Here is a 72,089-nt window from a genome sequence, read left to right as displayed (position 1 = left end):
GTGTGATTGGACCCTTGGACATGTCAAGGGTATTATTTTTATGTGTGCATGATTGTATGTATCAAATACAGCAGGAGCTATATTAGTTTTAGAATTTTACTTTTTTGTTCGATCTAGAATACATGTGCATTCCTTTATGGAATATAGGATCGATATATGTAAAATTCTATTTTTGTCACGGATCGTATCCTTGCGAGGTGTGGTGCTATTAGAGAACCAGAGGCATAGCGGAATAAGAAGCAAGATAGATGCGATGACTGGACCCAATGGTGGTGGCTAAAGATGGTAGCAGCTAGGGTTGGAGCACACGGAGGACAGTGATGGAAAAGGCCATAATAGTTGGAAAAGTAATTTCCAAATTTATTGCTTTTATTTACTATGATGTGAGTGTGTGCATATGATGTATGCTTGCATAGGTTAAAATTCCTCACCTTAAATAGCTAAGTGGGAGAGGGATTTTTAAAATAAATTTCACGGTCTCCATTACTGGTTTGTAAGTGATGCAAACAAACTTGTGCGTTGGTTCTGAGTGCCTTCCTCCATATCAGATGAGTTTGTTTGCGGATCACTAGATCAAACTTCCATTTTGGATGACTATAGGAAATTAATTAAGAGCGTGTGATATTCCCCATCGGAAGGGGCACAATCTTATTAATGGACTAAGTGTCAAGTAATGGTATACACTTAGGCACGTTTAATAGTATCCTCCCCATCGAAATCACTGCTATTATTTGTGTGACCAAAGGAAAACCAACTATTAATTTTATTTGTCATAAAGTTAGGTTGACAAGAATAAAATTAATGGGTAAAACCTCCTCTTACAAATGTTTGATTTTGTATACGTCCACACTATCGTGGTATGAAAAATTCACGGTGATTTGAGGTGTTGGTTAATTTAAAATAGTATTGTTTGAGGAATCAATATTATTCTAAATTTAGAGCCTTGACCAAAGTTTATTTTTATGATTCTTAGGATGACTTTTAACCCACTGGCCATTATTCTGAAAGGGAATAGACTTACTGGTCCCAACTATATAGATTGGAAAAGAAACCTGGACATTGTCTTAACTGCTGAAAGCTATAAGTTTGTACTGTCAGAGGTATGCCCAGATACACCTAATGGTGATTCTACCTTAGAGGAGATTGAATATCATAAGAAATGGGTAAAAGTAGATAAGATAGCGCGGTGTTACATTTTGGCTTCAATGTTAAATGTATTGCAACATCAGCATCAAGATTGACCAACTGCTTATAATATAATGAACAATCTCAAAGAACCCTTTGGGCACCAGAGTTGGACTGCTAGGCAAGAGACAATGAGAAAGTTAATGACAGCCACCATGTCAGAGGGGGCACCCATAAGGGATCATATCCTCAAAATGATGGCTTATCTGAATTAAATACAAGTCCTTGGAGGTGAAATCGATGGGGAACCCCAGGTCGATATAATTCTCCAAACGCTACCCAGAAGTTTTGAGAAGTTCCACCTGAACTATAACATGATTAAAAGGGAGTATACATTGGCGGAACTTCTGACAGAACTACAGGCAACAGAAGGTATATTTTGTCACAGTTCTTAGATTCACTATGCTAAAAATGGTTCTACTTCTAAGTCAAAAGGCAAGAAGAAGAAGAAACAAGTCTTTTCAGCAAAGAAGGTGAATAAACCTTAGGGTACAGGACAAAAAGCTGGAATGAAGAATCCGAAGGGCAAGTGCTTTATCTGCAAGCAGTCAAGACATTGGAAGGCGGACTGTCCTCGTAGGAATCAGAACAATAAAGGTATATCTCATTCTCTAGTAGTTGAAACATGTTTAGCGGTGTTATCTACCAGCACCTGGTGTGTAGATACGGGAGCCACTGATCATGTCTGTAACTTTTTGCAGGGGTTCCAGGAAACCCGATGACTATTTGGAGAGATAACCGTCTACATGGGCAATGCTACTAAGGTGGCGGCTGTTGCAGTGGGAGACGTCTACTTACCTTTTGATAGGAATAGAAGTTTGGTTTTAAGAAATTGTCTTTATGTACCCAGTTTTAGAAAGAATTTAATTTCAGTTTCTAAACTGTATTTAGATGGATATTTTGTTTCTTTCAGTAATAATGTAGTTATAAAGAGAAATAGAGTTATTATCTATTCTGGTGCATTGGTTGGCAATTTATATACATTAAATCTAATTTCTCCCATAAAGCAACAAATGGAAATTAATAATACATCTTCTAACTCTAATAAGAGAAATGAACCAAATATATCTTTGGCATCTAAGGCTTGGTCATATTAACTTAAATAAGATTCAAAGGCTTATAGTCGATGGACTCTTGGGTACATTAGAGTTGGAAAACTTTCCAACCTGTGAATCTTGCTTGGAAGGTAAAATGACCAAGAGACCTTTTAAGGCCAAGGGGTATAGAGCCAAAGATATGTTAGAACTGGTTCATTCTAATTTGTGTGGTCCTATGTCTATCCAGGCAAGAGGTGGTTTCGAATACTTTGTCTCTTTTATAGATGATTATTCAAGATACGGATACATTTACTTGATGCGCTGCAAGTCTGAGTGCTTTGATAAGTTCAAAGAGTACAAGGCTGATATGGAGAAACGTCTTGGTAAAAGTATCAAAACACTACGATCTGATCGTGGTGGCGAATACCTCTTAGGAGAGTTTAGGAATTACTTATCAGAGGCAGGGATTCAATCCCAGTTGTCCGCACCTGGTACACCCCAACAGAATGGTGTGGCAGAACGAAGGAATAGGACTCTTATGGAAATGGTTAGATCGATGATGAGTTATTCAGAATTACAAAATTTATTTTGGGGATACGCTCTAGAAACAGCAGCACATATTCTGAACTTAGTACCTTCTAAATTTGTACCCTGTACTCCCACAGAATTGTGGAATGGGCGAAAGCCCAGTCTAAGACATATTCGGATTTGGGGTAGTCTAGCACATGTGCTGAAAGCAGATGCTGATAAGTTAGAATCTCGTACAGAAGTTCGTGTGTTTGTGGGTTATCCTAGAGGAATGAAAAGTGGTTTATTTTATAGTCCTAAAGACCAGAAGGTCATTGTTAGCACCAATACCTAGTTTTTAGAAGAATACTATATAATGGACCACAAGCCCAAAAGTAAAATTGTTCTAGAAGAAATGAGAGAGGACACGTCTACTTCAGTACCAACAGTATAAGATAAAGTACCACAAGAGACTACAACACGTGCCACACATGATACACAACCGCAGACAGTCCCTCGTCATAGTGAGAGGGTTGTGAGGCAACCAGAGAGATTCATGTTTTTGGGAGAGTCTTGGGACTTGATTCTGGGTAAACATGAACTTGATCCCCGGACATATGACGAAGAACTCTAAGATATAGATGCAGTATCTTGGCAAAAGGCAATGAATTCTGAAATAGAGTTTATGTATTCAAATAAGGTATGGGAGCTTGTAGAACCACCAGATGGTGTAAAAGCCGTTGGATGCAAGTGAATCTACAAAAGGAAAAGAGGGACAGACGGGAAGGTAGAAACCTTCAAAGCAAGGCTTATTCCGAAAGGGTATACTCAGAAAGAGGGAATCGATTATGAGGAGACCTTTTCACCGGTAGCTATGCTTAAGTCTATCCGGATACTCTTATCCATTGCCGCTCATATAGATTATAAGATTTGGCAAATGGATGTCAAGACAGCTTTCCTTAATGGAAGTCTTGAAGAAAACATCCATATGAAGCAACCAGAGGGATTCATTGAAAAAGGCAAAGAGCATCTAGTGTGCAAGCTGAATCGGTCCATTTATGGACTAAAGCAAGTTTCAAGATCTTGGAACATCCTGTTTAACGAAGTAATCCAGTCATATGGATTTATTCAGTGTCTGGATGAGTCTTGTGTATACAAGAAGTGTAACAGAAACGTGGTGGTATTTCTTGTACTATACGTAGATGATATTTTGTTAATTGGCAACAATGTCAAAGTATTATCGGATGTAAGGGTATGGTTATCTAAACAATTTGATATAAAGGACTTAGGAGAATGTGCACACATTCTTGGGATCAAAGTCATAAGGGATCGCAAGAAAAGGATGTTGTGCCTATCTCAAGCTTCATATATAGATACAATCCTTGCTCATTTTAGCATGCAGAACTCCAAGAAAGGTTTCTTACCTTTTAGCCATGGAGTAGCTTTATCCAAAGAGATGTCTCCAAAGACATCAAAGGAGATAGAGGACATGAAAACAGTTCCTTATGCTTCGGTTGTGGGAAGCCTAATGTATGTAATTCTGTGTACGAGACAAGATATCTGTTTTATCGTGAGCATAGTTAGCAGATATCAGAGTAATCCTGGACAAGGACATTGGACTGCTGTAAAGCATATATTAAAGTACCTGAGAAGGACTAGAGATTATATGCTAGTTTACCAAGCAGACGATTTGCTCCCTGTGGGTTACACGGATTCAGATTTCCAATCAGATAGGGACAATAGTAAGTCTACATCAGACTATGTGTTTACTTTAGGAGGTGGAGCCATTGCATGGAGGAGTGTCAAGCATAAATGCGTTTCAAACTCAACCATAGAAGTTGAGTATGTGGCAGCCTCTGAGGCAGCCAAAGAAGCTGTATGGCTCAGGAACTTCCTAATGGACTTAGATGTGATTCCTGGTTTGTCCAAAATCATCATAATTTATTGTGATAATAGTGGTGCAGTTGCAAACTCGAAGGAACCACGAGCCCATAAGGCAAGTAAACATATAGAGCGCAAGTACCACCTGATACGAGATATCATCAAGCGAGGAGAAGTTGTCGTCGCCAAGATTACATCAGCAGATAACCTGACAGATCCTTTCACTAAGGCCCTTCCGACGAAAGTTTTTGATAGCATGTGGAGGGGATTGGAATCAGATGTATGGCAGCAGATATGGCAGCTTAGTCTTGTTGGAGTGTATACTAAAAGCCTAGCTTTTGTAAACAATTATTTTTGAAATAAAAGAATCACATTGGTCAATATCTACATTTATTTGTTAAATATAATTGTTCAATTAATTTATATAGTAGACAACATGGAGTGTGGTGTCACACTCAGGAGATCATGTTGTCGGTTCTCTATAAATTATAAACAGTTGCTCATGACTAAGATGGAAAGGAACAAATCATCAGAATAGTCGTAGTGTAATTAAGTATTAGTTTATCTTGACTAATAAATTACACTGATACACTTTAAGTGTATTGAGTAGGACCATTTAGGTAAGTTCTTTTTGTACTGACCGAGTAAAAGAACTAGACCTTAGTTATTATGGAAGTGTGTGCTCTTAATTCTAATATAATAACAAGCACATATATTTAATATTTATTTCTTTGACTTATCAAAGGGTGAGGTTTAGCTCGATAAATCAATATGCCCGATAAGTTGAGAAATGATATTACTTATAGTGTGTGTTGTTGATTATAGAAGGAATCTGTGTCCTAGTTATCTAGGTTAAGAATGTCCCCAAGAGGAACTCATAAGAATTGCCATGTTAAACCCTGCAGGTGGACTTAGTCCGACATGACAATGAAGTTGAGTGGTACTACTCTTGGAGATAGATATTAATTGAGTTGTCAGTAACTTACTTAATTAGTGGACATTCGTAATCTTAAACACAGGGAGACTAACACACTCATAATAAGAAGGAGCCCATAATGTAATTTGGGATTGGTGCGGTAGTGCAGTAATAACTCTCTAGTGGAATGAGTTATTATCGATGAACTTGAGTTGTGTGTTCGGGGCGAGCACGGGATACTCAAGCTCATCAGAAGGTCAAAACCAATTTCTCCTCTAGGTCCTTGTCGTAGCCTCATCAGTGCCTCAAGTCCATCCAAATGTAAGGCTCTTCTTGGTGTCCAAGAAGTGGGCCGGTCCAATGCTTGGTGACCAAGCAAGGGCCGGCCACATCCTCTTTATAGGGGTCGGCCCTTTGCTTGGTGACCAAGCATGAAGGGGGCGGCCACAATATTCAAACAAGGAGGGTTGTTTTTGAATTTTTAAAATCTTCTCTTTGTAGAAAACTATAAGTTTTAAAAGAGAGATTTTAATTTTAAAAACTTTCCTTATTTGAATTTAGCCACATGTTTTAATAGAGAGTTTTAAAAGTTTTAAAATTTTCCTTTTAAACCATCCTCATGGTTTAGGAAAAAATAGGAGAAAAGTTTTAAAATTAAAATTTTCTATCATCATGTTAAAAAAGGAAATTTTGTAAGAGAAGTTTTAAATTTTAAAACATGGTTTTAATTTTTAGAACTTTCCTTTTTTAACTCCTACTTTAGGAAAGAGTGCTTGTAAAATTTTATAAGAGTTTTCTTGTAAAATTTTATAAAAAATATATTTCCTTTTTCCCCTTGATGAGGTGGTCGGCCACTTTGCTTGGTGCCCAAGCAAGTGGCCGACCATATTAAATTATTTAAAATCATCACAAAATTAAAATTGGTGATTGATTCAATCAAGAGGAAAGAAAAGAAAAAATAAAAGGAAAAAAGGAAAAACTCTTGGATGATTTTATTTTTTGTAAAAAAAATTCCCTTATTTGCCTTGGGCAAGTAATATAAAAGAAGAGGTGAGGGGGCTTCATGAGACACAACTCTTATTCTTTGGCTTGGAGACTCTCTTGGTGGTCGGCCCCTCTCTCCCTCTCTTCTCCCTTTGTTCTCTTTTCTATTGTGGTGGTGGTGGTCGAATATTACAAGGAGGAGAAGCTCTTTTGGGTGGTGTTCATCTTGGAGGATCGTCGCCCACACGACGTCCAAGGCGAGGCGAGGAATATGGCAGAAGATCTCGAGGTCATTAGCTTACAAAGAGAAGGTATAACTAGTAATTTTCTTCCGCATCATATTAGTTATTTTCTTTATAAGAATTATAAATACAAGAGGCAATTAGATCTAGTTTTCGAATTTATTTTTCGAGTATGTGTTTTCTTCTTTTTCGAATTTGTGATTCAATTGTTCATTTTGGTTAACCTAGAGTTATTTAAGGAAATTAAATATTATCTTTCCTTAAAAGGTTTTGTCTAGGCGGTGGTGGTTGCTCCCATATCCAAGAAGGTCATGTGCCTCGCCATACAGTCCTGGAAGCTAATTTTGGAAATTAATATTTAATGAAATTAATAACTTAGGTAGATTTGAATCAATAGTGTTAAGTTCTGCTTACGATTCAAATCTAAACCATTAAGAACAGATAAGTTAAATTTGGAATTAATGATATTAAGTTCCGTTTGCGATTCCTAATTTAACTTCTAAAGAACACAATAGATTATTTAAGGAAAGGTTCGACACTTGTACAAAAAAATTTTGTACAGTGGAACCGGTACGTTTTCCTAGGATTAACCAACAAGTCTTTTAGTATAAGTGGGAGATTGTTAGAGTGTACACTAAAAGCCTAGCTTTTGTAAATATTTATTTTTGAAATAAAAGAATCACATTGGTCAAATGTCTACATTTATTTGTTAAGTGTAGTTGCTCAATTAATTTATATTGTAGATAGCATAGTGTGTGGTGTCACACACAGAAGATTATGATATTAGTTCTTTATAAATTATAAACAGTTGCTTACGACTAAGATGGAAAGGAACAAACCATTAGAATAGTCATAGTGTAATTAGGTATTAGTTTATCTTGACTAATAAATTACACTAGTACATTCTAAATGTATTGAGTAGGACCATTTTAGGTAAGTTCTTTTTATACTGACTTAATAAAAGAACTAAACCTTAGTTATTATGGAAGTGTGTGCTCTTAATCCTAATACAATAACAAGTATATATATTTAGTATTTATTTTTTTAACTTATCAAAGGGTGAGATTTAGCTTGATAAATCAATAGGCCCGATAAGTTGAGAAATTATATTACTTATAATGTGTGTTGTTGATTATAGAAGGAAACTGTGTCTTAGTAATCTAGGTTGTGAATGCCCCCAAGAGGAGCTTATAAGGATTGTCATGTTAAACCCTGCAGGTGGACTTAGTTCGACATGACAATAAGGTTGAGTGGTACTACTTTTGGACTAAGACATTAATTAAAGTGAGTTGTCAGTAAGTCAATTAAATTAATGGGCATTCGATATCTTAAACACAGGGAGACTGACACACTCATAGTAAGAAGGAGCCCATAATATAATTTGGGATTGGTGCGATAGTGCAATAATAACTCTCTAATGGAATGAGTTATTATTGATGAACTTGAGTTGTGTGTTCGGGGCGAGCACGAGATACTCAAGCTCGTCGGAAGGCCAAAACCAATTTCTCCTCTAGGTCCTTGTCATAACCAATTAAAAATCTCTGTCTAATTATATTAGTTCTAATAAGGACAATAGATTAAGCTTAAGATCTAGATTCCTTATCGACTGACCAAATATGTCAGTCACATGAGACTCCCCAAAATAAGGAAATTTATTTTTCTTAATTGCTTGTGCATTCTGTATATTTTGTTCTATATATGGGAATTGAATTAGACCAGTTTTTGTTACTGGTCTGTCGATTTTGTACTGACATCATGATTTTCAATTCCAGATACAAAGAACGATATACACGATGACTAGTCGCTATGAACGACAACATGAGCTATGGGAGGAGATCAAGAAGCTGGAATATGACCAGGATCACGGAGTCGGTAGGCTTATTGGTCGGCTCGATTGGTTGTTCTGGAATCTCGAGCAAGAAGGGTATCCAATCTAGGAAAAGGAAAGAAGATGGTCTCTGGTTTATTTATTATCGAAACATCTAAGGCAGATAGCATTCCAACTTTGGGATGATTCTGATGGACACATCTCATATTCAGAGATGTGTAGGGAGTTACTTCATTTGGAATGGGGTCCTGAAGAATCTGAAGAGGATCCAGATCCCGAAGGATGATCCGGAGATGAATCTCGAAGAATTTGAAGAGGATCCAGAAATGGATCCTGAAGATTTTGTTGGTTGCTACTCGGAAAACCTAGAGGTTCCACTGTACAAAAATTTTGTACAAAGGTCTGAACCTTTTCCTAGCTACCATGTGTTCTTTTAAATTAAATTTTTGATCGCCTGCGGAACTTAACACGTTTGATCCAAAACTTAATCTATTCGTTCTTTTAGGTTTTGACTTGGGTCTCCTGCGGAACTTAACACGTTCGACCCAAATCACCTTAAGTTATTAATTCCATTAAATATTAATTTCCATAATTGGTTCCCAGTACTGACGTGGCGAGGCACATGACCTTCTTGGATATGGGAGCAACCACCACCGACTAGACAAAACCTTTTATAGAAAGGTAATATTTAATTTCCTAAAATAACTTTAGGTTAACCGAAAAGAACAATCAAATCACAAGGAAAAGAAAAAACAAAAGAACACAACATCGAAAAACATATTCGAAATTCTAGAATCGTAAGCCTCTTGTATTTGGTATTATTTCCATAAATAACTAGCATGATGCGGAAAGGAAAAATTACTAGTTATACCTTAAAGACCTCTTGATCTTCTACCGTATTCCTCTTCTAACCTCGGACATTGTGTGGGCAACGATCTTCCGAGATGAGAACCACCAAGCACCTTCTTCTTCCTTACAAGTTTCGCCCACCACAATTCTCCAAGAGAAGTAGAGGTCCGGCCGCCACCACCACCAAGCTCCAAGGGATGCAAGAAACAAAACCACCTTTCTCTCCTTCTTCTCCTAGCTAGAACCGGCCACCATCAAGAGCTCCAAGAGAGGTTGCCGCCGGCCATAAGAAGAAGAGAAGAGGAAGAAGCTAGGGCCGGCCACCAAGGAGGAAAAGAGAGGAGAAGAATAATAGAGTTGATCACATGAAGGCACCTCTACCCCCTCTTTTATAATCCTTGGTCTTGGAAAATAAGGAAATTTAATTAAAAACTTCCTTAATTCTTTTGCCATGAAAAAGAAAATTTTATTTAATTAAAAACAATTTTCCTATTCTCAATTTACATGGCCGACCACCATCAAGTTATAAACAAGGAGAGTTTTAATTAATTAAAACTTCCTAATTTGTCTCAGAAATTTATAAAAAATTTCTCCAATAATTTTCCCTTCATGGTGGTTAATAAAAAGGAAATTTTATAAATTAAAATTCTTCTTTAAACATGTGGATAATTTCAAAAGGAAAGTTATCTCTTAAAATTAAAATCTCTTTCAATCTACAAATAAGGAAAGATATCAAATCTTTCTTAATCTTTTGTAGAAACTAATAAAAGAGAATATTTAATTTTAAACTTCTTTTAAATTATTATCATGGTTAAAAAGGAAAGTTTTTCTTAAAAATAAAATCTCCTTTCAATCTACAAATAAGGAAAGATTTCAAATCTTTTCTTAATCTTTTAGAAAGCTTTAAAAGGAAAGATTTAATTTTAAACTCTCTTTAAAACTATGATATCCACATAAGAAATAATTTTAATAAAAACTTTTTTAAGGGTCGGCCACCCAAGCTTGGGCTCCAAGCTGATGGCCGACCACCTTAAGGCCAACCTTTAGGCTGGCGGCCCTAAGCTCGAGCTTCAAGCTTAGCCGACCCCTATTGGTTGAGTAAGAAGGTGGGTATGTGGTGGTATAAATCTCTATATACAAGAGGCTACGATAGGGACCGAGAGGAGGAATTGGTTTTCTCCGATAAAATTAAGCATCCCGTGCTCGCCCAACACACACTTAATTTTATCAATAATAATTCATTCCACTAGAGAACTATTATTGAACTATCGCACAAATCCCAAATTACATTTTGGGCTCCTTCTTATCAGTGTGTTAGTCTCCGTGTTTAAGATATCGAATGTCCACTAATTAAGTGAGTTACGACAACTCATTTAATTAATATCTTAGTCCAAGAGTAGTACCACTCAACCTTATCATCATGTCGGACTAGGTCCAGCAGGGTTTAACATGACAATCCTTATGAGCTCCTCTTGAGGACATTATCAACCTAGTATCTCTAGGACACAGTTTCTGCTATAATCAACAACACACACTATAAGTGATACCATTTCCCAACTTATCGGGCTTATTGATTCATCGAACTAAATCTCACCCATTGATAAATTAAAGAAATAAATATCAAATATATGTGCTTGTTATTATATTAGGATTAAGAGCACACACTTCCATAATAACCGAGGTCTTTGTTTCTTTATAAAATCAGTACAAAAGAAACGACCTCAAATGGTCCTACTCAATACACTCTAAGTGTACTAGTGTAATTATACAGTCAAGATAAACTGATACCTAATTACACTACGACCTTCTAATGGTTTGTTCCTTTCCATTTTGGTCGTGAGCTACTGTTTATAATTTATAAGGTACTGATAACATGATCCTCTGTGTGTGACACCACACACCATGTTATCTACAATATAAATTAATTGAACAACTGCATTTATCATAAATGTAGACATTTGACCAATGTGATTCTTATTACTAGATAAATGTTTATACCAAAAGCTAGGCTTTTAGTATACACCCTAACAGATTTTAAGGAGGATCCAGAGATGGATCCCGAGGAGGATCTAGAGATGGATCCCAAAGAATCAGAGGAGGATCCTCAAGAGTGTGTAGAAGATCCAGAAATAGATCTGATGGATACATCTGAGGCTGATCCACCTATCATAGAATCCGAGATAAACGGGATGCAATTACCCACTGCTCTAACATTTATCCTAGTGGGAGTAGTGCTACCTTATCTATGTTACTAGTGTTCTGTTTACTGTCGTTATGGGCTAATAGTGTTAGCTCATTTAGTGTTTGAGTCATGTAATAATTTCTGTCGTTATGTACGAACAAAATTACATAATAAAAAGTTATGTTATATGTTAACAAATTTGGAAATGATTAGTTCATTTCATGATATGATTAGTTCATATATATATGATTCATTCATATTAAATGATTCGTTCATTAGATAGGATGTGTGTAATATGATTAATCAATGTTGATTAGATTAGAACATACAAATGATGAGTGGAAACAATGTTATCACTTGATTTTGTAAACTAATTCTAATTTACACTGAGTCAATAATTAATTGCACATATATAAATTACACTGAAATAATAAATAATATGTTTACTTATGTAGATCATGGCAACTAAAAACATCATAGCTGAACTCAATAAGGATGACAAATTATATGGGGATAACTACAAAATCTGGCACCTCAAGATACAATACGTTCTTGAGGAACAAGAAGTTCTAGAGACTGTAAATCAATTCATGGAGGAACCGGTTGATGGTTCTACAGCACAGCACAAACGTGACCTTGATGCCTATAAGGCTTGGAAAAAAAAGACTCCATTGCTAAGGGAATATTGATTGGTTCAATGGTGGATGATCTGGTATTTGAGTATGAGCCATTACCATCGGCTCATGCTGTCTGGGCAACCCTTAGAGAAAAGTACATTGGAGTAAGTCTGAGTAAGATCTGTCAGCTAACTATCAAGTTTGATAGCTGTAAAAAGCGCTCGAATGTTACCATGGCCCAACATCTCGGGAGATGGGTAACATGATTCGAGAGCTTAAGACTGTTGGTTATGCGTTGACCGATGAACAACAGGTTCAGGCAGTTATTCGTTCCCTTCCTGATTCTTGGGAAACGATGAAACAAAATCTGACTCACGGTGAGAGTATCAAGACTTTCACCGATGTCTCATGCCATGTTGAACTTGAGGCAGAGAGGATTGAATCCGCAAGGATTTCTGGTCAAGATTTTGTAGCTGAAGGTTCTGGTTCCAAAAATAAGAAAATATGGTTTAAGAAAGGAAAGGGAAAAGGAAAGGAGGCTAGTGTTGTTGCTGTTAAAAACCAAATCAAGAAGAAAGGAAAGAGATATGGACAAAGACCTATGAGCAAGTTGACCTACTTCAACTGTGGCAAAAAGGGCTATTTTGCTCGGGATTGAACTAAGCCTAAAAAGGTAGGTCTATTGTTATCTTCTTTCCACGAGCAATATGTTGCAAGTATAGTGTTGTTAGCTGATTTATATCCTTTGTGGATTGTAGATTCAGGAGCAACGAACCACGTAGCACGTGATTGAGCTACATATATGGAGTACCGTTGGGTACCAGCTGACAACAAATGGATATATGTAGGAAACAATGCAAGAATTGAAGTCAAAGTCATTGGCACTTGCAAGCTCAACCTATGTGATGGGCGTACCTTGTTTCTACATGATGTCCTGTATGCTCTTGAGATTCGACGGAATCTGGTTTCCGTCATTTGTCTTCTTGATTTAGGTTACAATGTAAATTTTTATAGTCGTTGTGTGAAACTTCGAATTAACTCTGTGTTAATTGGGTATGGTTATGTAACAAATGGTTTTATGATTCTTGATGTAGAACCAAATAATAATGATGGTTATTTTTCAAACATTGCTCTTACTAGTAATGCTGATGTTAATGATGAAATTTAGCATACTAGGTTAGGACATATAGGACAAGAACGAATGAATAGATTAGCTAAGGAGGGCCTTTTAGGCACTCAAGCTAAGATTAACTTGTCTATATGTGAGCATTGTCTTGTTGGAAAGATGACTAGGAAACCATTTGGTAAGGCTATTAGGGTCGAATCACCATTGTAATTAATTCATTCGGATATTTGTAGTCCAATGAATATGAAGGCTAGAAATGGGAATTTTTATTTCATTACATTTATTGATGACTTCACACGTTTTGATCATGTGTATTTGATTTCTCATAAATCTGAAGCAATAGATTGCTTTATTCGTTACTTGAACGAAGTTGAGAATCAATTGGAACGTAAGGTTAAAATCTTGCGCACTGACCGTGGAGGTGAATATTTGTATGATCAGTTCAAGATAATGTATAATGAGAAATGGATTATTAGACAGCTAACTATCCCTGGAACTCCACAGCAAAATGGGGTTGCTGAAAGAAGAAATAGGATTCTTCTTGAAATGGTTAGGTCTATAATGGCACAAGCTAATTTGCCAATCTCTTATTGGGGAGATGAATTATTAGTTGCGGCCTATATACTTAACGAAGTACCTTCAAAGTCAGTTCCATCTCCCCACATGAACGTTGGACAGGCAGAAAGTCAGATTTAAGTAATCTGAGATCTTGGGGGGCAGCTGCCTACGTTCATGATAAAACTCACGAACATGGAAAATTATGACCCAGAGGTAAGAAGTGTATCTTTATAAGGTACTCTGAGACTTCTAAGGGTTATATTTTTATTGGTGAGCGACAAGATAGAACCATCTCTGAAATTGAGTCAAGAGATGCTACTTTTCTTGAAACTGAGTTCCCAACACGAGGTGAAGTTGTTAAGACAATTCTTCTATATGAGATAGAAGAGGAGGATAATATTCCTTTATCAACAAATCAGGAGATGCCTGAATCTAGTCAACCTAGTGGAAGTAATTTGTCACTGAATGAGTCAGTTTCTCAACAGTCTAACTTTCGAAGAAGTAGTCATCAGATTATTCCTTGGAGAATGTTTGATATTGAGAATGAGGCATTGATGATTCTCCTGGTTGATGATGAGGAACCTCGAATAGTTGAGGAAGCTTTGAGAAGCTCAGTTAGACAAGAATGAAAAATTGTAATGGATGAAGAAATTGAGTCAATGAGAAAGAATCAAGTTTAGGATTTAGTCGATCTTCCTCCATACCGAAGGGCTATTGGAAATAAGTGGATTCTCAAAGTAAAGAGGAAAGCAGATGAATTGATTAATCGATACAAAGCTCGATTAATTGCAAAATGATAGACCCAAATGGAGGGTATTGATTTTGAAGAGACATTCTCCCCAGTTGTGAAGTTTGTGTCAATTCATGTCATCCTAGCTATAGTAGCACAATATGACATGGAATTACATCAGATGGATGTAAAAACAGCTTTCCTTAATGGTAATTTTGATGAAGAAATCTATATGATACAACCAGAAGGTTATGTTGCTGAAGGCCAAGAAAAAAGAGTATGTAGACTTAGGAAGTCTATATATGGGCTAAAGCAAGTGTCAAGACAATGGAACATAAGATTCAATGAAGTCATTTTGTCTTATGGTTTCGAAATAATCAATGAGGATCATTGTGTTTACCTAAGAAAGGAAAAAGGAAAGTTTATCGTTTTATCATTATATGTCGATGATATGCTAATAACTGGAAGCGACATAAAGTGTGTGATAGAAGTCAAAAGTTGGCTTTCATCACAATTTGACATAATAGATATGGGAGAAGCATAGTACATCTTAAAGATCGTTAGAGACTGATCAAAAAGGCTTTTGGGTTTGTCTCAAGAAGCTTATATCACTAAGATGCTACAATACTTCAATATGTTAGATTGCAACATTGAACAGACGTCTATAGCAAAAGGTACTATCTTGAGCAAAAGTATGTATCCCAAGACTCCTGAGGAAATAGCCGAGATGAAGAAAAAACCATATGTCAGTGCTATTGGTAGTTTGATGTACACTATGTTGTGTACTCATCCTGATATAAGCTATGTTGTTGGTTTAGTTAGTCGTTTCCAGTCAAACCCAGGATCAAGACACTAGAAAACGGTGAAGAAGATATTCAGATATCTCAAAGGAACAGCGGATTATTGCCTCTGTTTCCAAGGATCAGAAATGAGACTAAGTGGCTACACAGATGCAGATTGGGCAGGGGACCTTGATGATAGAAAATCTACATCTAGCTATGTCTTCTTGCTGAATGGTGGCGCCATCTCATGGAACAGCAAGAAGCAGGCTTGTGTAGCCTTGTCGGCAATGGAAGCTGAGTATGTGGCTTGTGCAGCGGCTGTACAAGAGGTTGTCTGGCTAAGAAGGTTCGTGAAGCATCTAAAGATTGCTGATGACAGTGGGAGTCCTGTTACAGTGTACTGTGACAGACAAACTGCAATAACTTTTTCCAAGGATCCCAAATATCACAGCAAAGGTAAGCATATAGAAATTAAGTATAATTTTGTAAGAGATATTGTTGACAAGAAAAAGGTGATTCTTGAGTGCATCCCTACACAAAATATGCTTGTTGGTCCTTTTACTAAGCCATTGACTAAAGAGTCATTTCATGGACATGTGAAGTCTTTGGGACTTCGAACAATGTAACTAATTGTAAAGACATTTTGATAAATAAAAAATGTCATGATATATATGTCTTTGTTACATTCGAATAAAAGTCTCGATAAGCATGTTGGCAGATTGAGATTGGTCCACTCACATGGACAATCATCTCTATTTGTTAAGTACAAATAGAGGTAAGATCGTTGCTTATGGGACAGATTATGCAGCTGTGAATAGAGACATACCCATAAGTTAAGGTCGTTTTAATAATTGTGTCAAGATGAGATCATTTGTGTAATGATTGGAGTAAATGCACCCACCATTTACTGAATCTTCTTAAAGGACATATTAGAATTCATATGTTAAATTCAGGATTAGACATTAGGTATGTCTAGATCGAAATCTGTACGATGTTAAATTTGGGAAAAACATGCGCTCTTTTTTAGTAAAGAGAATAACATCGTAGCATGTGATTCATACCACATGTGCTAGGCGACAAGAAGGGTAGTAGGAGAATGGATCTCTACTTCTCTACTATGTGAGACCCTTGAGATTATAAGTTAATCTCAATATTATCTTAAGTGACTATTTAGCTGTCTACTTGAAGTTTTGATCAGTGTCTCCTACTTTAGCATGTTTCCTATTGGCTATGGATGATTCGGTCTATGGAGCATAACTAGGAAAACGACTGATTAGAATAAATAGATTCTAGCTAAAAAGGAAGATTAAGATTGATTTACATCTGTGACATTTATTCATTGGTATCAGTTATATTTTTAGTTCAGTACATAAAATGTAATTGTGAATAATTTGTTTGATTGGAGATGTTGAACATGCTCTTGACATATAGTCAATATGAGGGATTAGAGATGTTCATAATGATGTAAATAATTTAATCTGAGGTAAAGGCAAGTCATTTATGTCTCTGATTCGTTCTATGGACATTTATGTCTCTGATTCGTTCTATAGAGCAGCTAAGTAAGGTGTGACAATCTTCTTAGCAGTTGAATACTCAATGTGCTTGATGTCGCATGAACAATTTTCCCTAATGTATGGAATGGATGTTCTTATTTAGTCTTTGTAACTAATTAATTTTGCTCTGGTCTTCGTGACTTGATCCTCATAAAATCTATGTGACTTATTTGGTCTTTGTGATTAATTTTGCTCTAGTCTTCGTGACATGATCACCTTGTAGTTTATGTGACTGATATGGTCTATATGACCATATAACCTTATGGATTGACTTGGACGAGTGGGAGATGTTGGGTGTTACAGGAGATGACGGGGGTCATCTCTTTTGTTGCTGCAAATGTCTCGTTGCTGCAAACGCCAAGGAGACGAAGGGGCGTCCTTTCCCCTTCATCTTCCTCAACTTTCCTATAAAAGGAGCGTCCAAGCAATGAGAAAGGGAAGCGGATGAAGCGGAGGTGATCAGAGAGTGCAGCGAAGTTGTGAGGTGATCAACGAGCGTTGGAGAACGTCCAGAGATTGGGATTTGGTTCGTGAAAAAATTTGAGGAGGTTCCGAGCAATGATCTTCTCGACGACAGTAACAGCGACATCTTCGACGATATCTTCAACAAGTTCATCAGAAGATCCATGTAAATTATTTATAATTTACTTTTTGATTATATTTCATACTATCCGAACTAACAGTATCATTAACTTATATCAAATGTTCATGATTGTTCTCTGTTTAACTAACATTCGTACCTTTTTAAGTTCATAAATCACACCATTTTAAAAAAAAAAACAAGTTAAGAAAATTCGTTACCATAAATTCGCCGATGACGAATCTACCAATCATAAACGGCCACGTTGAATTTAAGTGGAGGGACACGTTGCAAATATCCAGCTACTCCTCGCATCCCCCGGTGCGCCCCACCACCAGCACCTTCTCCACCAGCCTCCAAGTGGCCCATCCGCCGCCCATTGGCACTCGCCCACTGGTCCAACTCCACAGTTACGCAAAAAGAAAATGGCAACAGCCATGGACACGTCAATCGATGGATTAATGTTATTAAAATCAAGTGAACTCATAAAATCGTATAAAATCATGAATTTATTTATAAAAATTTAATGAAATCGTGATAAAATTATGTATTAAAATAAAATCGGATACAAATTATAAAATAGTATTTAAACTTGTAAAAATATGATTTTTAAAATAATTTTATCGATTTTGTATCATAAATAAAAGGGAATAATTTTGGATAAAATGATATTATTTTGGGATGATTTTAAATTTGTATTTTTATCTATGAATGATTTATATTAATTTGTTATCTTATGTTTTATTTATCTTTAGATTTAAGTTTAGACTTGAATTTATGTCTATGTTGTATTTTCATAGTAAATATTTGATTGTTTAAAAGTTTAAATATGAGTAGTTTATGATTATATGAATTAAAATGTTCTATACTTAGATTTATGTTATAATTTGGATTAAAATATTTAATGATCAATTTAAAAAATATATCAAGTTTCTTTTAAAATTGATTTAAAGGATTATGTAAAATGTTACGATTTTACGATCCGATTTTATGACTATTCTAATAATTTTATCTAAACTCTCGATTTTGACAACACTACATGGATACATATTTCTTACTTCCTCCCCTACTGTGCCATCAGTCATGACTGGAGAGAGAGAGAGAGAGAGAGAGAGAGAGAGAGAGAGAGAGGGAGGGTGCGTGGGTCCGTTTGCATTTGTGCTCCTCCACCCACCTAAAATCTCTCCCTTTCTCCGTTTGAGCATATGCCTCTGCCATAAGTAGATTGCAGAGCCCGCAGCAATCGTACCGTGCCAAATATTTGGTCTGATATGATATGTCCAATGGTTTAATGTAGAGAATTTTGATGATTCTTTTTTATTATATTTTAATATTCTTAAAAAATTAAAATAAACAATGGATAGTATATTTGAACTCCTTGTAATCTCAGAAATTCACAAAATCTAAAATCTGTGTAACTAGAGTTCTTTACGTTCATCAGTAAGTTTCGATTAAAATCCACTAATGTTGAATGCATAGGAGGAAAGAGAATAGATATTGCATGCATAGGAGGAAAGAGAAAATAAAAAGAAATGACCAAAAAAAACAATTTAAAAATAGTTAAATTTTTTAGAAAGATAGAATGAGAAAAACACTATAAAAAAATACGTCTTTGATAACATACATCTTTTTATAAATTCAAAAATCTATATACACCTTTTATAGTAAATTATAGATTTTTTTATTATGCTCCAACTTAATATATTTATAAAACAAAAATCATTTAATTTTATTAATAGAAAATAATTTAATTAAATACTTAGCAATTGTCATATTTTTTTATATATATTAGTAGCATGATCGATGTTTTTCAATCTAAATGTTCAATTTTTTAAATCAATTAATTCCATAAATGATTATGACAGCTCTATAAAAATAATGTTTAATTTTTCAAATTAATTATTTCCATAAATAACTAGTATAATCCTATAAAAATTCTCAATCAATGAAGTGCAAACAACGCATCACTCCACAATAACATGCTAGTTATCTTTTCAACTCCACCTAATCTAAGAGGAATTTATGAGTTTGACGGACTAACATATGAGTCCATCAATTTTTTAAAAAAAATAAAAAATATTTCATATCTTCCACGATTTATTTTGAAAATTTTCGTCAATTAAATATATCCATAAATATATTTTTTAAATAAAATAAACATGAGTTATTACGTGTAATGAAAAGTATTATTTTTATTTCAAAATTATAACAAAAAGATAATAAATTAGCATAAAATTTAGCTTACGTATATTTCTCAACCCGCGGGTCCAACCCAAGCCTATCACGAGCTTAGGTGGGTTGGTCCAAGACGGACTTGGATTGATAAAATTTCAATCCAATCCGCTTAAATTATTTGGCGTGGCGGGCGAATACAACGAACCCAACTCAAATTGACGACTCTACTTTTCACGGAGAAAATTAATCTACAATGCATGCGTAATTTCAGTTAATTTTAATTAGCCTCGTTAATTATCCCTAGTGATCGATCCGGTTTTACAGAAAATTTTCACCGATTACAAGAGTAAATCAGAAAATGCACGTAACGACCAACTCATATCCTTTAGAAGAAAAAATTTCTATAAATATATCATAATTAGAATCGAACTATGAATATTTAGATGATAATATAAATATCTTATCGTGGCACCATACGGCACATATGCCTAGATGGCAATTTACATATGTCACATAGCGCATTGTCTTTGCACCACACTCTGAGATAAAAATCTAGTTCTCGTTTTTTTGAGTTACCACTAAATATCCCTATTATGCTAACTAAGCTTAAGGTAATAAATATTTATATACTTTGTATCTAAAATGTTTCAAAAAATCTTAATATACGGAGCTCAATTCATATATTTAAAAAAAAAACCTACTAAAATAAAAATTCTTATATAAAGAAATTAATAAAAATATAATGCTGGTATGGAAAATTCCTAACTCATAAATACTAGAAATAAGAAAAATATTTTAAATATCATCGGAACAAAAACTACTAAAATAATAATAAAAAAATCTATGAACTTTAAAAGAGGACTTAAATAATTCTTTTTAGGCTTTAAATTTGGTAGGTAAATTCTTAACCTATTTCTGATTCAAAAGTTAATTATATTTTAAAGTTAGATTATATTAGGTTGGCTAGATATCACACAATAAATCGAGAAGTGATTAAAACAAACGCCCCATTAGTCAAGCATTTTTAGGTAAGTGTACATTAAGAAAAAAATTCTCCATTAATTTATTAAAACTATAACTCAATCCTTAAATATATTTAAATAAACATTATGCTTCTTCCAAATAAGGCCCATAATTATGAGATATTGTATTTTTAAACTATTCACTATAAATACTTTCTAATCTATTTTAATAATTTTTATATGACTAAATTGATCGTGTTAAGTTCAATATTATCTAATTCATTATTTTTATATATAAAAAAAAACATCGTGCCACTCCCAAGGGCAAAAGTTATAAACCTGATTTAAATTGAATTGGATCATAAGCCCACCAACTTGATCCGACTCGGACCGCTCACCAAAATCGACACGACAATCGCTACGACAGGAACAGCCAGGCCGCAACTCCAATTAATTAGCATCTCGCAACCGAAGGGCAGAAGCGCGGCGCGATCAGCGGGCGCGAGGTGAGGCGTGGTCGCTGTAGATGTCTCCCGGTTCTGGGCGGGCGCCTCTCTCGGCCTCGCACGGCACGTCTTCCACGTTGGGCTATGGCGCTGCTGACGGGGGCGCAAGAAAACGGGCGGCTGGTGGTGACCTGGGGGCTGCGGGAGAGGCGAGCGCCATGGGTTCCTGTTACGGCAGCCGGAACTGGAAACCGGAGGTCGAAATGAACGGGAGCGGTATCGATGGTAGGCAATCACAGAATCAGAACGACACACCGAGGTTGCTGACTCTTCCGACGGTTCTCACTATCGGCCGGGTGGTCGCCGTCCCCATCCTCGTGAGCAGTAGGTGCTCTGAATTCCGATCGCTCGCCCTTACTTCCCTCTGTGCCTTGTCCTTGGATCGTGCCTTTGGTTTTCCTATTTTGTGCATTTTTGTCTTTCGGTACCACTGATGGAATTTTTAGATTTTAGGTTGAGATTTATGATTCAATCTCGAACGTTTCTCTGAGATGTTTGTGCCTTCTAATTTTATGGTGAGGTAGGATGTTTGCTCCAATGCCAAATTATTTGGGATGTTCTTCCTTTTCGTGCTAAATCATACAATGTGCTTCAAAAGTTAGGTATTCTGAAAGCACGTGCAGTTCATCAAATTGTTTTCTTTGTATGTCATCAGACATTATTATTACTTAATGGCCGTTTTGGTGGGCGAAGAGAACAACAAGACCTACATCTATAAGAAACATTCAAATCCATTTCATTTCTAGATCCTCATTGCTTCTGTAATAGCGATCATTGCTAGGAAAATTTAGTACCATTTTTCCTAGTTTTTATGAGTTATGAAAATTAAGCTAAAATTAGATAAATGTGCTATCTAGTTGGCAGAAATAGATGGCTTAGTGTTGACACATTGCATTATTTTTTCGTAGCTGTTTATTTATGTGAAGAATCTTATCCTAAGATTAGGGTTCTGGCATTTTTTTGACCTCAGGTCTGTTAGACAATTGTGAAGTGCAAGAGATACAAGTCAGCATAAGCCCACATTCTTTTGATAGATATTGAATTACAAGTAGCTAGAATAAACCAAACCTTGCATGTTATATGGTAAATATTTGTTCATTGGGTATCATATGTTATTTCAATTCTATTATTTGTTACCTTAAAACCTTGAATTTGTCAAAAGTTTCATGAATTTGCAGTCAATGATGGTCTGTCTACCCAAAACTGACAGGTAGTGTCATTTTGTTTACAAACTGAATTGAAATATCAGTCTGTCTTGAAGTATCTTTTAGTGCAAGATTTAGTGTTGTATACTACATGTAAAAGATCATCACATCCAAATATGGTACTGGTAGAGCAAACCTTTTGAACTCTGTTAGTGACTATAGTATTTGGTTTCTCAATTTTGTATAATACCGTTTCAATATATTGAAAGCATATTCCCCATTGAGTTATAGTCTACATGTACTTGTTAATAACTCCATCTGTTGATTCTTCATTGTTTATTGTTGACACACTCGCGGCTCAGTTTGTAAAATACTTGTTCCAAAAATCTGTGAGGTATTTATTTTTATCACTTATTTGTTGGTTCATTACTCTTTTACTATTTAGCCGCAAAAGTTGTTGCTGTAGGGTATATATATGAAACATTGGAGTTTAAGCTCGATGGTAATGCTTCTCCAAGAAGCAATTACATATATATGAGTTACTAATTATCTCATTTTTCCATATTAAAGGATTTTTTTTATTCCTCTTATTTATACTCTACTGTTGTAAAGTATTTCAGGTACAAAATCTTTTGGTTTAGCATTTTACCTGATACAGTGATTCTGTGATGTAAACTTATTAAGTTTAAGAGCTTACTGTACTTTCAGCTGCATTTAGCACAACTTCTTGGTTGTGTATTGCATTTTTAAATAATTTGAATAGTAGATATATTTGTACTATTTAAGCTCTTGATCTTTTTATTCCACATATAATTCTATCTTTTCTTGTTTTCTAAACCTTTTAGAAAAATATTTATTGACTTTCTTAAGTGCTTTATTGATTTCAATACATGGTTAGGACTTGACTGCATAATCTGATATCTTAACTTTCGCACTAGCTTTCTACATGGATGGTTCGCTGGGAACAACTGTTACAACAATCATATTTCTTCTTGCTGCGATCACAGATTGGCTAGATGGTTATATTGCACGTAAGGTATGTCTTCACTTATCTGATTTTGGACTTGGTTGAGCTATTTTTAGGATCAGCATGATAGTGAGCCCTAGATTTGACGAACTTATGAAGATCAGCCTGCTAAATATAAAGTTCATATAGTAAATTTGATTGACAAAACATGTCTATAAGGGTGGACAACAAGAAAAATGACTGAAAAGAAAGGTTGATTGGAGAGTAAGAAAGTATAATGCAATAAAGTTTGTTGCGAAATAAATGTATATGTGGCTCCCAACCTGAAACTGAAGATTAGAAAGTCAATTAATAAAACATTCCAATCTGCTTCTCTCATTATGATTTAGTTCATGATTAATATAAACACATTATAAAATGCAGCTAAAGATAGGATAAATTCAGAGCCTGTGGTAACTATTTGGGATCATTTTATTTTAGTCATTCTTCCTTTAGTGGTCCCTATAAGGTTTCTTTGTACAGATATATGGTCAAGTTAGGCTTATTGAAGGCCACACATCTGATTACTGAAGTTATGATTGCCTATGATTATTGCAAATAACACTAATTTTTTATGTTTTCTAGTTGAGACTAGGAACAGCATTTGGTGCATTTTTGGATCCAGTGGCCGACAAGGTATATCTTTTTCTATTCGAGATAATATTTACTTCCTCTCAAATTAGAGACAATAGATACTTTCTCTCAACTTCCATATTCCTATGACATAATCTGATTATATTAATTATACGCTTTTTGTTATTTTCTATCAGCTTATGGTTGCTGCGACATTGGTTTTACTCTGCACCAAACCTTTGGAGTGTGCTGTGTTTAGAGAACTTCATTGGCTTCTGACAGCACCTTCAATTGCTATAATTGGTAGAGAGGTAATCTGAGACATAATGCAATTTTATGCGTGTGCACAAATCAATCTAATTTCTTATTTATTCAACTCTCTCTCTCTCTCTCTCTTTTCTCTCAAAAATATTCATTTATTATGATAACCTGCTGAACATATGTAAATCTATGACAAAGTTGTAATCTTTATTTGTGTCAAGTTAAGTCTATGAATTCACCAAGATAATCTTGCTACATTAACTAGGTTCATGTTTATTTCAATAATGTGTCTTTTAGTCCCTAAAATTACTTCCGTTGTGAGCCTTAATCTTTGTGGTATGTCTCTCTATTTTTAGAATTCAGACCATATGGAAAGGAAATGCGTTTAGTAAATACATATACAATAAGATACACATGATTATGTTATTTATTTTTTGTATTGGTTTTATTTTTAATTAGGTTGTTTTTTTTTCCTTTTTCACGGTGATAAGTTGGTTTTACCATTATGTAATTTTTACAGATAACTATGTCAGCTGTCAGAGAGTGGGCAGCATCACAGAATAGTAGAGTTATTGAGGTATTTCTTTCATTTTCTGTTATGCTACTTTTAAGGTGTGATTACTTGGATGGAATGTACGATGGAAAAGAGATAAATGATTACAAAATTATATGAGTTTCATCATTTATATGTATATTGTCAATTTCCTTCCTCTCCTCTTCCTTGTATCTTCCACCCAAGTAATCAAATCCTTAACAATTACTTGATTTGCATAAATGTGTTTTTTTTTTTAAAAACCTTTGATTTTATTCTAGTAGATCTTAATAACAGGCTGTAGCAGTAAATAATCTGGGAAAGTGGAAAACAGCAACGCAAATGACTTCACTAACTATTCTTCTTGCGAGTAGAGATCCCAGGTTACATTCTGATTTTGAAGTCCTTTGCTTTCAGTGTGATATGCACATGTCTGATGTTTGATGTCTGCACTAATCCTACTTTTCACAGACTCAAACAGCAGTGTGTTTTCGTCGCCTTTGGTGTCGCTTTGCTTTATGCTTCAGCTGGTCTTGCTGTGTGGTCGCTAATCATCTACATGAGAAAGATATGGAGAGTTTTGCTCAAGTAGTTATCTTCCAGTGGAACGCAAGCATACAAAGAATGAATCACACAAAAAGACAATGGGGATTTTAGTCGTGTCCCGACGCTGTGTCAACAAAAACTCTGAGATTCTTTGCATCATAAACCATGTTGCACTGATGGCATTTCAAGATCTTGCAAAGGATTGGTTATGAGATGCTAACAAACTAGAGATGCTTCTTTTTTCTTCAGAAGACTGCTGTTTAACATGACTAATGGTATTTATAGATTGGTTGGAAGAGAAAATTGAAGATCTTTCGTTCTTAAATGTTTGAAGATCTGACAACTATATACTCTTATGAGACTCATAATGACTTGATATGCATGGGTTGTTTACTACCTGACGGACAGAAAAAAATTGGGTTGTTAAACTTTGGTATCCCTCTTTTTATGGCAACGTTTCATGTTATTTTGAGTATTGTTATTTTAAGTTTGTTATATTGGTATGGACAGAAAAAATTGGGTTCATGATTTTTGTGCAAGTGTAAATGTGTAAAGTTTGGATTCTTAAGGAGATGGAATTGACTAAAAATATAATACTTTTAATTGGAGTGGATTAAATTTAAACTAACCAAAGTTTTGTTAAATTGATTAAACTTCCAACGGCAAAAAATATAATAAAATATAATAATTTTATTTTGAAATTGAGTCAATTGAAGTTATATCACATAAAATATAAATTATGTGATTGAATACTAATATATATGAAATATATCATGGGTGGTCTACAAAGGATCACTAACCAGGATAAAATCTCTCACGATTTATCTCCCTTAAATATCATATGGTACAGTCTTGGAAAAGCTCTTAGAATAAGGGTTATCATCTTTAATGTAATAGTCGACAAACAACAATTAAGACATGTTTCTCTTGACTAGAACATGTCTAATGCTTCTAGAGAAACTTATTGGATGATTAAAACCTTGTTCACGATCACATAACTCATTAATATTGTATTAAATAGCTAAACGTAGTGATGATAAAATGCTATATTATAAGTCAACCATGCATCCAAAGGCATTTTCAAATATAAAAGTTTTTTTAAGGTTAATACTCTTAAATTAACTGCTAATAGTAAGGTAGTAATTATTTTACTATAATTTATTTAATTTTTTCTCAACGACAAATAATTGTTTTAGTAAGTGTTAATTTTTTAAAAATAATTCAGTATCTAATTTTTCAAACTATGCAACGTTTTGAATTAAACTATGTAACTCTTAAACAATTAACCGATTAATCATTAAGATGACCAAATTCAGCCCTATAAAAATTTTCCTACCAAATTAAATCAAAAATCGCTAGAAGAGACATAAACGATTCTTAAAATTACCATCTCACTAGAAAAAATTTAACTCTCTCATTAACCCTTTGAAAGGATTAAAATTCAACTCTTAAATATCTAATTAACTCTGATCATTTTTATTTTAAACTTAGTGACATAATTCTTAATAATCTTTATCATTTATTCTCTGAATTCATAATCTCTTTATTTCAATATGTTTTATACTAATATTAAAACTTTAATAAATATTTATCCTAAGATAATCACAATCTGCTATAATATCGAATCACATGATATCAAATCGTACAGTTTGATATAACATAAGGCTGAGCATTAGTTTAATATTATCAACAAATCACTAGAACAAGCTCAGAAAAGCTCAAGAATCAGATCAATAACAAAAAATAACATATCCCGAAATCTTTGGAAAGCAATAAAACTTATCTTTGGAAAGTTCTGTTTCGATTTAATAGATTCGGTCGGTTATTAATAGATTCTCACCCATAGTTAGCAATTGTTGTCGTAAAAACAGTGAAAACCATCAAATGTATAAAGCATGCTACTTTTTTTTTTTTTGAGAAAATAATCAAAAATAGACTAGCTAGGGGTGATTATAATAATATTAATCAAAATTTAAACTAAAATTTTTAAAATGGTTAAGCTAATAAAATTAATACAGAGTAGAGTAAATAAGTTTGATAGTAATTATTTTAAAAATTAAAATGCAATTAGAACAATAATAAATTTTATTAAAATTTAAATATCAATTAATTCTGGTTGTCTTTTTCATTTTAATCTTTTTGATCAGAACAATTTTTCGGAAGACCAAGCGTTATCATCTTTTTCCAATAATTTTTTTATTTATTTTTCATTTTATTTTAGAATGAAAAATTCTTTTCAATTTCTATTAATTTTAGTCAAAGGTGACTCTTGAAGGTCCTACGCTATCATGTACAATAGTGAATCTGTTGTTAGCATCATAGTTCTGCAAAATATCGATCAAAGTAATTAGTTCGGTTTGATTCATTTTAAATTTTATTTTTTAAAAATAAATTATCGAACAGTCCAATTCAATTTCGAGTATAGAGTTTAAGATATCGCTTTAACCGATTAAATCAAACTTGTACATTTTATTAGTCGACTGAGATAACCCTAGATCGGGAGAAAATGTTTAATACTTAATGGATGGACATGACAATTAATGAAAAATTAATTATTTTAATTTTTAACTGAATTAATTAATTTTTTATCTGTTTAATTTTTTAAAAAAAAATCATTCAGTTCAGTAGTAAAAAAAAGTTCAAATTCGATTTAATCAGTCCGATTGGTTTGATTATTTACAATTACTCATCTTAGCAGAAGATAAAATCGTCACCAAAATTACCCCACATTTTAATCGGTGACCCATAAGATATATCCTTTTACATTCGAGATAATATTACCTTCTCTCAAATTAGAGAGGATAGATACTTTCTCTCAATTTCCAGATTCCTATGGCATAATCTTATTATATTAATTATACACATTTTGTTATTTTCTATCAGCTTATGTTTCTCAAAAAAAAAAAATACTCATTTATCATGATAACCTACTTTAGCTAAATTTATTATAGTTATACTGAAACTGAGTACTGGAAGTTGCAATTAATCTTGAACATAAGTAAATCTATGACAAAGTTGTAATCTTTATTTGTGTCAAGTTAATTCTACGATTCACCAAAATAATCTTGCTACATAGGTTCATGTTTATTTCAATTATGGTCCCCTTAAGACGATGTGATGGTTAAAACATAAGGTATTATTACAAAAAGTCTTAGGATCGTCGAAACTCTACGTGTCCAAACATATCTCCCCCTCGTACCTTGCCACCTACACTAATGGCTAGTGGATGAGCGAATAGTCTTTTTGCCACATGTTTATTACATAATATTCTGTATCTTTTAGTCCCTAAAATTATTTCCCTTGTGAATCTTAATCTTTGGGATATGACCGTCAATTTTAAGAATTCAGACCATATGGAAAGGAAATGTATTTAGTAAATACATATACAATAAGATACCCATGATTATGTTATTTATTTATTTTATTGGTTTTATTCTTAACCTTTTTCCCGGTGATAAGTTGGTTTTACATTTATGTAACTTACACAGATAACTTAGAGGGCGGGCGGCATCACAGAATTGAAAAGTTATTGATTAATTTCTTTCATTTCCTATTATGCTGCTTTTAAGGTGTGATCACATGGATGGAATGTAGGAGGGAAAAGAGATAAATAATTACAAAATTATATGAGTTTCATCATTTATATGTATATTGTCAACCTCCTTCCTCTCCTCTTGTATCTTCCACCCAAGTAATCAAATCCTTAACAATTACTTGATTTGCATAAATGTTCAAAAAAACCGTTGATTTCAGTATAGTAGATCTTAATAACAGGCTGTAGTAGTAAATAATCTGGGAAAGTGGAAAACAGCAACCCAAATGACTTCACTAACTATTCCTGCAAGTAGAGATCCCAGGTTACATTATGATTTTGAAGTCCTTTGCTTTCAGTGTGATATGCACATGTCTGATGTCTGAACTTATCCTACTTTTCAAGACGCAAACAGCAGTGTGTTTTCGTCGCATTTGGTGTCACTTTACTTATGCTTCAGCTGGTCGCTAATCGTCTACATGAGAAAGATACGGAGAGTTTTGCTCGAGTAGTTTATCTTCCAGTGAAACGCAAGCATACAGAGAATGAATCACACAAAAAGACAATGGGGATTTTAGTCGTGTCCCTAGGCTGTGTCAACAAAAACTCTGAGATTCTTTGCATCATAAACCGTAGCACTGATGGCATTTCAAAAAGATAAATCTGTTAATTTAACGGTCTCTTTACAGATACGAAGAAAAGTAAATATAAGTGCACACACTTTAGATATATGATGGGATAAATTTCAGGTTATCATTTCCTGATAATCGACTCCTGACCAAGCATTGATAGCATTTCAAGATCTTGCTAAGGATTGGTTATGAGATGCTAACAGACTAGAGATGTTTCTTTTTTTTTTCAGAACACTGCTGTTTAACATGACTAATGGTAATTATAGATTGGTTGTAAGAGAAATTGAAGATCTGTCACTTTAAATGTTTGAAGATACGACAAATATATACTCTCACGAGACTCATAATGACTTGTTATTGCATTGGTTGTTTGCTACCGAAGGACAAAAAAATTGGGTTGTTAAACTTTGATATCTCTCTTTATATGGAAACCGTTTCATGTTATCTTGACTATTGTTATTTTAAGTTTGTTATATTGATATGGACAGAAAAAAATTGGGTTTATGAATTTTGTGCAAGTGTAAATGTGTAAAGTTTGATTCTTAAGGGAGGACGGATCCTTTGGTCCACAAATTGCAAATTAGAGAATGGTTCATTTTTTTAGACCCTTGATTTAGATGGACCCTACCTATTTAAAGATGACGTCTATCCAAATCAAGGGTCATCATGCAATGGATCATCTCCTAATCCATAATTTGTGGATCAGAAGATCCCTACTATTCTTAAGGAGATTGAATTGCCTAAAAATATAATACTTTTAATTGGAGTTGAGTCGATTGGATTTAAACCAACCCGAGTTTTATAAATCGATTAACCTTCCAATGACAAAAATATATTATACTTCTATTTTGAAATTGAGTTAATTGAAGTTAATTGAGTGGACTAACAAATTAAAAAAGTAATTGTGAGTAGCACTCAACATGTAACATGTAACATGTAACGTAACAATCAATCAACCAAAATAACAATAGATCAAAAAAGTCCAAACCACCACAATTGTTATTTAGATATTACTCTAATAGATCATGTGATACATTCCTAGTATGTGCAAAATATATTACTGATCACCATATAATGACCACTCTAGTGGGTGAAGTCTATGTGATTTACCTCCCTTAAAAATCATATAAGTTCAGTGATCATGTGATCGATTCCTAGTGCGTGCAAAATATATGATAAGTCACTTGATCTCACTATGCTAGGCAAAGTCCCCGTGATTTACCTTCCTTGAAGATCATATGAAACAATCTTGAAGGTGCCCTTGAATGAGAGTTATAATTTTTATTGTAATAATCGACCAACAACTACTAAGACCAATGTTATAAATGGTGCCAGGACAGTCAATGATCACCTATTACCTCGACCGCTTAAGCGATGTCTATGCGATTGAATTTTTTTTTTCATATTTTTATGCATACTATTATAAATAATAATTTTCCTTATAGTATTTACTTTTAATAAAATATATTAATTAAAAATTTAATCTAAATATTTTAAAAAATAAAATTATATTTTTTAAATATATATTAAATTAATAAGATAATTTTATTAGACTTTAATTAAGTCTATTTAAATTATCTCAATTATATAATTTAGTTAAAATTATTAATCTAAAGTCATTTAATTAAATTCTATCGTACAACTTATCCGCGTATTTTGTTTAAGCTTGACACATTGTTGGGACCCCACGAGAAGTTCAGACGTGTCACCGGGCCTAGGTGACGCCTCCAAACTCGTCGTCGAGCTCAAGCAACGCATCCAGACCTGTCACCGGACTTGGGTGACGCCTCGAAGCCTGTTGCTAGGCTCAGGCGACACTTCTAAGCTTGCGTGACGCATTCAAACACATCATCGAGCATGGGCGACACATCCAAACAAGTCACAGGGCCCCACAACGCATTTGGTCCGGTCTCGAGTGATGCTTTGGCGATGCGTCCGAACTTATTGATAGGCATATGAACTCGTCACTGGGCCAAGATGATATGTTCAGACTGGCCACGATGGTGAGACAACAATAATGGAAAAGGAGGTACAGTTTATGACCGTCTTCTACCTAGGCGAGTACTTGAACCGCATACTGCTTTGGCGGCCGCCATTCAGAACACCGACTAAGTCATATTTCTCTCGACTAAAACATGTCCAATGCTTATAGGCAAACATATTGGATGTTTAAAACCTCAACAATGATCACATAACTCATTAATATCGTATTAAAATAGTTAAACGAACAAGTGTTAAGTTCTCACTAGTATTATGAGGTATATGTTTTTAATACCAAACATACGGTATCATCTTTTCATTAATTCTCCGAATTCATAATCTCTTTAATTCAATACTTTCTAGACTAATATATCACATGATATCAAATCATACACAATTTGATAGAATATAACGCTGAGCATTAGTTTAATAGATCAAAAAATCACTAGAACAAGCTCAGAAAAACACAAGAATCAGATCAATAACAAAAAATAACAGAGCCCGAAATCTTTGAAAAGCAATAAAACTCATCCGCCTTTAATAATCCAAATGAATAAGTAAAATGCATATAATATAATTCAATTTTTACACTCATTTTTATTTTATTTCCTTCCCACCAACTAATCATCACTAGAAGTGCAAGCTTAAAGGCAGTGGAGTTGTGCTGTGCTTATAGGCAGCAGAGAGGCATCTAGGCAGTAGAGTTGTGCTTATAGGCAGTAGAGAGGCTTTTCTCACCTTTTGTCAGATTTAACTTGTATTTACTAGTATTTATATGTTTCTTGAACCCTTGTTCTTCCAAGAAAATAACATAATCTAATATCTTCTGATTCAATCAGTCAAATAGTTAGTGCAATCACATAGGTATTTCCAATAAGAATTCAACCATAATGCATATGCAAAAAGATTATCTATCACTCTTACAAAATCAAAATTAACTAAACAACTTCACTTGATAATAATTTCATTAAATTATCCATCTCAAACTAAAGATGCAATAGAAAAGGTATCATCGGAACAACAAAACCATCGTTACTTAAAAGACCATGGAAAACCGCTAAGATATGAAGCATCACTGGACCCATGGGAATCACAGAAGACGATGCACTGAGTAAGGATGAAACCAATGCTCAATTACCCTTGCGCCCGAAGCAGCATCCCTTCCACCAACAGAGCACAGAAAATAAAAAGCGAATAGAATAGAAATTGAAGTTTGCATTTAATTTCGATTTAACAATTCAAATCAGAGAATCAGTTTTGACTGAGACGTTTATCGAAAAAGAAAAACAGAGATTTCTGATCTTTGTCAGCATCAAGCCTTCTCATTCCAACCTAATATGTTTGCCGCACCATTCCGAGGCAGGATCCAGATGTGGCCGAGGCAGTGGCACAAGGGAACGTGGGGATCGAGGCAGCGGCTGTTGCAAGTGCCTGTAGCTGCTGCTTGGGAGGCCGCTGCAAAAGCGCATCAGCAACCGCGGCTGCGACCATAGCGGAGCTGCGGTTTTCAAAAGTTTCCGCCGGAGAGCTCTTTCTTTTTGGACATTTTGAGTGTGACGTCCCATGAGAGACAGTGAGGGGAAGGCAGAGGGTGCGTTGGGAGAACATGAAAGTGTTAAATATGTTGAGAAAATTCTCGAACATTCGAAATTTATTATGAGATCATATGAGGTCGTGCCGTTGGTGATCGAAAAGTAGTTACGAGTAAGGTCCACAGGTCAGAATGCCAAGTAATGCATGATTTCTATTATGAGATTAGGATGCACAGGTCGGGGTGTCGAGTAGTCATTCGATGTTCTCACATTTAAAAGTTGTTATAGGATAGGGTCCACATGTTGACTGTTATGAGGTAGGACCAAAGAACTAGCCGTATGTCGAGTCCACAGATTAGCTTCACCTCGTCAGTCTGCTCAGATCATTCTAATCCAGTTCAGCCAACATGTTGTCACGCTCGAATTGAATGTTTGCTTGTCCAGTGATCAGTGTTTTAAATCGCGTAACGTTGGTTCATAGCGTTTTTGTCTTGTCATCGCGTAACGTAAATAGCGAAGCGTATAGCGCAATCTTTTCGTGCACGTCAATATTTAAATTTTAAAAAAATAAAATATACTTATATAAGTAAAATAAAAATAACATAACCTAAAATTAATCATAATAATTGATTACATGTCAAAATATCCCATAATAACAATTTAAAAAAATTTATAATTAAAACAACATAACCTAAAAATAATTAGTATCATCCAATTCTATATCACTATCATCATCAATAGTGTCTATGGTTGGAAAATTTTCCAATATCAAAAGTTGTTGGAATTATTCCTCCATAATTTTCAGTATCAAGATGATTACCTTCCACATCAACAAGACTCAACTTTGCTTGTTTGTCTTTGTTTCCAAATATTATATAAAAGATACGACATTTAAGAATCAATTATAGGTGAAGTAAATATAAATAAAAAAATTGCATATGCTTAGTGCTTACTTGAATTTTCAACAACTCTTTTTTTTTTAATTCGTAGGAGGAACTTCAACTATATCCACAACATCTTCGATTCGCTTATCTGAGTCGAAAAAACTTTCAAAAGTATCCGACGGCACACTCACAATAGGATCACTTTCAAATAATTCATCATCTTCAAGCCATTTAGTAGTTATGGAGAGAACTGGACCTTCTTTCTTAGTTTTCCATTTATCATCCGAATTAATTTCATCAACTACGATGGGATCAATCTTGTCTCTCCTCCTAATGTTTCTCTCCCTAAGTTTGAAGTAATATTTTACAAACACCAACGCATTCAATTTTGCATGTTCAAGCCTATTTCTCTTTTTTGTATGAATCTAATATTACAAATAAGAAAACATATATAAAAATTAAAAATAAACAATGATATAAAAATTATAAAACAATTAAAATTCAAGTAGAGCTAGAAACTTAGAATACTCACCGATTCAAAAGTGCTCCAATTTCTTTCACATCCCGAAACACTACAAGTGAGACCAAGCACTCGAATTGAAAATGTAGTAAGCACGAGTGTCTTACTTCCAAAACGTTCCCACCATGAGACTAATAAATAATAACATAAAAAAAAATTATAAAAATGTATATAATTTTAAAATATGAATGCTAGTATAATTTTACAAGAACGGTTACAAGAAGAGAAGTTCACCCGGAGTTCGCAACATTCTTGTTCGTTTTGCTATTAGAGTTCCAAATTCTCCTTCAGCTTTATTATACAAGTCCAATTGGATGTCTGCTTTACGACGAGAGACAACATCCTATCCATGCAAGTAAACAAACCATCTCTAACTTCATCACAATCAGAAAATCTTTTTTCATAACGCAATTGCGAATTCAAATAGAACCCGACCGCGAGTAGAGGATGATGAAGTTGTGGAGTCCATCGAGAATCAATTTTTTTCATAATGGTCTTGTATTTTCTGTCAACTCCCCCGCAATTAAATTTTATTATCTCTTTTGTCTTATCCATAAGTTCATAAATATATCCCATCGCCGATCTCACCTCTGAATCAACTCCCCTTAACACACTTACAAGAGAAACAACACTCTTAACACAAAATTCAACATATGACCAAAAGTTGGGATCATTAATAACAATTCTCTTCAAGACCTTCCCCTGAGTTGTTTGAGATAGTGGTAAACTAACCCAATCTTCGGAAGCAAACATTTGTTCAAGTGGCCTTTTAACCTTATACATACTCTGAAGAGTGAGAAATCTAGTAGCAAAGCGAGTAATCGCAGAACGGAGAATTTCTTTACCGTTCGTATATTTACTCATCAAAAAAAGTATAGTCCCATGGCCATAAAGGAACTTCATAACCATCTTAGCTTGCTCAATTGTGTCAGAAAAAATCTTCAACTTTGCAATATCCTCCAACATTAGATCAATGCAATGCGCCGCACAAGATGTCCAAATTCTCTGTCTTGTCTCCATAATGTTTTTCCCCACCTTAATACAATTCGAAGCATTATCCGTGACAATTTGAATAACATTTTCCTCTCCCATCTCAACAATAACATCATCAAAATATTTAAAGATCAATTGCTCATTTTTAAAAGAAGCTGATGCATCAATAGATTTCAAAAAGAAAGTGTTAACGGAACTATTTACCAAAAAATTAATCAAACTTCTATTCTTTCCATCCGTCCAACCATCGGACATAATAGTGCATCCATATTTTTTCCATGCTTTTTTATGCTCCTCGTATAATAGGCAGATGCCATCAACCCCAGCTTTAAGTATCCAAGTTCTTAAATCATGCATTGAAGGAGGCTTCAACCCTCTTCCATATTCCGCAATGCCCTCAATCATAGGCAACTAATAAGAATCATTCACAACATTAAACGGAAATGCGGTAGAGTAAATAAAACAACCAACTCTACGCTTCACATCAACCAGTAAATCTTTTTTGTATGTCGAATTCAGAGTTGTTTGTCGAGGTTCAAACCTAACAAATCCGTGAAGGATACCTTTACCTTTTTATGCACCACTACCTGAACATCCAATTGAATTTCCCCCTATACTTCCAACTTTAGATGATTGCATACTCATACACTGGGGACCTTCACCAATCTCTCGTAACAATTCGAATTGTTTGTTTTTAGATGCTCTAATTTTGTCAAGTGATTCTCTAATTTCTTTCTTAATATCATCCGAAACACTAACACAAGGTGAGACCAAGCACTCGAATTGCAAATGTAGTAAGCTCGGATGTATTATTTCCAAAATGATCCCACCACGAGACTAATAAGTAATAACATTAAAAAAAAATTACAAGAATGTACATAATTTTAAAATATGAATGCAAGTATAATTTTACAAGAACGGTTACAAAAAAAAAAGTTTACCCGGAGTTCGCAACATTCTTTTTCGTTTTCCTATTGGAGTTCCAAATTCTCCTTCAACTTTATTATACAAGTCCAATTGGATGTCTGCTTTAAGACGATAGACAACATCCTATCCATGCAAGTATAGGATCCATCTCTAACTTCATCATAATCAGAAAATCTTTCTTCATAACGCAATTTGCGAATTCAAATAGTACCCGACCACGTGTAGAGGATGATGAAATTGTGGAGTCCATCGTGAATTAATTTTTTTCCAAATGGTCTTGTATTTTCTATCAACTCCATCACAATTAAATTTTATTGTCTCTTTTGCTTTATCCATAAGTTCATAAATATATCCCATGGCCGATCTCACCTCTGAATCAACTTCTCTTACACACTTACAAGAGAAACAACACTCTTAACACAAAATGTAACATGTGGCCAAAAGTTAGGTTCATTAATAACAATTTCTCTTCACGACTTTCCCCTGAGTTGTTTGAGATAGTGTTGAACTAACCAAATCAACGGAAGCAAACATTTGTTCAAGTGGCCTTTTAACCTTATACATACTCTGAAGAGTGAGAAATGAAATAGCAAAGCGAGTAACAGAGGGACGGAGAATTTCTTTACCGTTTGTATACTTTCTCAACAAAGAAAGTAGAGTTCCATGATCATAAAGAAACTTCACAACCATCTTAGCTTGCTCAATTGTGTCAGAAAAAATCAACTTTGCAATATCCTCCAACTTTAGATTAATGCAATGCGCCGCACAAGGTGTCCACCAAATTCTATGTCTAGTCTCCATAATGTTTCTCCTCGCCTTAATGCAATTCGAAGCATTATCCGTGACAATTTGAATTACATTTACCTCTCCCACCTCATCAATAACATCATCAAGATATTTAAAGATCAATTGCCCATTTTTAAAAGAAGTTGATGCATCAATAGATTTCAAAAAGAAAGTGTCGGCGGAACTATTTATCAAAAAATTAATCAAACTTCTATTCTTTCCATCCGTCCAACCATCGGACATAATAGTGCATCCATATTTATTCCATGCTTTTTTATGCTCCTCATATAATAGGTTGATGTCATTAACCCCAGCTTTAAGTATCCAAGTTCTTAAATCATGCATTGAAGGAGGCTTCAACCCTCTTCCATATTCCGCAATGCCCTCAATCATAGGCAACTAATAAGAATCATTCACAACATTAAACGGAAATGCGGCAGAGTGAATAAAACAACCAACTCTACGCTTCATATCAACCAGTAAATCTTTTTCGTATGTCGAATTCAGAGTTGTTTGTCGAGGTTCAGAACTAATAAATCCATGAAGGATACCTTTACCTTTTTATTCACCACTACCTGAACATCCAATTGAATTTCCCCCTACACTTCTAACTTTTAATGATTACATACTTATACTCTGAGGACCTTCACCAATCTCTCATAACAATTCGATTTATTTGCTTTTAGATGCTTTAATTTTGTCAAGTGATTTTCTAATTTCTTTCTTAATAACATCCGGAACACTAACGCAAGGTGAGACCAAGCACTCGAATTGCAAATGTAGTAAGCTCGGGTGTCTTCCAAAATGTTCCAACCACGAAACTAATAAGTAATAACATTAAAAAAAATACAAGAATGTATATAATTTTAAAATATGAATGCTAGTATAATTTTACAACGGTTACAAGAAGAAAAGTTTACCCGGAGTTCGCAACATTCTTGTTCGTTTTGCTATAGGAGTTCCAAATTCTTCTTCAGCTTTACTATACTAGTCCAATTGGATGTCTGCTTTAAGACGATAGACAACATCCTATCCATGCAAGTATACAATCCATCTCTAACTTCATCACAATCAAAAAATCTTTCTTCATAACGCAATTGCGAATTCAAATAGTACCCGACCGTGTGTAGAGGATGATGAAGTTGTGGAGTCCATCGTGAATCAATTTTTTTCCAAATGGTCTTGTATTTTCTGTCAACTTCCCCACAATTAAATTTTATTGTCTCTTTTGTCTTATCCATAAGTTCATAAATATATTCCATGGCCGATCTCTCCTCCGAATCAACTTCCCTTAACACACTTACAAGAGGAACAACACTCTTAACACAAAATGTAACATGTGGCCAAAAGTTGAGATCATTAATAACAATTCTCTTCACGACCTTCCCCTGAGTTGTTTGAGATAGTGGTGAACTAACCCAATCTTCGGAAGCAAACATTTGTTCAAGTGGCTTTTTAACCTTATACATACTCTGAAGAGTGAGAAATGAAGTAGCAAAGCGAGTAACAGAGGGACGGAGAATTTCTTTACCGTTTGTATATTTTCTCATCAAAGAAATTATAATTCCATGACCATAAACAAACTTCACAACCATCTTAGCTTACTCAATTGTGTCAGAAAAAATCTTCAACTTTGCAATATCCTCCAACTTTAGATCAATGCAATGTGTCGCACAAAGTGTCCACCAAATTCTATGTCTAGTCTCCAAAATTTTTTTCCTCGCCTTAATGCAATTCGAAGCATTAAGATATTTAAAAATTGAATTACATTTTGAATTACAAAGTGTCTACCAAAGTGTCACGGAATATGTTGATCCGTGACAATTTGAATTACATTTTCCTCTCCCACCTCATCAACAGCATCACCAAGATATTTAAAAATCAATTCCCCATTTTTAATAGAAGCTGATGCATCAACATATTCCAAAAAGAAAGTGCCGGCGGAACTATTTATCAAAAAATTAATGAAACTTCTATTCTTTCCATCCGTCCAACCATCGGACATAATAGTGCATCCATATTTTTTCCATACTTTTTTATGCTCCTCATATATTAGGTTGATGCCATCAACCCCAACTTTAAGTATCCAAGATCTTAACTCATGCATTGAAGGAGGCTTCAACCCTCTTCTATATTCCGCAATGCCCTCAACCATAGGTGACCAATAAGGATCATTTATAACATTAAACGGAAATGCGACAGGGTAAATAAAACGACCAACTCTACGCTTCACATCAATTAGTAAATCTTTTTTGTCTGTCGAATTTAGAGTTGTTTGTCGAGGTTCAGAACTAACAAATCCATGAAGGATACCTTTACCTTTTGATTCACCACTACCAGAACATCCAATTGAATTTCCCAATACACTTCCAACTTTTGATGATTGCATACTCATACTCTAAGGACCTTCACCAATCTCTCGTAATAATTCGATTTGTTTGTTTTTAGATGCTCCAATTTTGTCAAATGATTCTCTAATTTCTTTCTTAATATCTTACGGAACACTAACACAAGGTGAGACGAAGCACTCGAATTGCAAATGTAGGGTGTCTTACTTCCAAAACGTTCCCACCACGAGACTAATAAGTAATAACATTAAAAAAAAATTAAAAGAATGTACATAATTTAAATATGAATGCTAGTATAATTTTACAAGAACGATTACAAGAAGAAAATTTTACCCGGAGTTCGCAACATTCATGTTCGTTTTGTTATTGGAGTTCCAAATTCTCCTTCAGCTTTATTATACAAGTCCAATTGGATGTCTGCAAACACATCCTATCCATGCAAGTATACAATTCATCTCTAACTTCATCACAATCAGAAAATCTTTCTTCATAACGCAATTGCGGGTTCAAATAGTACCCCCTGCCGCGTGTAGAGGATGATGAAGTTGTGGAGTCCATCGTGAATCAATTTTTTTCCAAATGGACTTGTATTTCTGTCAACTCCCCCACAATTAAATTTTATTATCCCTTTTGTCTTATCCATAAGTTCATAAATATATCTCATGGTCGATCTCTCCTCCGAATCAACTTCCCTTAACACACTTACAAGAGGAACAACACTCATAACACAAAATGTAACATGTGGCCAAAAGTTGGGATCATTAATAACAATTTCTCTTCACGACCTTCCCCTGAGTTGTTTGAGATAGTGGTGAACTAACCCAATCTTTGGAAGTAAACATTTGTTCAAGTATCCTTTTAACCTTATACATATTCTGAAGAGTCAGAAATGAAGTAGCAAAGCGAGTAACAGCGGGATGGAGAATTTCTTTACCGTTTGTATACTTTCTCATCAAAGAAAGTATAGTTTCATGAGCATAAAGGAACTACACAACCATCTTTGCTTGCTCAATTGTGTCGGAAAAAATCTACAACTTTGCAATTTCCTCCAATATTATATCAATGCAATGCGTCGCACAAAGTGTCCACCAAATTCTATGTCTAGTCTCCATAATTTTTTTCCTCGCCTTAATGCAATTCGAAGCATCCGTGACAATTTGAATTACATTTTCCTCTCCCACCTCATCAACAACATCACCAAGATATTTAAAGATCAATTCCCCATTTTTAATAGAAGTTGATGCATCAACAGATTCCAAAAAGAAAGTGTCGGCGGAACTATTTACCAAAAAATTAATCAATCTTCTATTCTTTCCATCCGTCCAACCATCGGACATAATAGTGCATCCATATTTTTTCCATACTTTTTTATGCTCCTCATATATTAGGTTGATGCCATCAACCCCAACTTTAAGTATCCAAGTTCTAAACTCATGCATTGAAGGAGGTTTGAACCATCTTCCATATTCCGCAATGCCCTCAACCATAGGCGGTTAACCAATAAGGATCATTCACAACATTAAACGGAAATGCGGCAAAATAAATAAAACGACCAACTCTACGCTTCACATCAACAAATAAATCTTTTTTGTATGTCGAATTTAGAGTTGTTTGTCGAGGTTCAGAACTAACAAATCCATGAAGGATACCTTTACCTTTTGATTCACCACTACCAGAACATCCAATTGAATTTTCCCCTACACTTCCAACTTTTGATGATTGCATACTCATACTATGAGGACATTCACCAATCTCTCGTAACAATTCAGTTTGTTTGCTTTTAGATGCTCTAATTTTGTCAAGTGATTTTCAAATTCTTTTCTTAATATCATCCGGAACACTAACACAAGGTGCAACCCCTTTATGAGTTTGAGCTAAATATTCCTTCAAGCGAGTAATCCCTTCATTCGATATATGATGATAAAATTTGCACCGATCAGATTTTTCCCCTTCATTTTGATACCAATATTTCCAACCAATATCTTTTTTATCCTTTTTTGACAAAATCGTAGACATTGCAAACTCTAACCAAACAATCAAAATCCTAGAAAAAAAAAAGAAAAAAATCAGAACAAATAATTAATTAATTAGAAAAAAATGGGAATCAATCAAGGCATTTAGAAGATTGATCATTGGATCGATCACTGGATCGATCCAAGGCGTCTAGATCGATACTGGATCGATCCAGGGCGTCTAGATCGATCACTGGATCGATCCAGGGTCTGGATTGATCCAGATGCCCTGTTCGAACATAAAGGATCTGGATCGATCACTCGATCCAGATACCCGACTCGTGAAATCCTTGCTCCTTTGAGGATAAAAAAAGAAAAAACGAAAAAACGAAGAAAACGAAAGGAAGGAGAAAATTTTACCTCCAATCGTTGTCCCTCGTCGCCACTCACAGGTCACTGCTCGCCGCTCGCCTTGTCGCCCGCCGATCACAGGTCTCAGCTCGCCGCTCGCCTCTCGCAAGTTGTCCCTCGCCGATCGCCGCCTGTCGCCTCTGCCCTACCTCGACGGTCACGATTCGATGCCTTTGCCCTACTTATTGTGTAAGCAATTTACAATTCTAGTGTCCGCTATGGGCCGCTAAGTCATGATAACGCCTATCTACGCTTTTGTCCCGAATAGCATGGGCTATTCGGGACAATCGCTAATCAGCAAACGCTGCAGAGCGTTCGCTGATCGTAGCGCGCGATAGCGCGCTATTCACCGCTATTGAAAACCCTGGTCCAGTCCACCCAGTTTATCAAGGATGACACTTCGAATAGATTCGAGTCAGATTAAAATAAGAAAACTGTAAAAAAACTCTCAATCAAAATCCGATCAGAATCTGAAAATTTTAAACCCGAATAATCCAACCTACCCACATAATCCGCCCGACCAGGATTTTTTATATATTTTCAATAATTTTTTCACTTTTATCTCAATATTTTATCATTATACTATCATTCTATTATTTATGTTAAATTCTGAATTTTAAAAAAAATAAACAATTCAAATTTGGGATTAATCATGCAATTTGGGCCAAAGTTAATTTGTCGTAAGTAGGTCAGGCCACTTGACTAGTTCAAATTAATTGATCCAACTATTTTGCCTTGATTGATCATCACAGCCAACCCACAAGCACAAATGGACCCAGCTTACTCAACAAACTAGCTTGAACCAATCAGCCAGAAAACCATCCCATTGATTTGGCATGCCTAGATTGATCAGCTAGGACTTACCAACTGGTCTGACTTCAACCTGCCAAAAAGACCTATCCATTTAGCCCTTACGGATCAACTGATTGATGTAAGCCCTTACGGATCAACTGATTGATGTAACCCAATAAAATTACTCGTCTAATCAAATTAACCAACCCAAATGGCCTGATCAGATTGTCCAATCTGACCCCTTCAATCCAACCAACCCATTTGAATTGGTGTGACCTATTTAGGACAAAATAACTTTTGCCCAAATTGGATAATTAATCTTAAATTTGAACTAATTATTTTTAAAAAATTCAGAATTTAACATAAATAATAGAATGATAGCATGATGAAAAAATATTAGGATAAAAGTAAAAAATGTTAGAGAAAATATGAATTTTTTTTCGGATCGGGCGGATTATGCGGGTAGGACAGATTATGCAGGTTTAACATTTTTGAATTAAATTCGGATTCTAATCTAGTTTAGATTGAGAGTTTTTTATAATATACTTATTTTAATCGAACTCGAATCCACCTAAAGTGTCATGCTTGATAGACGGGGTGGGCTGGACAAGCAAGCATGCAATTTGAGTGTGACAGCATGTTAGGTGAACTGGTTAGAATTGTTTTACACTGACAGGGTAAAGCTGATGTGGACCCGATGTACGTCTAGCTCGATGGACCCTACCTCATAACAGTTGACCTATGGACTCTATCCCAAAATAATTTTTAGATGTGAAAACACCGAACGACTACTCAGCACCTTGACCTGTAAACCCTACTAATAACAACTTTTTGATCACCAACGACACGACTTCGTATGATTTCGTAACAAACTTCAAATTTTCGAGAACTTTCTCGACCTATTTAACACCCCCGTATTCTCCCAACCCACTCTCTGTCTTCTCCTCACACTCCCTCATGGAACGCCGCTCTTGAAATGCCCAAAAAGAACAAGCACTCCACAAAGACTTCTGGAAACCGCAGTTGCGACTGCGGTTGCAGTCAAGGCTGCTAATGCCACTTTTGTAGTAGCCTCCTAAGCGACAGCTATAGCTACTAGTGCAACTGTCGTTGCTTTGGTCCCCACGTTCCCTCCTATCACCTGTCACCTATCACGACCCGGAGACTTCATCCCTATATGAGGGATAGCCTCCCTGCTCAGATAATATTCATACCTGCATCAAAATCATAAATAATAACTGAAGAGGGTACACTAGGTTGTAGGAATATGAATATGCAACACTTTATTAAATCACATAGACGAAATGGAAACACAGGACTATAATACCATGACCAACTGACAAACTGCTTTCAGGCATACAATGAAATGGAAGGTACTAAACATAACCAAATGCATAAACAATCCAACTAATGCAATACAAAATAAACTGGATGGTGGAAATAATCTCCATAACTATCGTTGTGCATCTTTGAACAATTGTCCACACTTTATTGACTAAACCTCGAAAAGCACCTCAAGTCTACAAATTTGGAGGTGAAAGGAAAAAGGAAAGTCCGCACAAAGTGCAAAGTGGAGATAAGACAGACATGCATAAAAAATTATTATTAAAAAGGGTAAACATCAATTACCATCTCTCTTTTTGTTTTCATGTCATTTGTTTTTTATTCCCTTCTTAATTTACTTCATCAGTTCTCACTAAATTTCTTATTTTTCACACATTATTGTCTTATTTTATTTGACAGCACAATTCAATTTATTGTATGTGAACAAAAAAACAATATACACATTAAGGTTGTGTCGTATAAGTAGGAGTGAACTACCAGCATTCCATCTAATACGAACACATCTTGTATAAATAAAATATCTAAGTAAGCGACCTGCAACCCACAGAGAAAGATGTGTCGTATAGGAGTGAATGACCTACAATTCACTCGTAACGAAATACACCGGATGTATGCATCAGTGTTTTAAATCGCGTAATGTTGGTTCATAGCTTTTTTGTCTCGTCATCGCGTAGCGTAAATAGCGAAGCGTATAGCGTAAGCTTTTCATACACGTCAATGTTTAAATTTAAAAAAAAATAAAATATACTTATATAAGTAAAATAAAAATAACATAATCTAAAATTAATCATAATAATTCATTATATGTCAAAATATCGCATAACAACAATTTAAAAAGTCTTATAATTAAAATAACATAACCTAAAAATAATTAGTATCATCCAATTCTATATCACTATCATCATCAATAGTGTCCACTATCAAACGTTGTTGGAATTACTCCTCCATAATTTTCAACATCAAGATGATTATCTTCCACATCAACAAGACTCAACCTTGCTTGTTTGTCTTCGCTTCCAACTATTATATAAGAGATACGACATTTAAGAATCAATTATAGGTGAAATAGATATAAATAAATAATTTGCATATGCTTAGTGCTTCTTGAATTTTCAACAACTCTTTTTTTTGAATTCGTAGTTAGAACTTCAACTATATCCTCAACATCTTCGATTCGCTTATCCGAGTCGAAAAGACTTTCAAAGGTAGCCGACGGCACACTCACAATAGGATCACTTTCAAATAATTCATCATCTGCAAGCCATTTAGTAGTTACGGGGAGAACTGGACCTTCTTTCTCAGATATCCATTCATCATCCAAATTAATTTCATCAACTATAATGGGATCAATCTTGTCTCTCCTCCTAATGCTTCTCTCCCTAAGCTTGAAGTTATATTTCACAAACACCAACGCATTCAACTTTGCATGTCCAAGCCTATTTCTCTTTTTCGTATGAATCTAATATTACAAAGAAGAAAACATATATATATAAATTAAAAATAAACAATGATATGAAAATTATAAAACAATTAAAATTCAAGTAGAATTAGAAACTTAGAATACTCACCGATTCAAAAGTGCTCCAATTTCTTTCACATTCCGAAGCACTACAAGTGAGACCAAGCACTCGAATTGCAAATATAGTAAGCTCGGATGTCTTACTTCCAAAACGTTCCCACCACGAGACTAATAAGCAATAACATTAAAAAAAAATTAAAAGAATGTATATAATTTTAAAATATGAATGCTAGTATAATTTTACAACGGTTACAAGAAGAAAATTTTACCCGAAGTTTGCAACATTCTTGTTCGTTTTGCTATAGGAGTTCCAAATTCTCCTTCAGCTTTATTATACTAGTCCAATTGGATGTCTGCTTTAAGACGATAGACAACATCCTATCCATGCAAGTATACAATCCATCTCTAACTTCATCACAATCAAAAAATCTTTCTTCATAACGCAATTGCGAATTCAAATAGTACCCGACCTCGTGTAGAGGATGATGAAGTTGTGGAGTCCATCGTGAATCAATTTTTTTCCAAATGGTCTTGTACCCCCACAATTAAATTTTATTGTCTCTTTTGTCTTATCCATAAGTTCATAAATATATCCCATGACCGATCTCTCCTCCGAATCAACTTCCCTTAACACACTTACAAGAGAAACAACACTCTTAACACAAAATGCAACATGTGGCCAAAAGTTGGGATCATTAATAAAAATTTCTCTTCACAACCTTCCACTGAATTGTTTGAGATAGTGGTGAACTTTGCAATATCCTGTAACAATAGATCAATGCAATGCGTCACACAAAGTGTCCACCAAATTTTATGTCTAGTCTCCATAATTCTTTTCCTCGCCTTAATGCAATTCAAAGCATTATCCGTGACAATTTGAATTACATTTTCCACTCCCACCTCATCAACAACATCACCAAGATATTTAAAGATCAATTCCCCATTTTTAATAGAAGTTGATGCATCAACAGATTCCAAAAAGAAAGTGTCGGCAGAACTATTTACCAAAAAATTAATCAAACTTCTATTCTTTCCATCCGTCCAACCATCGGACATAATAGTGCATCCATATTTTTTCCATGCTTTGTTATGCTCCTCATATATTAGGTTGATGCCATCAACCCCAACTTTAAGTATCCAAGTTCTTAACTCCTGCATTGAAGGAGGTTTGAACCCTCTTCCATATTCCACAATGCCCTCAACCATAGGCGGTTAACCAATAAGAATCATTCACAACATTAAACGAAAATGCGGCAGAATAAATAAAACGACCAACTCTACGCTTCACATCAACCAGAAAATCTTTTTTGTATGTCAAATTTAGAGTTGTTTGTCGAGGTTCAGAACTAACAAATCCATGAAGGATACCTTTACCTTTTGATTCACCACTACAAGAACATCCAATTGAATTTCCCCCTACACTTCTAACTTTTGATGATTTCGCACTCATACTCTGAGGACATTCACCAATCTCTCGTAACAATTCGGTTTGTTTGCTTTTAGATGCTCTAATTTTGTCAAATGATTCTCTAATTTCTTTCTTAATATCATCCGGAACACTAACACAAGGTGCAACCCCTTTATGAGTTTGAGCTAAATATTCCTTCAAGCGAGTAATCCTTCCATTCGATATATGATGACAAAATTTGCACCAAACAGATTTTTCCCCTTCATTTTGATAATAATATTTCCAACCAATATCTTTTTTCTGACAAATTCGTAGGCATTGTAAATTCTAACCAGACAATCAAAATCCTAGAAAAATAAAAGAAAAAAATCAGAACAAACAATTAATTAATTAGAAAAAATGAGAATCAATCAAGGCATCTAGAAGATCAATCATTGGATCGATCCAAGGAATTGGATCGATCACTGGATCTATCCAGGGCGTCTGGATCGATCACTGAATCTATCTAGGGCGTCTGGATCGATCACTAGATCGATCCAGATCCTTTCTGTTCGAACTGAAAGGATCTGGATCGATCACTCGATCGATCCAGATACCCAACTCGTAAAATCTTTGCTCCTTTGAGAAAAAAAAAACGAAAAAAGAAGAAAACGAAAGGAAGGAGAAAAGCTTACCTCCAATCGTTGTCCCTCGCCGCCGCTCACAGGTCACTGCTCGCCACTCACCTTATCGCCCGGCGATCACAAGTCACTGCTCGTCGCCGCTCACAGGTCTCTGTTCGCCGCTCGCCTCTCGCAAGTTGTCGCTCGCCGATCGCCGCCTATCGCCTGTGCCCTGCCTTCGCCTCTGCCCTACCTCGACGGTCATGATTCGACATCTTTGCCCTACCTATTGTGTAAGCAATTTACAATTCTAGCGCCCGCTATGGGCCGCTAAGTCATGATAGCGCACGCTATGTGCACTATCTACGCTTTTGTTCCGAATAGCGTGGGCTATTCGAGGCAATCGCTAATCAACGAACGCTGAAGAGCGTTCGCTGATCGTAGCGCGCGATAGCGAGCTATGTAGCGCGCGATAGCGAGCTATGTAGCGCGCGATAGCGAGCTATGCAGCGCGCGATAGCGAGCTATGTAGCGCGCTATTCGCCGCTATTGAAAACCCTGGTATGCATCTATACGTACATAGATTGGGTGAACGATTCGCAATCCACCCAAAAGAGATGTATCGTATAAACAAGGAGTAAACGACCCACAATTCACTCAATACGAAAATACATTATGTGAATGCACATATACATACACATACATAGGGTGAATAGCCCACAACCCACCCGGGAATGCCTCACATAAAAAGAATGAGATGAACAACCCGCAATCCATCCTGTGAGGTAAAATCATTTCAATTTGGCCGAAGCCCATAAAATAAATGTGGCACTCACTTCGTTATTAATTTACTTAAGAAGTTGCATACTTCTTACGAGTACAGAGCCAAAACTCTCTCTCGTATTACTCGATTTTGGGTAAATTATTTCAAAAGAATTATTCCCGTCGCTTACCCTCTTAAAATTCTCATTAGCGTTTGTATTCTCTTTAAGGGAACTATCCTAGTTTCTTCTATAGTATTCTTCAATTATTTGCTAGCATCATGTGCTAAAATACTTTATGGCAGTAATCACATAATATAGTATCCAATTCCTAATTTGCAAGATAATGTCACAGCAAACATACGTATCATTAAAGAAATATCACATGATACACAAAAGTTCTAGGAGAGAAACATAATAGCCATTTGGGGACATTGAGACAATAATGGTTGCCAAAGTTCAAATAACTTAGACATGCTACCAAAGCCTACTGCTACTGGAATAATGGAAAAACAAAAATACAGAATAAAGGCTAACAGCTAAGAACGTGATATCAAGGAAGATACAATATGATATATAAAATATTACAAATTGAAAAATTTTATAAAAAGTGCTGGGGAGTAGCTTATACTGATCATGTATAATATAGGAATAGCATGAGGTTAAATTCATAGGATCCAGGTTTTCAAATTCAGCAAACAATAAAAATAATCATTAAGTACGTGTGTGATCTCTGAGGTAGGTTTAATCATGCACAAGATTGTTAGGGAAACAAGCAAGAAAATTCCACACAATTTTCAATTGCCGATGACGTTTCGAGATAGCAGATCAAGAAGAAAAAATTAATCTAAATTTGATGAAGTGTATATTGAACCATGCACGAAAGGTAAACGAAAGAAACAAGCAAGAACACTCCACCTCAAACCGAAAGATCCTCGCTGTGGTGCACCAACCGCGGCACTAGCTCCCCACGACGAGTGGCGGCGGATCAATAGCGTCAACGAGCGGAGGAGCAACGGCGTCGACGACAATGACCACGACGACGGCGGCGTGAGGGTGAGAAAAAGATGAGATCTTGTTTTATTTCAGGGGGGGTTAGGGTTAGGTTTTGAGGTGATATAAAGACGAAGAGGGGAGGGGGGAAAGTCACGGGCAGGAGATGTTCGGTTGTAACCCTTTTAATGGCATTTTTGCGAAAAAAATCCAGAAATTTTCATAAATTGCAACTATACCTCTCATATATAAATACAAGTTAAATCTGACATAATGTCTCTGCTGTCTGTAAATACAACACTACGTAGTCTTCTCAGGACGGTCTAGTAATTAGCACGTGAAATATTATCATCATGAAGTTCGGAATTCGAATTTTGATAAAATCGAGATAAATACCTCATTTATATATTAATCATTATTCCAAAAGTTAGTAGTCGTCCGTGATTTATTTTCTCCATGTTGATCCTTAAATAAATTGACAGAGGCGGGGATAAATGTATTTACTTTTTTACCATCATGTAAACACAACACTAGAGAAGATCATCAACATTTTATATTTATTCTCTCTTTAATTGTCCTCATTTATTTAAGTTTAAGCTTGCAGTTGGATTAGTTGGTGGGAAGGAAGTAAAATAAAAATAAGTGAAAAAAATTAATTATATTATATGCATTTTACTTGATTCACTTGGATTATCAACCAAGGGCTGATGAGTTTGATTGCTTCCCAAAAATTTTGGAATCTGTTTTTTTTTTTGTTATTGATCTGATTCTAAGGTTTTTCTAAGATTCTTCTAGTGACTTATTGATCTATTAAACTAATGCTCATTGTGATTGTCTTCAACAAGAACGGAAGGGTATATTTTCTCTAGAAATATGGTATAAGATTTTCAACCTAAATGAATACTTAATTACAAATAGATATAGTTTATTTTTTAAATATGAATGATTGGTTAAAAACTTTATGACAATTATTTGTCATGGAGAAAAAATTAAAGCAATTATAATAAAATAATTTGACAAGATTTTAAGCATTCAATTGGTTTCCCTATATGCATTGGATGCTATTGTTATTGGAAGTTTAATCGACTGAACAAAATTCTAGTTGGATTTGAACGGGTCACGTGGCGTGACCTACTTAGGACAAATTGACTTTAAATTGACTTTTGTCCAAATTGCAAGATCATAAATTGTTTGGGCAAAGTCATGCAATTTGGATAAAAATCAATTTAACCTAAGTAGGTCACGCTTAATTGATTATCACAAGTACTAGTATAAATGGACACAACTAATTTTTTTTTTGAACTGGTGCGATCATTAAGACATTAAATATTATTATATGAAATTTTAGGTTAAAATTTAATGAATCTGAGCATATCTTCTCTCCTTATTTTGATCGCCTATATCAATGACTAATAATTCATGATTTATTTATTTTTTCATGTTTACCTAGGAATAAATTAATAGGACACTAGAAACAAATAAATAATCTTTTATTACATAAATAGACACAACTAGTCGAAGATTGAATTGACTTAAAATACAATACTTTTTATTGGAGTTGAGTCGATTGGAATTAAATCAACCTTGTTCAGTCGATTAAACTTCCAGCGTCCAATACAGAGATAGACATTTTCAAATTTTTAAAAAATAATAATAATAGGATTAATATCTGAAAAAAATAGGATTAATATCTAAATTAACTGTTAATAGTAACGTAAAAAATATTTTATTATAATTTTTTTCTCCATGACAAATAATTGCCATAAATTTTTAACCAATCATTCATATTAAAAAATAAACTAACTATATATCAATATGTAATTAAGTACCCATTTAGGTTGAAAATCTCATACCATATTTTTAGAGAAAATAAAACCAGATAATTGCTGAGCATTAGTTTCATAAATCAACAAATAACGCCTTAAAATCCAAAAATTTAGGAGGATTCATCACACCTCTTGTCAGATTTAACTTGTATTTACTAGTATTTATATGTTTCTTGACCGCTCCTTGTCGTTCCAAGAAAATAACATAAAACAACATCTTATGGTTAGTGCAATCTCTTAAGTACTTCCAAATTGACAAACACTCAAACAAAATTTTCAATTAACTCAGCAACTTCATACGTTTAGAGAAAGATAATAAGAAGTATCACTGGATTTAACATAATCCAATATCTTCTGATTCAATCAGTCAAATGGTTAATGCAATCACTTAAGCACTTCCCATTAGGGTTGCTCGATTCATATTCGAATTTATTAAATTTAAATCGAACTCCAACATGTTCAAACTTCCAATGAGGATGCCACCATAACGCATACGCAAAAAGATTGACAATGACTCAACAACTTCATACGTTCAGAGAAGGATAATTTTATAATTAAGATAATAATTTCATTAAATTATCCATAGATCAACAAAAATGCAATAAAAAAGGTATATCGGAACAACAAAACCATCGTCTCTTAAAAGACCATTGAAAAACCCTAAGATATGAATCACTGGATCCATGGGAATCACAGATGACGATGAACTGAGTAAGGGTGAAACCAATGCTCAGTCACCCTTGCGCCTGAAGGAGCATCCTTCAGTGAGCCTGGCACGCCCTCCAGTCGGCTGGCAGAGAACGGTCTGGCAGTTTCCACACACTACAACGGTCTGCGAGTGGCTAAAGACAGTAGTTCTGCAGATAGAGCAACAAGAACACAAATTGAGGCACATACAGTAAATACGACCAAGGAAAGATCAAATCTTGAATCGAATTCGCTGATGCTATAAGGTCTTACATGTTGAAGCAGCCTTGACACTTGACATCCTGCGGCTCGAATGATTAATCAAGAAAGTAACGAGAGAAAAATGGTTCAGAAATTCCATCAAGAACATGAGAGAAATACCATGAAGAAGGAGTTGGGCGATTGGACGAGGCGTTTGAGCTTGTGCCTCCTCTTCTCGAGCTCGGCTGGAGGATTCAGGAGATCGATATCATTCGGGAGAGGCTGATTCATAAAAACAATAAGCGATAAAAAAAAAAAAAAAAGGGGTAAGCGATAAATCAATTTAAGAAGAAATCAAAAAAGCAATTTGAGGAGCGCTTACCATGTCGGCGGCGGAACTGGGCTCTCGAGAACTTGACAACGGCGGCGCAGAGGCTGAGTTAATTTGATATACGGCGGCAGCGAGAGGGGTCTTAAAACCTAGAGAAGCTCATATTTATAGATCGATTGGAGGTTTCTTTGCCGTTGGATCTTCTAGTTATTATCTTGACGGCTCATTCGTTAAAAATACCTTTTATTTTAAAAGAATATTACAGTCAGCCCACAATACTTATTTTCAAATTTATTAAAGTTCTTATTTTTTAAATCAAATAACATCTATAAAATATATTAAATTACATGCATAATATAATATTCTAATATTTAAAATTCGGCAATTTAGCACTCAAGTTTTTTGAATTTATCAACTTTGTTATTTACTAAATGACACATATTTTTAAATACACTTTTCATTTTACCCTTCATGACTTTTTCTGTCAATTTTGTTTTCTCTATCATTTTTCTCTCTTTTTTTTCCTAGCTCCTATGCATGTAACTTCTCTTATTTTTCCTCTCATCTCTTTTCTTTCGTGCATGCATAACATATGAATAACATTTTATAAGATTTAGTTGATTTTTTATAACATTTTAATGTATTTGGAGAAGCTGAAATAAATAATGGATAACATATTTAAACTTCTTATAATCTCAGAAATATACAAGAACCGAAATTAGTGCAATTGGAGTTCTCTAGCTCTATTAATGAGTTTCGGTCAAAACACTAATGGACCTAAATATCTTATATTATACCTATTTTAGTTCCTGTGGATTTATGAGATTGTAAGAAGTTCAAATATATTATCCATTCTTTATTTCAACTTCTCCAAATATATTAAAATGTTATAAAATCGCTAAAAATCTCCATGTTGAATCTAATATGAAATCTGGACCTGATATCATTTCATATCAGGTCCATATTAGGCCTAATATGATTTCATATAAGGCCCAACAACTTAATGAAAATAACATTTTTATCTTCAAGATTATACCATCAAAAGTTGTAGCTCTGGTATTATCTTGATTAAGTAAGACATAAAGTTAACATATAATGATATCATTTTGCTGCTCTTGATGTTTGTCACACTATTATAAGATATTCTTGAGCTGAAATGTTAGTAGTTACTAGTGATGAACTAGTAGATGATGCCAAAGTTTCATTTTGCAATACTTGCCCTTCGTTATAGACTTTGATGCTTGAAGGTTCGGGGTATGATTTAGAAGTCACAACACTGACAGATCCTGATTTGGAATCATATCATGTAAATTTGATAAAGAAGAGCAACAGGAGGAACATTCACTCAAGGTCAACTTTCATGCTGTAATTTACTCAATGCATGATAACAAACAAATAGATAAAGAACTAACAGATTTTGCATGGCATTCTTACACAATGCAGTTTAAATCTTAACAACAACATAATAAAAATCTTGAAACTTGCAGTAGCATGGATGAGATTGATTCAGGCATGACAATAATTTTTACGTTGGGCCTTATATCTAATCATATCAAGTACATGCGGGGTTTGATATGGAATCATATTAGGCCCAATATGAAGATTTTTGAAAATTCTTCCTTATTATATGTTAATACCTTTGAAAAGCTCAAATAAACAATGGATATTATATTTGAACTCCTTGCAACCCAAAAATTCACATGAACTGACATGAGTAAAATCTGAGATCTCTAGGTCCATCAGTGAATTTTGATCAAAATGCACTAATGAACCTAGAGATCTCAGATTGCACTTATTTCAATTCATATGGATTTCTGGGGTTGCAAGAGATCAAAATCCATTGATGGATATAGAGATTTCAGATTGCACTCATTTCAATTCATATAAATTTCTGAGGTTGCAAGAAGTTCAAATATATCATCCATTGTTTATTTTGGCTTCTCAAAGGTGTTAAAATGTAATAAGGAATAATCGATAAAAATCTCTACATTGGGTCTTATATTGAATCATATCAGACTCAATATGCGCTTGTTATGGAATGATATCAAACTCATATTGGGCCTGATATGATTTCAAATGAACTCACTCTTTATTATCTTAAAGACATTCAAATTCATCTAAGGAATTCTGCTGGGCTTTATTTCAGAAATGGTACTTCAGAAATGTAAATGCAGAGAGCTGCTGTTTGCGTTAATATATCATGTTTTTGGCTCCTTACTTATGTGAAGTAAATGTAACCCTCAATTAAGGGTGTAAACGAATCGAATCGAGGAAAATATGCATAAAAATTTAAGGCTCGAATTCGGCTTGAAATAGGTATATTCGAGTTCGAGCTCGATTCGAAGCCCGAAAAATTCAAAATGTTAGTTAGAGTTCGGTTCGAATTAGGGCTCAGGTTCGAGTTCGGCTTGAAATATTCGAATATGTTCGCGAACTATTCAAATTATTGCTTGAAAATATGTTTGAAAGGCTCAAAATTTATTTATTTAATATATATTTAACTTATATTAATAAATATTAAGGCTTACGAGCAGCTCAAACAATATAATTTGGGCTCGAGTTTGGCTCGAAAAAAAGTTCGAACATGTTCAAGTTCGGCTCGAATTCGATAAATTCGAATATGAATCGAATATTTTTCGAGTCAACTCAAAAAGTTCGCGACCTGGCTCGATTCGTTTTCAGCCCTACCCTCAATAAGGTTAGGGAATAAGTGTCATCTGTCACACCAATTCAAATATGCCGAGGAAAAAAAATAGAATGGGAATAGAAATTGGTGTATTAGAAATGTGTCAATTTCTATTGTATTTTCTGGCCACCAACAGCTTGAATTCGATCCCTAATCATTTCAGTGCTAAATGGTACATGTGTCTGAGCTGAATTCTTCATGGACTTAAGTTGGAATTCCCTTGAATCAATAAAAATCTCCACGCTGGGCCTGATTTAATTCCATATCAAGCCTATTGTGGGACTAATATCATTTCATACCAGGCCCACGTTGGGCCTGGTATGTTTCCATATCAGGTCCAACGTAGGGGTTTTTAGCAATTCTTCTTTATTACATTTTAAAATATTCAAAAAGTTGAAATAAATAATGGCTACCATATTTAAAACTATTTGAAATCTCATAAATTCATAGGAACTGAAATGAGTGTAATCGGAGCTCTCTAGATCCATCAGTAGATTTCGGTCAAAATCCATTGATGAACTTAGAGATCTTAAATTGCATCAATTTCAGTTCCTATGAATTTTTAGAGTTGTAAGGAGTTCAAACATGTTATCCATTGTTCATTTAGACTTTTCAAATGTGTTAACATGTAATAAGGAAAAATCATCAAAAATCTCCACGTTGAGCCTGATATGGAATCACATTAGGTGCAACGTGACCCTGATATCATTCTATATCAGGTTCATGTTGGTTCTGATATGATTTCATATTAGGCCCACATTAAACTTGATATGATTCTATATTAAGTCCAACATGATTTTTTTTTTCATGCCGGAATCAATCTCATCCATGCTACTGTATGTTTCAAGATTTTTACCTCCTCCGTGTTGGCCCTGAGACGGGTTGACGGGGGCGTTGGGGGCGAGCGTATTCGTCTTTTGCCATAATGTTTCAAGATTTTTATTATACTGCTATTAAAAGTTACTCTGAATTGAGTAAGAATGTCATTCAAAATCTGTTGGTTCTTTATCTAATGGCTTGTTATCATGTATTGTGTAGATTATGTTGGATCGTAAGCGTTTGATAGAGGGGGGGTGAATATCGATAAACAAAATCGTTCAAAAAGAGTTACGCGTAGCGGAAATAAAAGGACAATGCTAACACAAGCCGGTTTTACTTGGTTCGGAGCCTGTGTCGACTCCTACTCCAAGGCCTACACACAAGGGTGCTTTCGGTGGGCAATCACTAGCAGTTCGAAAATTGTTACAAATTAAAGTACATGAATGCTAATGGAACTAAAGCAAATACCGACAAGAATTTAACCAAAAAGGGAAGGAGCGTGTTGTCGGAGCTTTGTCAACGTCGCAGGAGCGCAGAGCAGCAGAGCAAGAAGTAGAAGACTTTCTTTTAGTTGTTGTTTTGAAGCTCCCCTCTGACCCTCCTTTTATATGAGGCTTGGGGCGTCCCGGATCCCTTCTAGGCGCCCTGGTGAGACGTGGCAGGTCCAACCAACGAGCTCCACGTGGCGACGCGCGATCTGGATAAAATTCACCTCCCGGGCGCCCAGACTACCTTTCTCCAGAAGACAGCTTTCCTGCAAGACAAGGTTAGTCCGAGGCAAATAGATAAAGTATATCCTGCAAAACAAAGTGTTAGCACAGTTTATAGGTTTAATAAAAAATATAACTTAGATTCCGTATTTCCGAGACCGGAATCTAGTCACAATCTCGACTTATATATTCGAAATGGATCTAAGCCGAATCGACGTCTAATATTCCCTTCCCGGGAACGCGTCCTCACAGTCACTCCCCTCCAGTGACTTACCTTACTTACCTGCCAGACATCCGGTCAGCCCTTCGACCCGTCTGGACTTCTCGCCAAGCGTCCGGTCAGGCCGTCGACCTGCTTGGACTTCTTGCCAGCTATCCGGTCAGCCTGTCGACCTAGCTGGACTTCTTGCCAAGCGTCCGGTCAGGCCGTCAACCCGCTTGGACTTCGTGCAGACATCCGGTCAGCCCGTCGACCTGTCTGGACTTCGTCTGCACACTCGGTCAAAGTGTTAGATTACAACAAACATAACTTAACTTGATTTGTCATTCATCAAAACCCGAGTTAGATCATTAGTGCTAACCGCACCAACAATCTCCCCTTTTTTGATGGAATGACAACCTGGTTAAGTTAGTAAAGATATGCGAGAAAAAAACGGTTAAACATTTTGTTCTAGCATGAAGTTTAAGTTAGTTTTTAATTTTATTTTATTTTTCTAACTTAACCACCTATCCCTCCCCCTTTGGCATTCATCAAACAAGGATATATTTTGAACATTCAAAAATACAAAATGCATGAAAAAGTATGTAGGAACCGATGTCAAGTTAACTTGGGGGAGTTTTAAATTTCATCACATAGTAATTTAATTTTTGTAATATAACTAAGTTTCAAAAAATAACTAATTTAACAACATAACTAATTTAGCAACGCCTCAAATCCCTGATGAAGATGATCCTGAATGTCTGGAGCTAGAGAATATATTTGATGAAACACTGGATAGATAATTGATATAACATCTATATTGTTATTGATTATGGGGTTGCTAATAGAGCAATATTTCATTAATTTTTCTGGTGTCATTTTATCTTCTTTATTTTTTCAATCATTTCTTCTTTTGTATTTATATTATGAAATTCTATAATGTCTTATATTATAACTCCTTCAGTATTTAATAGGTATATTATATTATTTCAATAACATTAAATACTTTTTTCCTTTCCAATTTTAGGTATATTTTTGATAGTATAATCTTTCTAAATTTTTTTTTTTTTTCAAATTGTTCATCTTTTTTCATGTGTTTTTTGAGATTTTTTTTCACTAAGTTGATAGGATGAGTTCTCTTGTTTAGGAATTGGGATCAATTTGAAGCAAATGCTGCTTTGTTTGGAGTAAAGAGCATATTTAACGAGGAAATTTATACTACTAAGCTTGAAAAAGTCCTTAAATGAAAGAGCGTGGAAAAGTAGCTTCAAGAATAGTCAGAGAAATAGAAGGACAGGAAACCATGATTTTCATCAAGCTCAGGTGCTCTATGTTTGAAGTAATATTTGTTGATATTTTTCTTAAGGGCTGCAAAGAATAACAAATTCTAATGTGCTATATAACAGGAATATGCTTTAACTTCCATGATGATCTTGGCTTTGATGAGGAGAGTAAATATTTGTCTGTATGTAGGGAAAGCAATGATACTAGATTCAGAGAAACTAAGAACATCTGCAATTTTGAAATATTTTCAGGATCTGTCGGTGTTTGACTTCTAAATCATACCTTGAACCTTCAAGCACTAAAGTCTATAGTGAAGTGCAAGCATTGTAGAATGAAACTTTGGCATCATCTACTAGTTCATTACTGGTAACTACTAACATTTCAGCTCAGGAATATCTTAGAATACTATGACAAACATCAAGAGAAGCAAAATGATATTAAAACATGCTAACTTTATGTCTTACTTAATCCAGAAAATAATATCACTATAACTTTTGATGGTATAATCATAAAAATAAAAATGTTATTTTTATTAGGTTATTAGGTTTGATATGGAATGATAACATACTTATGTTTATCTGATATGAAATAGCATATTTTGAGATTTTTAGCGATTTTTTTTATTATATTTTAAAACCTCAAAAAAGTTGAAATGAACAATAGATAGTATATTTAAACTCTTTGCAATCCTAAAAATTTATAGGAACTAAAATAGGTACAATATAAAATCTCTAACTTCATCCGTATATTTTGATCGAACTTCATTAATGAACTTAGAGAGTTCTAATTGTACTTATTTTAGTTCCTATATATTTTTGAAATCACAAAAAATTTAAAAATACTATCTATTATTTATTTTGATTTCTTCAAATATATTAAAATATTAAAAAAATAATTAAATCTTATAAAATATTATTCAGATGTTAAAAGTACTGTTGAAAAGTTACTCTTTTATATGTTAGAAGTACAAAGTTAGTCTTTTATATTAAAGTAGCATGTGTTTTTTTTTGGTAAATTTAAAAACTTATTGATTAATTTTAATAATCAACAATTTCGCACGGTAGCCACCTCATGCGGATACCCGATCCGGCATCACGGCATCGACGTTCGATGGAGAAGCATGAAGGCGAGTGAGAAATGAGGAAGTGCGAGAGAAGCGCCGAGGGCAGACACTGGGCGAGGAAGAAGACTGGTGGAATCTGAACCAACTCTTCCTGCCAAGGTAGGCCATGGCGGGCAGAGAGAGGGGGCTTCGAAACGGCGAGCGGAGCGGCCTCCTCTTTCTCTTTCCTGTCACCGAGACGCAATCTGCTCTTTGGGGCTTTGATTTCCTCCTCTCCCCGTGTTGGTGGAGAGAAAGAGGTGGGTCTAGGGTAAAAAGGCTCTCCGCGGTCTTTCCCGTGTTCGTGCTCATTTGCATCTTTCATTTTCCTCCCCCTGACGTTGTGTAGAAGAAAGAGAGGACCTTTGTCGGTAGTTTTGCCTTTTCACGTGGATTATCAGGTATTGACGGCCTTCTTGTGTATCATCTGATTTTTGCTGCTCCCTTAGCGATTAATCCATTATCCTGTTGCTTTCCACTTGCTGTTTCCTCCCGATGCCGGTACCAGTTTGATCCTTTTTGAGTCATTTACCCCTTTTCTCTGCTGCCAGAGAAATTTGCAAAACTTCATCTTCATGTCTGTTATGACCTCGCGAGCTGTTTCCCCCCTTTTCTTTTGGTTAAAAATGGAACTTTTGTGTAAAGTCGTTTGCTTGAAACTGAAAGTCGGTATTCCGTTTCTGTCTGTTCTTGTTTCTTTCCCCCTATCCATGTAAGATCTCCGCCTCTATTGGATTATTTCTCCGAAAGGGCTTTCCTTTTTGCAGGTTCAACTACGGGGAATAAAGGTAGGAAAGGGAAATTTTCCTTTTACTTTTCGGCAGGAATTTCTTCGCGACGATCGGATAGTTATTTGCTCGGAGCAAACCTAGTCGTTGTGGTTTACGCTACGGGATTTAGGATTTTTTTTTGTTTTGTTTTGTTAGCACAACTATTCCAAACTCAGGAGTGATTGAGAAGGAAAAATTCGCCCAAGAGGAAAAAAGGTAGAAATGGGGAGAAAATGGGAGTGGTTTAGTTCTGTCAGGCGAGCTTTCATCCCCTACTGCTGTCGAGGAGACCTCAAAGATAATCTTGTTAGTTCCAAGGTTTCCGATTCATTCAATACAACAGAAGTGGAAACCACTGTCGTGGATTCTGCTCATCCATCGGTTGCTGCTCCAATTCAGAAAGCTAATATGGTAGCGAAGGAGGAAGAAGAGAGCAAGCATGCCTACTCAATGGCGCTTACTAGTGCTGTGGCTTTAGAGGCTGCAGCTGTCGCCGTTCAAGCTTCAACCGAGGTTGCTCGCCTGGCTACCTCTGCAAGTAGGCACACAGGCGAATCAAGAAAAGAGATCGCAGTGCTCAGGATCCAGAATGCTTATCGACGATACAAGGTACATGTCATAGCTCGTCTGAAATAAACTATTTTGCAGATTCAATGATAGTAATGAGTGTTCAGTGCTTCTGATTGAACATATACGATTACCTAGTTATGCTGTAAGACCGAGCTTGTAGACTTTTTACTGAGATTTCTAACTTTGATGAACATATACAATTAACTGGTTTTTATTGACGATGGTAAAATGAACCTTGTTGGAAATTTTGTCAAGGCAAGAAAAAGATTGGGAAGTTTAAGAGGACTGGTTAGGATGAAGAGAGTTCTTGACGCGAATACTGTCAAGTTTCAAACAACAAAATCATTGCAGTGCATGCAGACGATGGCTAGAGTGCAGGCACAAATACATTCACAGAGGGTCAGAATGGCAGAGGAAAACCAAGCTCTCCAGATGCATTTGCAGCAGAAATGTGAAAATGAATTTGAGAAATTGAAGGTGCGGATGTGTTTTTTTATTATTATTTTTGTTACTATCTGCAATATTATTTTTACACAGGTCTTATAGGATAAAATCATCAAAGGTTACTACTATAAGTAAATGAGATGATTTGCTGAAGACGAGTTTCACTCTATTTTACGAAAATGTTAATTAATTTCAAATTCTTAACTCAAGCAAGAACTTTCATAGTTACTTCTCTGGTATATGCTTCTTCTAGAATTAGATGGAGCAATGACATGATAATTATCCTCGAACTGCTTTGCATCAAAACACTCAGATGGTATTTCTGTTCTAACTTGGAGACAAATGAACTTGAAATGCTCACAAGGATTCTTTCCAATTGTTACGGGGTTGTCGTGATACTTATTATACATGATTTAGTACACATGAGCTTATGTTAGTGACATTCAAACGCATGAAACCAGTGAGCTTGATGAGCCTGATTTTGCTATAGCTGTTGTCCATGCAGATAGAGATAAAATGAATGGTATATGTAAAATTATCCCCACCAAGTTTATGAAACAATCCTAAGTGCCCTTACCATTGATTTTTATCACGAATAAAGAATACATTGAAATCAATGATCTGATCAAACTGTCTGACTCTTATTGCTGTTTCATGAATGTGATTATGCAAATAGCAACAACATTTGTCTCAAAGTTAAACACTGTGCCTATTGAAAGATCCTCTAAAAACAACTTAATTCTCTCATGAAGAACCGGAAGCAATGTTTGTAGTGCTACAGGAAATACTATGTTAACTCGATATTAAACAGTTGACGCCATAACTTAGGTTTATTGAGTTTATATGGCCTATTTTTACCATGAGACTGAATATTTTTCATTATCAAGAATCTCATGATTTCATTATGCCCTGGATTGTCCTTTTTATAGATTATTTAGCTCACAAAAGGAATATTTTAGATTGATCATGTGTTAATCTTTAGTTGCGTCTGGTATACTGTTTCTTGGTCTATTGTTCATCTCTTTTCTTCCCAACTGAACTTTGCTGGTTGTAGACTGAAGATTCATATTTGATGATAGATTGTTGAGGACTGGGATAGCAGTCTTCTATCCAAAGAGAAAATCGAAGAAAATCTACTGAACAAACAGGAAGCTGCTATAAAAAGGGAAAGAACATTAGCTTATGCATATACACATCAGGTAGTTGGCATTTCTAATCCGTATTTTCTTTCATTTCAATAGTGTGTTTCATTGCTATGTTATTTTTTTTTTCTTTCTCAGTGGAGGAATTCTACCAGATCCTTAACTCAAGCACTGACAGACCCGAGCGATCCGCAATGGGGTTGGAGCTGGTTGGGACGCTCAATGGCAGCAAGGCCATGGGATCACCAAAGCACAGTCATACCTGCCACAACAAAACAACCTGACACCAACTTTGAATCGACACCAGCAGCAGCTCAGAAGTCGGCCCGGCCTCCGGCAGCACCACGCACCAGCACCCCATCTGCAGCAATCAAAGAGAAATCAGAGAGCCTAGTAGGTGCCTCTTTTAAGAAAGGATCACTTTCCTCGTCAGAGAAATGACTGGCTCTTCCGTCAGCTAGCAATAGCAGTACTACGACTGCCACAAACGTTAGGCGCCATTCAGGGCCGCCAACGGTAGTAACTACCAGCAAGCAGCGAGGAACAAGATGCAAACAGTTGCATGAGCGTATAGCCTGATATAGAGGCAGTTGAGGGGCCTTTGTTGGCTCGTTCTCAGCCCGATTTGCCGCCAATTTGAAGTCTCGATTTGTAGCAGCCGTGTTTGTTGTGCTGCAGCGGTTGGCCATGGATTATGATTCCATTTTAGAATTTCAGAATGTTGCTTTTGGCTGTAATCAAACCTCTGATCTTGAGAAGAAAAAAACAAAACTAAATAAAAATTTGGCGAGCAATTAAAACAATTGTAGGGTTGAGGACGGTGCATGCACCAGCAGCCATGCTACCTGCGCAGCAGATGAGACCGCAGTCTTCCTGAGCTGTAGACAAACACCTGCAGGAAGGCAGCGGTGTCATCTCCCCTGCGAAGGTACCATCTGGGTGCTTCTATGCTTGATCCCTCCATCTCAAGCCTCTCTAGCTCTCTGCATATGCCTGCCGTTGCTTTGTGCCGTTCGACTCTAAAATTTTCCATTGCCGGTGGTTTGTGGATAGCAAAGGCATGCGAAGCTTTAAATTGGTAGAAGGCCAGCAAGAAATGGATGATCTCAGCGGGAGGATGTCAGCTGATAGTTGTTATGCACTCTGTGCTGATTCAGTGATTCCTGCTGGCGGCGAGCGATGGACTGACAGTCCTCGTTCTCGTGTCTAAGTGAAGCTCCCTTTCTCAGTCACTGAAACGACAGCTTGGCCTGCGGACGCTACTGTGTCCAGATGAAGCTCCCCGGCTTAGTCGCTTTGTATGGGACGTATCAATGTGCATTTAGAGTATATATATAATGTTATGACTTATCAACAGACGTCCTAATAATAAATATTGTGAAAAACAGGGGCAAAAATAGGAAGGCATCCCAAATTTTATAAATTGGACACTTTTGCTTTAAAAAAAATCAAATAGACTCCATTCCATAATTTTATCTCAAAATTATCTCTTAATTCAACACTATTATAAAAACTACCCAATAATTTTTATAACCTGTACTACATATAAAGTTTTTCAATATCTATTATTGATTCTGTCCGAATGTCGAATCAACAGACGCTGGGTACGTGGCGCTTCCGGCTGCTGGCGTGGATCTTCGACTGGTGGCACGAAGCTCCGGCGAACCTGCACAGAAGTCGGGCCGGGAAGAGGTTCCCGGCGGCGACCCTTCGACGCTCAAGTCAGGCAAAGTTCAAGAAAGAAACAGTGGCTTTAAAACTCGTAAGATACATACCTCCGGCGAAAAATGAGGGTCTTTATATAGGGCAGCGAAGAAGTGAGTGTACACCTACCGAGGTGTACACGTGTCCATGGCCCATACTCCAGTAAGGACTTGTCAGTGAGCTTCTCTAACCCATACTGCTACAGTCTTAGCATGTCCTCGATGGGACAGCGGAATCCCCTGTCACAAGATTTGGAGCATGGCCCACACGTGAAACATACCTGCTGTCAGAAAAAGACGTTCCTTGTCCTTTTCCCCTTTGCTCCAAATCTGGCTTCCGGGCGGACAGCTCCCTCAACATCCTATAGGATCGAAAAGAATTTAAATATCTCCACAATGACATGATATTGTTCACTTTGGGCCTAAGCCCTCATGGTTTTGCTCTTGGGCTCTACCCAAAAGGCCTCATGCCAATGGAGATATCTTTCTCTTATAAACCCATGATCTTTTCCATGTGTTTTCAATGTGGGACTATGTTTGCAACCTTGCAACCCCAACAATCCCCCCTCAAACAAAGGACCATGGGCTTCTCACGTCCGATCCTCGACCCACCAAGTCTTCCTGCCCCTCGGTCTACCTGACCTACTAGGACTTCCTGCCCCTCGGTCTACCCGACCTACTAGGACTTCCTTACCTAGCCGCAACTAGGACTTCCTGCCCCTCGGTCCACCCGACCTACTAGGACTTCCTGCCTGGTGTCTGGTCCTCTTGATCCGAACATAGAAGCCCCCACTTTCTTTGTTCGAGGTCAATATTGTACTCACATGGTTCAATCAGACCATAGCTCTTGTGCACAGTCGGCGGTTAAACCTTCTGGCAGTTCGGGCTCTGATACCAATTGTAGGATCGAAAAGAATTTAAATATCTCCACAATGACATGATATTGTCCACTTTGGGCCTAAGCCCTCATGGTTTTGCTCTTGGGCTTTACCCAAAAGGCCTCATGCCAATGGAGATATCTTTCTCTTATAAACCCATGATCTTTTCCATGTGTTTTCAATGTGGGACTATGTTTGCAACCTTGCAACCCCAACACATCCGACCGGACATATGCGGTGGTTTACTTGGGGAGATCCTCCATCACTTGCTTTATGGGGACTATTAGCAGTGCTACCTTATGGCTTTGGCCGAGCGTGAGGTTCGCTCGGCCCCGTGACCTTTTCCACTGAGCGCCGGAACCCTGATTTCGACAGGGCACCTTTAACCATCAGCTGAATATCGTCCGGTCGGCCAGCCGATCGGACCCATCCCTCTCCGGACGTTCGATTCCACCAGACGGCCGGCCGGCCGTCCGGTCGGACCTGGCCCTCTTCGGATGGACAACTGCCAATGTGACTTCCACGTGGCGTTAACTCCACAGGGCGGGGTCCCCTGTTCTTACTACCGGATCACTTGCCTCCCCTTCAAGTCTAGTCGAAGGAGGCGAATAGTCCGACTGACTGGACTAAGAATCTGGCCGAGCGGTTCCTCCGTGCTGGTATCCTCCGCTCGGCCAACCATAGAGGTAGCCTTAAGCGAATCAACAATGGCATTCACCGGATCTCCTCGTGTTCTGCGCCAATCTTCGACATTAAGGTTGAGGATGCTTTCATTAAATGCTCCGAATGATTGAATGCCATGTGGAGCACTGCCATCGGAGTACGGCGGCGGTGACATGGTGTTTTGATGTAATCGAAGCGATTCGAAATGGACGGCTCGATGCATGCTTTGATTCCCGTGACCTGGATCCAACGGTGGAGGCCGCCCGGCCTTCACCCTATAAATTCTTCGTTTCCTTCTCTCCCTCACTTGCCTCTGCGATTTCGACCATTGCCCCCTGCGCTTTGGAGCTCCGGCGATCCTGTTTCTGCTCTCCGACGCTCTCCGGCGCCTTTTCCTTGATCCCTTTCCCCGCAGCAAGGTTTTATATCTTTCCTTCCTCCTTTCCGGTGTTTCCTCCGCATTTCTTTCTCAGTTTCGATCCTTGAAACCTCCTTTCGTTTGCTGTTGTTTTTCTCCTGCCTTTTTGCCTTTTGATTCCTTCCGATCGGCCCATGGCTAGCTCTTCCAATCCCAAAGACCAGTCGCTCGGCCCATGGTACACCACCATGCAGTCCCGATTCGAACAGCGGGACTTCGATATTTTGACAGACAATTTCGAAATCCCAGAGGATTTTGAAATTCGCTTAGCTGGTCCTTCCGCTCGGCCTCACAGGCCGCCGCGCGGAGCTTTTTGTGTCTTCCGAGACCAGTTTACCGCCGGTCTTCGTTTTCCTGTACACCCTTTCATCATAGATGTCTGTAATTTTTTCGGTGTGCCGCTCGACAGTTTAGTACCCAATACCTTCCGTCTCCTCTGCGGTGTTGTCGTTTTGTTTAAGATTCACAACATCCCCTTCCGACCGGAGGTCTTCTTTTATTTCTATTACCTCAAGCAAGCCGAGCCGGACACCTTCATGTTCCAAGCTCGGCCCAGCTTGGTCTTTTTCAACAAACTTCCTACTTCCAATAAACATTGGAAGGATTATTTTTTCTACATCCGTATGCCCAATCAGGCAAACTTCCCGACCCAGTGGCAGGTCAGTCTGCCTCCCACTCCCGAGTTGAAGAAATTCAAGACCCGACCGGACTATCTCCACGCCGCAAATATGCTAGCCGGTTTGCGACTTGATATCAATAAGCTTCTTCACGAAGGAGTGATGTACATCTTCGGCTTGAGTCCTATACGGACTCCTCTTCAGGCCGGCTTCGGTAAGAACTTTGGTTGGGCATTTGCTTTGATTGCTAACTGATTTCTTTTCCTTTCTTTGCAGCGGACATCGTCATGGATTCGGTCATGGTCGGTGTTTTGAAGAGAAAGGCGGCGGCGCTAGAGGCCGCGGCGGCCAAGGAGATGGAAGCGTTGGGTATCCAGCCGATCGGATCCCATGAAGGAGAGAGCGGAACTCAAGCTGAGTCGGCCGCTCAAGCTTCCCAACAAAATGTGGCTAGCGGCACCACCCCCTCAAGAGAACGAACTGCGCCCGAGGAAGATTCCGCTCGGGAGGAGGAGCAGCCCTTACAAAAGAGGCGTTGAGTGGAGACTCCCCTGCGGTCGGCAACCTCCGCGGTCCAACCATCCGAGCGGGTCACTACAACTGCTCGGGGCAAGGCGCCAGAGACCGAAACCATCTCGTCCGACCGGACGCCTTCGGACTGGGACGAGCCAGCTGCTCCAGTGGAGGCTATTCCAATCAGCACCCTTCCGCCCGCTCGCCACTCAGCCCAGCGCTCGACCATTCATTCCCAGTTTTCTGCGCCGGCTTCTGATCCCCTTTCGACTGCCGGTCGGACGACCCCCGGTCACGGTCGCACGATTCGGGTCACTTTTCACCTACCGACTGAAGAGCTGCTGCCAGAGGCCGACCGCCCAACCGTGCCCGAGCACACCATCACCTTGAAAGGGCCCCTAGCTGAGATGTGGGCCGATGCTCGGGCACGCACAGCGCTGATCCCCCTCGGAAACTTGGCCAATAGCCACATGCGGGAGGCCACGGGGGTAAGTTTGCTCTTCTAAGTTTTGTATGCATTCTTTCCGATCGGCCGCTAATAACTATAATTTTCTTTTGCCAGAGATGGGTGGAGGAAATTGCGGTTTCCAACCGCTTGGCCTTGGTGGATGAAGAGCTACAGCAACTGAAGGCCACAGTTGGTCCGTCCGGCCTTCAGGGCCCTTCCTATTCCGAGCTGCAAAAGGAGCTTAAGAAAGCTCAAACTCTGCTGGCGACCGAGTAGAAGAAGACAACCGACCAGGCCCACGCCTTGGCCAAGTCCGAGCGACAAGTCAAGTCGCTTGACACAAAAATAACCCTGGCCACCACTCGGAAGAATACAGCTATCTCCGATCTGGAGAAGAAGAACGTTGAGGCTCGGGGCCTGGAGCTGAAGATAAAGGAGTTGACAGAGCAGCTCGACAGGGAGAAGGCGGGCCGCTCGGCCGACGCGGCTAAGATTCAGAATCTGAATGAGGCCCTTACTGGCTCTCAGGCGGCTTTCAAAGAATATCAAGATGCCGAGCCGAGTCGAGTGGCTGCCTTAAGACAGAGCTACATCCGCTCGCCCGAATTCTCAGAGAAAATATGCGAGCGGATGTACACAGCCTTCGACTTGGCTATGACCGCCACCACCACTTATCTGAAGTCTAAGGGTCTTCTTCCGGAGTCTACTAACTATTCCGGCCGGCGATCAAGTGGCGCTTCTGAATAACATTCCCAGGGACCTCTATGATTATATTGAGTAGTTTTCTGTAATTCGGCCACTCACCTGGATATCATCCTTTTTTGTAATTGGGCCGCTCGGCCTAAAGCTTTACCTTTAATGCAACGTTTTCCTTGAATTTGCTGTCTATTTTCATAGTCAAAATATGTATTCATCCGCTCTGCCATTATCACCCCTCTGGTATTCGAAAGGGATTTTTACCAAGCGTCTGGCCTTGCCCTGCCGTTCGGCTAAACATGTAATACTTCGCCTACTTAATTTTCCGCTCTGATATCAGAGATCCTTCGCTATGTATCGAGCAAGTACACTTTGACTCTCGGCCGAGCGGAACGTATAGACGATTTAATGATATTGAGGGTGAGTTTCTGGGGCAATTGTATTCTCTTTATAGGCATTCCCCGCTCAGAGGGTTTATAGACGCCGGCTCGTCTCTCGATATTTAACGTCGGAGCTCGACTGTCTTCCGCTCGGACGTTTATAGACGCCGGCTCATCTCTCGATATTTAACGTCGGAGCTCGACGGTCTTCCGCTCGGACGTTTATAGACGCCGGCTCGTCTCTCGATATTTAACGTCGGAGCTCGACGGTCTTCCGCTCGGATGTTTATAGACGCCGGCTCGTCTCTCGATATTTAACGTCGGAGCTTGACGGTCTTCCGCTCGGACGTTTATAGACGCCGGCTCGTCTCTCGATATTTAACGTCGGAGCTCGACGGTCTTCCGCTCGGACGTTTATAGACGCCGGCTCGCCGGCTCGTCTTTCGATATTTAACGTCGGAGCTCGACGGTCTTCCGCTCGGACGTTTATAGACGCCGGCTCGTCTCTCGATATTTAACGTCGGAGCTCGACGGCCTTCCGCTCGGACATTTATAGACGCTGGCTCGTCTCTCGATATTTAACGTCGGAGCTCGACGGCCTTTACAGCTAACTTCGACACTGCCGATCAGCGGAACCCTTGGCCATCCTTTGAATTAATTTTGCTTCCTGCATTACAAGGACACGGGCGACTAGCATATACACAAAAATGAGTTACATTCGTGCACCTTTCATCCAGCTCGATAAGGCTGGAGATGATTTGCACTCCACGGTCGATCCATCTGCCGCCCGTCTTCATCCTCCAAGTAGTAAGCGCCCGAGCGGAGTTTTTCAATAACCTTGAAGGGACCTGCCCAAGGAGCCTCTAGCTTGCCGACGTCGCCGATCGGCTTGACTTTCTTCCAGACAAGTTCGCCAACCTGGAATGATCTAGGGATTACGCGGCGGTTGTAATTTTGCTTCATCTGCTGCCGGTACGCCATCAACCGAACGGACGCCTTGGCTCGCTCCTCGTCGACCAAATCCAGCTCCATGTTCCTCCGTTCGGCGTTGCCATCATCATAGCTCTGGATACGGACGGACTCAACGCCGACTTCAACCGGAATGACTGCCTCGCCGCCATACACCAAATGGAACGGCGTGACGCCCGTCCCTTCCTTCGGCGTCGTTCGGATGGCCCATAAGACGCCCGGCACTTCATCCGGCCAACTTCCTTCCAAATGGTCGAGCCGAGTGCGCAGAATACGAAGAATTTCCCGATTAGCTACTTCAGCTTGACCATTGCTTTGGGGGTATGCTACGGACGTGAAGTGTTGCTCGATGCCATAGCTTTTACACCAATCTTCGAGCAACTTTCCCGTGAATTGCCGCCCATTATCGGAGATAAGTCGCCGGGGGATGCCGAACCGACAGATGATGTATTGCCAGATGAATTTTTTGACCATCTGTTCGGTGATCTTTGCTAGCGGCTCAGCCTCCACCCACTTGGAAAAATAGTCGACCGCCACTAGCAAAAATTTCCTCTGCCCGGTCGCCATCGGAAATGGACCAATAATATCCATTCCCCATTGATCGAACGGACATGAAACGGTTGATGCCTTCATTTCCTCTGTCGGTCGGTGGGAGAAGTTGTGATACTTCTGGCACGAAAGGCATGTAGATACTGTCCGAGCGGCGTCTGCTTGTAAGGTTGGCCAAAAGTACCCGGCCAAGAGGATCTTCTTGGCCAACGATCGTCCGCCCGGATGCCCCCCGCACGATCCTTGATGTACTTCTTGGAGTATGTAAGCTGAATCCTCCGAGCTCACGCATTTCAACAGCGGGCGTGAGAAAGTCTTTTTGTAAATCTGATCGCCGATGAGTGTGAACCGACCGGCTCTCCTCCTTAGCAGCTGAGCTTCATTCTGATCGGACGATGTGGCGCCCAAGCGCAGAAACTCCGTGATGGGTGTCCTCCAGACGCTCGGAAATGCGAGGCCCTCCATCCGATCGACATGCGCCACCAAAGATACTTGTTCAATTGGCTGCTGGATGGCGATCGGCGTCATTGAACTTGCAAGCTTGGCTAACTCATCAGCCGCTTGGTTCTCCGCTCGGGGTATCTTTTGGATGATAACTTCTCTGAAGTTAGTCTTGAGCTTCTCGAAGGCTTGAGCGTAAAGCTTGAGCCGAGCGTTGTTGATTTCAAAGGTGCCTGTCAGCTGCTGAGCGGCCAATTGGGAGTCTGAATGGAGTGTTACCCGTCCGGCACCTACATGCCGAGCGGCCTGTAAGCCGGCTATGAGGGCCTCATATTCTACTTCGTTGTTTGTAGCTTTATAATCCAGTCGGACGGATAAGTGCATCTTTTCTTCTTGAGGGGAGAGCAACAGTATCCCAATCCCGCTTCCGAGCCGAGTGGATGATCCGTCCACGAATATTCTCCACATAGCTTCCGGCTCTAAATTCTGTACTTCAGTCACAAAATCTGCCAAGGACTGCGCTTTGATTGCCGAGCAGGGCTGGTATTGGATGTCAAATTCACTTAACTCCATCGTCCATTTAATGAGCCGCCCTGACGCTTCTGGATTCAGCAATACACGCCCGAGCGGGCTATTGGTTTTGACAATGATGGTATGCGCCAGGAAATATGGACGAAGGCGCCGAGCGGCGAGGACCAGAGCGAAAGCTAGCTTTTCGAGCCCAGTGTAGCGAGATTCAGCATCTTTTAAAATGTGACTAAGGAAATACACAGGCTCCTCTCCGCTCGCCCTCACCAGTGCTGAGCCGATTGCCTGCTCGGTCGAGGATAAATAAATACAAAGTGGCTCACCAATAGTCGGCTTGGCTAATACCGGGAGCTAATTCAGATATGCCTTTAAATCTTTGAACGCCCGGTCGCATTCTTCGTCCCAGTGAAATTTTGTAGCTTTGCGTAAGATCTTGAAAAAAGGAAGGCTCCGGTCGGCGGTTTTGGAGATGAAACTGGACAGAGCGGTTATCCGACCGGTCAAACGCTGCACTTCCCTTGTATTTCTTGGAGGCGGCATATCTTGTAGTGCTTTCACCTTGCTGGGATTTGCTTCGATGCCCCGCTCGGTCACTATGTACCCCAAGAAACGCCCTCCTTTTGCTCCGAACAGGCACTTCTGGGGATTTAGCTTGACTCCATATTTGCGTAGCGTTCGGAAGGTTTCTTCCATGTCCTTGAAGAGATCGGCCGCTCGGACGGACTTAATGAGAATGTCGTCCACATAAACTTCTAGATTCCGCCCGATCTGCTCTCTGAATACTTTATTCATCAAGCGCTGATATGTGGCCCCCGCATTCTTTAATCCGAACGACATCACATTATAGCAATAAGTGCCGTCGGCCGTCACGAAGCTGACTTTTTCTTGATCTTCACGGGCGAGCGGCACTTGGTGATAGCCCTGGTAGGCGTCGAGCATACAGATTAATTCACAGCCGGCCGTAGAGTCCACCAGCTGATCTATCCGGGGCAGAGGATAAAAATCTTTCGGGCAAGCTTTGTTGAGATCCCGAAAATCTATGCACACTCTCCACTTGTTGCCTGGCTTGGAGACTAATACTACGTTAGCCAACCAGCTCGGGAACTGCACCTCGCGTATATGGCCGGCCTCTAGAAGTTTTTCCACCTCTGCTCGGATGATGGAATTCTGCTCGGCGCTGAAGTCCCTTTTTCTTTGCTTTCCTGGTCGTGCGTCCGGTCGGACATGTAGCTCATGTTGCGCTAAGCTCGGCGAAATTCCAGGCAGCTCATGTGTCGACTAGACGAAGACATCATGATTTCTTCAGAGGCATTGGATCAGCTCTTCTTTCTGCTTC

At 37.2% G+C, this 72,089-nt stretch overlaps 6 protein-coding genes across 9 annotated transcripts; 2 read left to right on the top strand and 4 right to left on the bottom strand.

Annotated features, from left to right (window-relative positions):
* Window positions 1–21,128: 21,128 nt before the first annotated feature.
* LOC121997921 (CDP-diacylglycerol--glycerol-3-phosphate 3-phosphatidyltransferase 2-like) lies at window positions 21,129–25,661 on the top strand. The gene is made up of 7 exons (XM_042552594.1): window positions 21,129–21,524; window positions 23,284–23,381; window positions 23,937–23,987; window positions 24,122–24,235; window positions 24,706–24,762; window positions 25,015–25,100; window positions 25,189–25,661. Exons 1-7 carry the CDS (start codon window positions 21,221–21,223, stop codon window positions 25,307–25,309), a joined length of 831 nt encoding a protein of 276 aa, XP_042408528.1. The 5' UTR covers window positions 21,129–21,220; the 3' UTR covers window positions 25,310–25,661.
* Window positions 25,662–32,586: 6,925 nt separating this feature from the next.
* LOC121997920 lies at window positions 32,587–49,326 on the bottom strand. Its single transcript, XM_042552593.1, has 2 exons — window positions 49,105–49,326; window positions 32,587–43,766 (listed from the first exon to the last, which is right to left on the bottom strand). Exon 2 carries the CDS (start codon window positions 35,739–35,741, stop codon window positions 34,611–34,613), a length of 1,131 nt encoding a protein of 376 aa, XP_042408527.1. The 5' UTR covers window positions 35,742–43,766; window positions 49,105–49,326; the 3' UTR covers window positions 32,587–34,610.
* Window positions 36,717–38,644, bottom strand: LOC121995282. Its single transcript, XM_042549062.1, has 2 exons — window positions 38,354–38,644; window positions 36,717–37,448 (listed from the first exon to the last, which is right to left on the bottom strand). The coding sequence occupies exons 1-2, from the start codon at window positions 38,642–38,644 to the stop codon at window positions 36,717–36,719; spliced, it is 1,023 nt and encodes a 340-aa protein (XP_042404996.1).
* A 2,225-nt stretch (window positions 49,327–51,551) lies between the features above and the next one.
* On the bottom strand, window positions 51,552–52,367 carry LOC121994383 (40S ribosomal protein S27-2-like). Its single transcript, XM_042548437.1, has 4 exons — window positions 52,276–52,367; window positions 52,074–52,175; window positions 51,966–51,994; window positions 51,552–51,862 (listed from the first exon to the last, which is right to left on the bottom strand). Exons 1-4 carry the CDS (start codon window positions 52,276–52,278, stop codon window positions 51,736–51,738), a joined length of 261 nt encoding a protein of 86 aa, XP_042404371.1. The 5' UTR covers window positions 52,279–52,367; the 3' UTR covers window positions 51,552–51,735.
* Window positions 52,368–58,996: 6,629 nt separating this feature from the next.
* On the top strand, window positions 58,997–62,753 carry LOC121997918 (protein IQ-DOMAIN 3-like). Of its 2 annotated transcripts, XM_042552591.1 has the most exons (5): window positions 58,997–59,425; window positions 59,792–60,403; window positions 60,620–60,841; window positions 61,888–62,007; window positions 62,089–62,753. In XM_042552591.1, the coding sequence occupies exons 2-5, from the start codon at window positions 60,017–60,019 to the stop codon at window positions 62,389–62,391; spliced, it is 1,032 nt and encodes a 343-aa protein (XP_042408525.1). In that variant the 5' UTR covers window positions 58,997–59,425; window positions 59,792–60,016; the 3' UTR covers window positions 62,392–62,753. The 2 variants fall into 2 exon arrangements, with proteins under 2 accessions (XP_042408525.1, XP_042408524.1); XM_042552590.1 differs by having other exon boundaries at window positions 58,997–60,403.
* On the bottom strand, window positions 61,946–63,260 carry LOC121997919. 3 transcript variants are annotated; one of them, XR_006116398.1, is made up of 2 exons: window positions 62,796–63,260; window positions 61,946–62,700 (listed from the first exon to the last, which is right to left on the bottom strand). XR_006116398.1 is itself a non-coding variant. In XM_042552592.1 (2 exons), the coding sequence occupies exons 1-2, from the start codon at window positions 62,981–62,983 to the stop codon at window positions 62,474–62,476; spliced, it is 396 nt and encodes a 131-aa protein (XP_042408526.1). In that variant the 5' UTR covers window positions 62,984–63,257; the 3' UTR covers window positions 61,946–62,473. The 3 variants fall into 3 exon arrangements, 1 of the variants encoding a protein (XP_042408526.1); XR_006116399.1 differs by having other exon boundaries at window positions 61,946–62,695; XM_042552592.1 differs by having other exon boundaries at window positions 61,946–62,681; window positions 62,796–63,257.
* Window positions 63,261–72,089: the final 8,829 nt, after the last annotated feature.

The sequence above is a fragment of the Zingiber officinale genome, chromosome 6A (genome assembly GCF_018446385.1).
Source record: "Zingiber officinale cultivar Zhangliang chromosome 6A, Zo_v1.1, whole genome shotgun sequence".
NCBI lineage: Eukaryota > Viridiplantae > Streptophyta > Magnoliopsida > Zingiberales > Zingiberaceae > Zingiber > Zingiber officinale.
This window is presented reverse-complemented; position numbering and strand designations above follow the sequence as displayed.

Coding starts and splice junctions, on each gene's coding strand:
- LOC121997921 (XM_042552594.1), top strand. CDS start 21,221: ATGTCTCCCGGTTCTGGGCGGGCGCCTCTCTCGGCCTCGCACGGCACG. Junction 21,525..23,283: donor CGTCCCCATCCTCGTGAGCA/GTAGGTGCTCTG, acceptor CTTTCGCACTAG/CTTTCTACATGGATGGTTCG. Junction 24,763..25,014: donor AGAATAGTAGAGTTATTGAG/GTATTTCTTTCA, acceptor TCTTAATAACAG/GCTGTAGCAGTAAATAATCT.
- LOC121997920 (XM_042552593.1), bottom strand. CDS start 35,741: ATGATTGAGGGCATTGCGGAATATGGAAGAGGGTTGAAGCCTCCTTCA.
- LOC121995282 (XM_042549062.1), bottom strand. CDS start 38,644: ATGGTTGTGAAGTTTGTTTATGGTCATGGAATTATAATTTCTTTGATG. Junction 37,449..38,353: donor TTAAGAGTGTTGTTCCTCTT/GTAAGTGTGTTA, acceptor GATTCTTATTAG/TTGCCTATGATTGAGGGCAT.
- LOC121994383 (XM_042548437.1), bottom strand. Junction 51,995..52,073: donor CGCCCAACTCCTTCTTCATG/GTATTTCTCTCA, acceptor TTCGAGCCGCAG/GATGTCAAGTGTCAAGGCTG. Junction 51,863..51,965: donor TGTCAAGGCTGCTTCAACAT/GTAAGACCTTAT, acceptor CTCTATCTGCAG/AACTACTGTCTTTAGCCACT.
- LOC121997918 (XM_042552591.1), top strand. CDS start 60,017: ATGGGGAGAAAATGGGAGTGGTTTAGTTCTGTCAGGCGAGCTTTCATC. Junction 60,404..60,619: donor ATGCTTATCGACGATACAAG/GTACATGTCATA, acceptor AATTTTGTCAAG/GCAAGAAAAAGATTGGGAAG. Junction 62,008..62,088: donor CTTATGCATATACACATCAG/GTAGTTGGCATT, acceptor TTTCTTTCTCAG/TGGAGGAATTCTACCAGATC.
- LOC121997919 (XM_042552592.1), bottom strand. CDS start 62,983: ATGGAAAATTTTAGAGTCGAACGGCACAAAGCAACGGCAGGCATATGC. Junction 62,682..62,795: donor CGGTCTCATCTGCTGCGCAG/GTAGCATGGCTG, acceptor GTTTGATTACAG/CCAAAAGCAACATTCTGAAA.